Source organism: Dendropsophus ebraccatus, chromosome 12 (genome assembly GCF_027789765.1).
Source record: "Dendropsophus ebraccatus isolate aDenEbr1 chromosome 12, aDenEbr1.pat, whole genome shotgun sequence".
Lineage (NCBI taxonomy): Eukaryota > Metazoa > Chordata > Amphibia > Anura > Hylidae > Dendropsophus > Dendropsophus ebraccatus.
The window spans coordinates 46,925,723-46,986,670 of record NC_091465.1 but is presented as its reverse complement, the minus strand read 5'-3'; the positions used below and the strand labels follow the sequence as shown (position 1 = coordinate 46,986,670).

At 43.9% G+C, this 60,948-nt stretch overlaps 1 protein-coding gene and 1 long non-coding RNA gene across 2 annotated transcripts; both read right to left on the bottom strand.

Moving 5' to 3' along the window:
• Positions 1–782: 782 nt before the first annotated feature.
• Positions 783–18,627, bottom strand: LOC138769086 (sulfotransferase 2B1-like). The gene is made up of 6 exons (XM_069947294.1): positions 18,484–18,627; positions 14,062–14,273; positions 12,343–12,469; positions 12,160–12,254; positions 6,096–6,276; positions 783–1,588 (listed from the first exon to the last, which is right to left on the bottom strand). Exons 1-6 carry the CDS (start codon positions 18,617–18,619, stop codon positions 1,443–1,445), a joined length of 897 nt encoding a protein of 298 aa, XP_069803395.1. The 5' UTR covers positions 18,620–18,627; the 3' UTR covers positions 783–1,442.
• A 7,424-nt stretch (positions 18,628–26,051) lies between these two features.
• LOC138769087 (uncharacterized) lies at positions 26,052–29,855 on the bottom strand. The gene is made up of 3 exons (XR_011359209.1): positions 29,801–29,855; positions 27,601–27,804; positions 26,052–26,208 (listed from the first exon to the last, which is right to left on the bottom strand). It is a non-coding gene; the product is annotated as an uncharacterized lncRNA (long non-coding RNA).
• Between the last annotated feature and the right edge of the window lie 31,093 nt (positions 29,856–60,948).

Sequence of the window (60,948 nt, the reverse complement as noted above, 5' to 3'; positions counted from 1 at the left end):
ACTTAAAGCAATGTATACAAAGCATACACAGTACCTTGGTCTATGATCTTCTAGGTGAGGTTCATAAACAGTTATAAACAATGAGGTTGAATAAACTTATTAACATAACATGCAATTACCTCCCCAGCTCCAGCACTTGGTTGCTTCTAGGTCTGAGGGGGCCTGGGACGTGTAAGGCCCGCTCAGGCAGTCAGCACACGATGCAGGGTCGTGCCTTGGCTGCTGACTGGCTGAGAGGGCCTGACACGTCACGTCCCAGGTCCCCACTCAGACCCAGAAGCGGACGGAGACCAGGAATTGAAGCCGCCAGCACTGGAGCAGGGGGGGGGGGGGTAAGTGCATTTTGTTTTTTTTAGTCACCTCCTCCCTGGCCATTTTGAAGGGAAAAAAAGTCTGTGCCCGGACTTCTCCTTTAATTTACCTTTCAGGTACACAGTAGACCTTCTGGAGAAGATATGCAGGCTCACAGATTGCAAGTATACAGCCCAGGCTCTATCGATTATGCCCACTCAACAGTAGTTAAGCCTCACTGTGAGCTCACATCTTGGGTCTGTTAAGGCCCTATTACACAAAACAATTATTGTCTGCTATGGACGATAATCGCCTCGTGTAATAGAAGACAACGATCGGTCGGCGTTAACGATGTCGGCTGACAGTGGTCTGCCATTATCTTTCAAAATGTTGAAAGACAAACAACTTAGAAAGCAATGATCTGCTTCCAGTGGAAATTACCTAGGCGATCAAATGGAGATTGTTGAGTAAAGCTGTTTAAAACTACACTGCCCAATAATAAATGTAATTTATTCAGTACATTTAAAAAGTAAAAAATATCCTTATTATCAGGTACTTCTAAATCATAATAAACAATTGATACTCTTTCTTTTGCTATGTTCACACAAGGTTTTTTCAGCTCCTTTTAAAATGACGTCCGTTATTTTGAGTCTCAAATAACGGACGTTTTTCGAAGCCTGGCATCCCCTTAGTGCAATGACGGGTGTTTGCACATTATTCTAGTTTGGGGTTACAAATTGCCCTTTGGTTGTGGCTTAATTGAAAAATCCATTGAATTTAATAGTAAAAACGGAGAAAGAACGGTGACAATAGAAGAACTGTGTGTGAACAACTAATAAAAAACGTCCACTATGCAAAAAACGTCCGAAAATAATGTTCATGTTCATTATTTTGACGTCCGCGGCAAAAACGTCAGTTTTTCACTGCATTGTGTGCATAGGACGTCCGTCTTCCGATTGACTTCAGTGCAATTGCATTGAAGTCAGTTAAATTGCTGTAAAAACGGAAGTTTTTTTAAAATAGTGAAATCGGACGTTTTTTCTCAATTTTTAACGTTGTGTGAACATAGCCTTTTACAGTAATGTTATAGGTAGAGTGTAAACAACAGTGGTATTTAGTACCAATTACTTTTTCTTTGATTCTACCAATGTCTACTTGAGGCTAAGTTCATGTAATTTCTGTATTTCTGTATCCCAAGGAAACGTCATACTGAAGTTTTGCATTTCCGCCTTATAGATCTTGTCAAAATGTTCATTTTGAGCCACTGTAAAATGATTTTTCCAATCTCCAATTATTCCTGAAGATAATGAAATGTTATCAAACATGTTACTAAACTTTTGTGATGTGTGATTTGCACATAATTTACATAATTTTTTTTTCACATTAATGAACACATTTCTTTATGCTGTAGCCTCGTGCTTTTTTAAAGCCCCCCTCCCATTAACCCCTTAAAGCGTAACTGTCATGTTTTTTTTTTATTGCAGAAATCAGTAGTATAAGCGCTTTTAAGAAACTCTGTAATTTTCATCAGCCAAAAAAGCCTCCTTCTGTACTCAAGAAGCAATCTCCCAGCCTCCCCCCTGACTTCTTATCTGTGCATTATCAGGCAAACACGTCTTCATTACAGAGAAGCCAGTGAAGACAGGCTCTGCTCTCTCCATTGTAAGCCTATGATGGGGGGAGGGGCTGAGGGAGATGAGGGAGCAGGAAGAGGTAACAAGAAGGTCAGCTGTTTGTAGACTCTCTGGGCACCTAAAACACTAAATTCAGGTGTCAGAAAGGTCAGTGCTTATCTATGAACTTACTGAGAGAAGATTGCAGGGTGTTGTGCTGTGCAGGACTGCTCCGTGCTCAGTCAGTCCTAACAGCCCCTCCCCTCTTCATAGCCACATAATGGAGACAGAAATCCTGCTTCATTTGATGTGAGGGGGGAGGCTGGGAGATTGCTTTTTCACTACAGAAGGAAACTCTTTTAGTACATAAAACCTATTACAGAGTTTCTTAAAATCGCTTGTACTATTGATATTTAATGTTTTCAGAAAAATGACCCTGAAATAACAGTTACGCTTTAAGGTCAAAACAAATTTTCGTTTTTGCGCTTTTGCTTTTTCCATTTTATGTTTAAAAGTCCATAGCGCTTGCATTTTTTCACCTAGAGACTTATATGAGCGCTTATTTTTTGCTAAACCAATTGTACTTTGCAATGACAGGCATTATTTTTCCATAAAAATATGCTGCAAAACCGGAAGAAAATCATTTGCGCTGTCAAATTGAAAAAAAAACAAATTAGTTTTGATTTCGGGGCGTTTTGCATTTACGCCGTTCGCCCTATGGTTAAACTGACTTGTTATGCATGTTCCTCCAGTCGTTACGATTACAACGATATGTAACATGTATAACTTTTATATGAAGAGATGGCTTTTAAAAAATTCAAACCATTGTTAACAAATATATGTTCCTTAAAATCGCTCTATTCCCAGGCTTATAGCGCTTTTATCCTTTGGTCTATGGGGCTGTGTGAGGGGTCATTTTTTGCGCCATGATGTGTTCTTTCTATCGGTATCTTGATTGCGCATATATGACTTTTTGATCGCTTTTTATTACAATTTTTTCTGGATTTGATGCGACCAAAAATGCGCAATTTTGCACTTTGGAATTTTTTTGCACTGATGCCGTTTACCATGCGAGATCAATAATGTGGTAATTTAATAGTTTGGGCGATTATGTGCGCGGCGATAGCAAATATGTTTATTTATTTGTTAATTTATTAATTTATATTTATAAAATGGGAAAAGGGGGGTGATTTTGACTTTTATTAGGGGAGGGGATTTTTTATTGATAAAAACACTTTTTTACTTTTTTTTTTACAAAAACTAGAAGTCCCCCTGGGGGACTTGTATATACACAGCACTGATCTCTCATAGGGATCAATGCTGTGTATATACACAACAAAGATCGATTACATCGGTCATAGAATACTTTGGCCTGCTGCAGGCCACAGCAATCTATTGCCGAGCCGGGATCAGCGTCATTGCGACGCTGAGGCCCTGGCCGGCCAGAAGAACGGATTTCCCCCCCGCGATCGCATCGCGGGTGGGAGATCCGTCCCACTAGACACCAGGGACGTAAGGTCTGAAGCCCTTCAATGCAGCTGTCAGGTTTGACAGCTGCATTGAAGTGCTTAATTAGCCGGCGCGGCAACGGGACCCGCGCCGGCTAATAGAGGCACTGCCCAGCTGCAGATTGCAGCCAGGAGCGGTGCCGTTCAGAGCGAGATCCCGGCGGAACCCCGCTCTGAACACCCCCCGCGGCACCATGACGTACCAGGTACGTCATGGGTAGCTAAGGGGTTAATCTGCACTCAGTAGAACATAATGAAAAGTAAGCACTAGAAATTTAAGCTAATTTAATGAAAAGAAAAAAATATATATATATTGCAATGACATACTCATTCAGACTTTTACTCTGTACTTAGTTAAAGCGTAACTGTCATATTTTTTTTTATTGCAGAAATCAGTAGTATAAGCGATTTTAAGAAACTATGTAATAGGTTTTATCAGCCAAAAAAGCCTCCTTCTGTACTCAAGAAGCAATCTCCCAGCCTCCCCCCCTGACTTCTTATCTGTGCATTATCAGGCAAACACGTCTTCATTACAGAGAAGCCAGTGAAGACGGGCTCTGCTCTCTCCATTGTAAGCCTATGAAGGGGGGAGGGGCTGAGGGAGATGAGGGAGCAGGAAGAGATGACTTGAAGGTCAGCTGTTTGTAGACTGTCTGGGCACCTAAAACGCTAAATTCAGGTGTCAGAAAGGTCAGTGCTTATCTATGAACTTACTGAGAGAAGATTGCGGGGTGTTGTGCTGTGCAGGACTGCTCCGTGCTCAGTCACTCCTAACAGCCACTCCCCTCTCCATAGCCACATAATGGAGACAGAAATCCTGCTTCATTTGATGTGAGGGGGGAGGCTGGGAGATTGCTTTTTCAGTCCAGAAGACAACTCTTTTGGTTTATAAAACCTATTACAGAGTTTCTTAAAATCGCTTGTACTATTGATATTTAATGTTTTCAAAAAAATTACCCTGAAATGACAGTTACGCTTTAAAGCACCTTTGGTAGTGATTCTAGTGTCCATTCTTTTTGAAAATGAAGCCACAAGGCTTAGGCTGCATTCACATGTCCACGACCATGGACATTATCCCGCACTACAAAAACATGGCCACTTTTCCCCCTACTGTTGTCTCCAGTTCAGGGGCGGTTTGCAATTAAGATCCATTAACTTCAATGGAACTGAGTTTCAAAACCCCACCCAAACTGGAGACAACAGTAGGGGGAAAGTGGCCATGTTTTTGTAGCGCTGGATAACACCTTTAAGGACCATTGAAGTGAATGTTGCCATTCACATGATCCGTGCCGAGACCCGCACCACAAAAAAATAGGACATGTCATGGTGCGGATCGCGGCACTCTCCTGTGTTGACCGGCTTCATGTTCACCAGAAGTGGCCTGGACTACGCTGCTTTATGGTGCGTTCACACCTACAGGATCTGCAGCTTATTTTCTGCAGCAGATTTCATTTAAATAACTGAACACAGCATCAAATCTGCTGCAGATCTGCTGCAGATCCTGTAGGTGTGAACGCACCCTTAATCTCCTGGGAGCATAGTCTTGGTCACTTCTGGTCAGTGTGTCTAGCCAGCCTGCACGGGGGAATAAGTGAGTAGTAGATGCAATGACAGGAGAGAACATCATGCTCTCCTGTCATCTCTGCTGCCGGGGGGGATGCGTGCCGGGCAGCGGGTTGTCTCCGGCAAGGGGATCCGTGCTTCGAGCCTCCTCTGGATCACGGCATGGATCATGTGAATGCGCTCTTACACCCCTAGATTTGGGGATTTTCTGCCATTCTTCTGCAGATCTTCCTAAAGAGGTACTCCATTGATTTTTTTTTCTTTTAAATCAACTGGGGTCAGAAAGTGCCAGAGATTTGTAATTTACTTCTATTAAAACATCTTTAGTCTCCCAGTACTTATCAGCTGCTGTATGCCCTGTAGGAAGTGGTGTTTTTTTCCCGAGTCTGAAACAGTAATCTCTGCTGCCACCTCTGTATGTGACAGAAACTGTTGAGAGCAGTAGCAAATCCCCATACTTAAACTCTCCTGCTCTCCAGACTGGAAGAAATACACCATTTCCTGCAGGACATACAGCAGCTGATTTTTATTAGAAGGAAAATACAAATTTCTGGAACTTTCTAGCACCAGTTGATTTGAAAGATTTTTTTTTGCTGGAGTACCCCTTTAAACTCTGTCGGATTAGATAGGGACCAACACCGACATGGCTTAGGGACAACTCCTTGAGTATCCATGAGTAGGCCAGCCAAAGCCCTGATTTAAAATCAAACAAACATCTCTGGAGAGACGTACAATGGAGTCCACCAGCGATGTCCTTCCAACCCATCAGAGCTTGAGGGGATCTGGAGAGAAGAATGGCAGAAAATCTCTAGATCCAGGTATGTAAACCTTGTGGCATCATAGTCAAGAAGACTGTAGGTTGGAATCGGGACCAACAAAAGGATCATCCGCTCTGGTATAGCATCACATAAAGGGGCATGGTCTAAATGCACTTAGACTAGACAGTCTTCCGATATACCAGATTTATCAAGTAGCTAGATGCATTGATAAATCTGGTACATTTAAGGAATTCCATCTACATTTTCACTATCTAAAGCTAAAGCTTTAGTAAATCTTTTAACAATACCTTAATAACTATAAGCCTACAAAATCATACAGTATGTTTGTCACATCTCTTTACCTTTCCTCATAAATGGGCTCTTCTCATGATCCATATAACCAGTAGGGAGGAGAGTGAAATTAGCCATATTGTTCTCTTTCATGCTCTTAAAAGAAACATTTTCAACTACAGAATCCACCGCTTTGTCGTCTAGCTCTTTCCCTAGAAATTTACAAATCTTTACCACACTTCCCCGCAGGTCCTGTATGAAAAGAGGAAGAGAGTAAAAGGTAGGAATTAGCTTCATAATAAAAATGTTTGAGATTAGTTAAAAATTTTGGATTGTGCTTCTATTTAACTTACTGAATTGTCTGCTGCTAATTTTTTTGTGAGAGGTGCAAAAATGAAAATGTAAAGGAGTTCTGGGCCTCAATGCCCAAGTCATTTTTTCCCATGGTCGTCTCCTAAGTGGTAAACCTTTTTAATTTTTCCATTGACATGGCCATGCAGTATATAGCTTATTTTTTGTGGGACAAAAAAGTTTTTTAGGAGCAAATTTTTTTTTTAAATCTTTTTTACTGTGTTCACTGTGCTGGATGAATAATAAAATAATTTTGTTCAAGCCATAACGGACGCAGCGATAACTAATATGCAGGGTTTGTTTGTTTTTTTGTTTTTTCTTTACGGTTTATGTAAATGAAGTGAAAAGTGAAGGGAAAATGCATTTTTAATATTATGGGGTCTTTCTCTCTTATAGGGATGTTTTTCTATTCCATTCCATCCATCAAAAAGGCTTATTGGGTTCAAGGGTATCACTCTAATTACATAACCTAGCACTATATAAAGCATTTAAAGGGATAATGTGGGCACTTCTATTTTTTATATATTGCAGGTGTTGCATATAAATTTAAAAACATCACCTAACTACGGACCTCCTGTGACATCGTTGGGTCCACCGCTGATCGCTCCAGTTCTTTAGAAGATGGACTAGTCTTGGCAGTGACAGCCCACCCAGTCAATGACTGACTGAAGAGGGACAGCACCACGGCCAGTGATTTGCTGAGCGGGCTCTCACTGCCAAGATGGGTCTATCTCAGAAAAAGTTCAGAATGACTGAGAACAAACAGTACAGGACTACATTTAAGTAGGAAGTTGCTGTGTAGAGGGTTTTTTTTTTTCTATTACAACATTAAATTACAGATTATAATTAGGGATGAGCGAACTTTTCAAAAGTTCGGTTCGGTTCGATCCGGCGAACTTTCGTGAAGTTCGGATTGGTCCAAACCAAACCGAAAACGAACCTTGCTCTAACGGCTGAATAATTGCAGCTACAAAAGTGGGAGTGTGTTAGGGTATAGTTTTGTTTAGTTTTAGTTGATATTACAATGAAAAAAGTGGGGGAAAAAGTGCAAAAATAATGAGAAATAAATAAATAAATAATAATACTAATAGGAATAATTTTAATAAAATATAGTGAATAAAAGTGCCAAAATAGTGACAAAAAATATTGAAGAAAAAAGTTTACAAGGAGGATGCGGCAGCACTTGATTGCACCCAGGCCAGTATTGTTGAGAAGAGACAAGTTGAGCATCAGGAGGAGGCAGCAGTTGATTGCTCGCCTCTCAGGCCAGTATTGTTGAGAAGAGACAAGTCGAGGAACAGGAGGAGGCAGCAGTTGATTGCTCACCTCTCAGGCCAGTATTGTTGAGAAGAAACAAGTCAAGGAACAGGAGGAGGCAGCAGTAGATTGCTCGCCTCTCAGGCCAGTATTATTGAGGAGAGGCTACTTGAGGAGGAGGCAGCAGTTAATCGATTCAAGGCCAGTATTATCGAGGAGAGGCTACTTGAGGAGGAGGCAGCAGTTGATCGGTTCATAGAAACATAGAAACATAGAAGATTGTCGGCAGAAAAAGACCACTGGGTCCATCTAGTCCGCCCTTTTAGTATTTTCTTCCTTATTATCTTAGGATAGATATATGTCTATCCCAGGCGTGTTTAAATTCTGTTATTGTAGATTTACCAACCACCTCTGCTGGAAGTTTGTTCCAGGTATCTACTACTCTTTCAGTAAAATAATATTTTCTTACATTGCTTCTGATCTTTCCCCCAACTAACCTCTCACTGTGTCCTCTTGTTCTTGAGCTCAGTTTTTTACTAAAAACACTCCCCTCATGAACCTTATTTAGTCCCTTAACATACTTAAAGGTTTCAATCATGTCCCCCCTTTCCCGTCTTTCCTCCAGACTATACAGATTCAAATCCTTAAGTCTTTCCTGATATGGTTTATGCCTCACACCCTCCACCATTTTTGTAGCTCGTCTTTGGACCCGTTCTATTTTATCAATGTCCTTTTTTAGGTGAGGTCTCCAGAACTGGACACAGTATTCCAGATGTGGCCTCACCAGAGCTCTATACAGCGGGATCACAATCTCCCTCTTCCTACTGGTTATACCTCTAGCTATACACCCCAGCATATGATTTGCTTTCCCCACCGCCTGGTTGCACTGGTGACTCATTTTAAGGCTTTCAGAAATCATTACCCCTAAATCCTTCTCTTCTGAAGTCTTTTCCAACACAGTACTGCCGATGTGATACTCGGATTGAGGATTCCTCCTCCCCAAGTGCATTATTTTACATTTGGAAACGTTCAAGGCCAGTATTATCGAGGAGAGGGTACTTGAGGAGGATGAGGCAGCAGTTGATTGATTCAAGGCCAGTATTATCGAGGAGAGGCTAATTGAGGAGGAGGAGGCAGCAGCAGTTGATTGATTCAATGTCAGTATTATTAAAGGGAACCAATCAGCCCGTTTGGGCTGATATGGTTCCCTTGAGCATTGTATAAAGCACCTGGAGCGGCCCCGGCACGTACCGGCCGCGGCCGCAGCAGGTGCTTTATAACGGAGAAAATGACTTTTATTCCCTGGCTCATGACTAGATACGAGCGGGGAAGTAGTCATGGTGGGCGGCTCCCCGCTCGTATCTAGTCACTGCGCTCTGCCTGTCAGCGTGCTCAGAGGGGATGATTGACAGGCAGAGAGGTCTGTTACTGGCCTCTCTGCCTGTCAATCATCCCGCTGAGCGCGCTGACAGGCAGAGGGAATAAAAGTCATTTTCTCCGTTATAAAGCACCTGCTGCGGTCGCGGCCGGTACGTGCCGGGGCCGCTCCAGGTGCTTTATACAATGCTCAAGGGAACCATATCAGCTCAAACGGGCTGATTGGTTCCCTTTAAAAACAGACCAGTTGAGGAGCAGAAGAAGGCAGCAGTTGATGGCTCTCAGGCCAGTATTGTTAAAAACAGACAAGTTGAGATGGCAGCTTCCGCAGCTCTTGATTCCACCCAGTATGTTTCCAAATAGACAATTGACGGTGGGGGCATTAGTAGGAGTAGTATTCTTTTGGACCCAGAAGGACCTAGTACAGACAACTGAAGTTTGAAGCTAAGGATATGCACGTTTGTAAAAATCATTCTTTAAACATGACAACATGTCAACAGTCAACGTAAAAAAAAAAAAAACCTCTAACATTACACCTAGTCTAGCAGGATACGGATACGGTAAAATAGACAGAGAACCTCACACACAGAATCCATGAGGTGAAGAAAGGACATTTAAAAAGGCACAGATTCAAGAAGGCTTTACTCCAGTTCCATTATCCAAAAATAAGTGTCCTATTTTCATTAAATTGACACCTCACTGGCACTTGCTTTACAAATTGACGCAACTACTCTGGTGTCAAACCTGTTTAATCTGTGCCTATGGCTGTTGGCGATACACATATAGAACACCTAGAATCACCTAGAACAGCTTATCACAAACAAACAAACTTTTTTTATTTTTTTTAAAGTTTTTTTAAACTTTTTTGGTTGCGGGCAGCTAGACGGGGTTGACGGCAACCAGCAGAGCACAAACGGACAGCTTTTCTGGGGCGCTGACTTAGGGTGGTATTACACGGGCCGAGCAGGGCCCGATAATACCTGTAAACGAGCAGCGATCTGCTAGATCGTTGCTTGTTTACTGGACCTATTACACGGCCCGATAATCGTTTGACAAGAGCTGCAAGGACAACGTTACCAATGTCCTTGCAGCCCTTTCTAAACTGGCATACATTACCCATCCACATTCCAGGGCTGCTCCTGCGTCCGCTTCTCCCGGGGGTCCCGCGCGCTCTCTAGCGTCACAGCAGCCTGTCAGCTGGTAGGCCGCTCAGCCAATCACAGGTCGGGACCGCCGCGGCCTGTGATTGGCTGAGCGGCCTATCAGCTGACAGGCCTCTGTGACGCTAGAGCGCGCGCGGGACGCAGGGAGAAGCGGACGGCAGGAGCAGCCCTGGAACGTGGATGGGTAATGTATATCGTTAGTCGCCGGCCACGCACCGCTATTACACGCAGCGGTGCGCGGTCGGCGCCCGACGAAAATAGGTTCTAACCTATATCAACGATCAGCCGATGATCGTTGTCATCGGCTGATCGTTGCATTTATTACACGGAGCGATAATCGGCCGAATCGGGCCAATTCGGCTGATTATCGTTCCGTGTAATACCACCCTTAGCGTCACCTAAAACAGCTTATCACAAGCAAACAAACAAACTTTTTTTTAAAGTTTTTTTTTTTTTACTTTTTTGGTTGCGGGTGGCTAAACGGGTGTGACGGCAACCAGCAGAGCACAAAAGGACAGCTTTTGTGGGGAGCTGACTTAGTGTCACCTAGAACAGCTTATCACAAACAAACAAACTTCTTTTAAGTTTTTTTAAACTTTTTTGCTTGCGGCTATACGCGATTAACGGCACCCAGCAGAGCAGCAACGTCTAGCGTCTCCTCTCTGTCACGGAACAGTAGCTGGTTCAATGCTACGTGTCCTGACTCCTGAGTGACTCTTCTCACTTTTCTCTCCCTATTTCTTTTTTTTATCTGACTATCCATAGATATCACAATTTTTGAGTTAGATGCCTATCTATCCCTCTCTCTACCTAACTCTTGATTTCTCAGCCTCTTTCACTATGTATGGGCTTATCAAGCTTTCCCTGGATCTTGCGATTTTTTTTTTTATCTTCCTCACTCTGGCTTCTCTCACAAACAATATATACTCCTTCTCTATCTCTCCCTGTACTTATCTAGTTGTTTGGATATGTAATCTATGTGTTTTCCCTCTCTGCCTAACGTACACCTCCTTTCTCTCTGCAGTCTAGACACACAATGAGAGAGCATGAACGCTCAGGCACTTCCTGTTCCTGTAGTGACGTCACACACCTTGATATTCACATAATAACAGGATAAAAGGGATTATAGGAGTAATAATTCCTTATATCCTCTTCCATTCTGTGAAAACAATACAGTTTTGTGACGCCGTTGCGATTTTAACGAACTTCATAACAAACTTTTTGAAAGTTCGGTTCGGTACCGAACCAAACTTTTTGCAAAGTTCGTAACGAATCTGGTTCGTAACGGTTCGGTTCGCTCATCCCTAATTATAATCAATGATAAAAATAAAAGCTAATAGGTTACTGCCACACATACTGAGAGCTGTAATAATAGGCATCCTAGGAATGAATGGAAGAAAGGGTGTCCTACTGATCCACAGGTGAAATGGCCCCTGGCTTATGCCTCCATTTTCAGCTGTTTATGTAACTCTCAAAGAACAGAATGAACAGGAATGCATGACCTTTGCTCTATTGTTTCTTCAACTGGGTGCCATGAAACCAGAGTTTCTGGTGGGGATTGCAGGGATGGATCAATCAGAGATACCTGGCATATCCTGTGCTGAAAATGTCCTGGGAAATTCCCTTTACAAAGCTTTATTCTGCTCAAATGCAAAGGAGGAGTAAGGTTGCGTTCAAATGGAGTAAAACTGGCGGAATTCTATATCGGAATTCTCTGTTGCAGAATTCCGCCAGCCTCCGTGGCATACTGGCTGTCTATGGGAGGCGCATCCGCCTCCTCTCTCTGAGTGGAAGAGTGGACGTGTCCGCTTCTACTGAGCGGAGAGGCGCGGAGAGAGGAGGCGCGCAAGCCTCCCATAGACTGCCAGTATGACACGAAGGCTGGCAGAATTCTGCCAGTTTTACTCCGTGCCAATGTGGCCTAAGGGGAAAATTGATACAATGACTAATTGCTCCTCATTTTAAGTGTTTTATATTAAGGATTTACCAACTGAAGATCCTCATAAGTATTTAACATAAAATTGTCTTTTCCCTGCATTTCCATCCATCCCTTGACGTGCTTAAACCAGGATCCAAACGGTACTGGAAGAGATAGAAAAAAAATTATAAATCTATTACTTATGTTTACTATATAAACGTATGACAGGTCACATTAGCTTTGGCCACTTACGGTTTTCAGAAAAGAAATCTTTAAGAAAAGAATCCATATTTTCTGGATCTTTGTAGAATACACTCATTTTGGAAAAATAATAAAGGGACACCGCAGTATCTTTAGGATTTCTGATTGTATATATGACCTAAAATAAAGAACATATTTTATTTACAAAAAACTATATATACCCCCAAACAAGACCCCGCATGGAAAACATTGTTTGGGTCTGTGAATATAAACACCTTGACACAAAATCATGTACATGTATGTCTGGGGCCGCAGCTTGTTTTTTCAACTCCGCTTACTCCTCCAGGGGGACTTCTAATTAATGTATGTGTAAAAAAAAAAAATTAATTAATAAAAAGCGTGTAAAAAAAATGTGTAAAAAAAAAAATAATAATTAATAAAAAGCTCCTCCTCCTAATAGTCTGAATCACCCCCTTTTTCCCATTTTATAAATAAAAATAAAATAAATAAACATATTTGGTATCGCTGCAAGTGTAATCGCCCAATCTATTAAATTATCACATCCTGATCTTGCATGGAAAATGGCCGAAGCGCAAAAACCCACCAAAGTAAATTTTTGTGACATAAAATCCAGAAAAAAATAAAAATTGTAATAAAAAGTGATCAAAAAGTTGCATATGAGCAAGTGAGGTAACGATAGATAGAACCAATCATGGTGCAAAACAGACAACTCACACAGCCCCATAGACCAAAGGATAAAAGCGTTATAAGGATGGTAATAGAGCAATTTTAAACACATTTCGTTTTTTTAAAGGTTTTAATTTCTTTAAAGCAGTCAGGTAAAATAAAAGTAATATAAATTACATATTGTTGTAATCGTACTCCCCAAAATGAAAACTAATTGCTTTTTATTTTTCAATTTCACTGCGCAAATATTTTTTTTCCAGTTTCACAGCATACTTTATGGAAAAATTAGGCCTGCCATTGGAAAGTACAATTGGTGTTGTAAAAAATAAGGGCTCATGTGGGTCTGTAGGTGAAGAAATGCAAGCGAAATTTCAAGGGAAAAAATGAAAATTAGCCCGGTCCTGAAGGGGTTAGAATGTACATTTTAATTTTTATCTCATTTACAATATCTTATTATCTTATTTGTATTGGGTGACTATCTAAGTTACATGCGGAGAATTTCAAACCTAGAGAAATGCAGATTTAAAAAAATATACATTTATTTATTTTAGAATTTTTCCAACAATATAGGGTTAATGTCACTGCATATTCACATGTATTATAACAAATTGCTAAACTGGTAGCAAGGATAGTTCCAGCACTCAGTCGTCCAAATCCAATTCCTTTATTGTAGTATAGCAAAAAAAAACAAAAAACAAACAAACAATAAAATCCTGACAAATTTAAACTTGTTGTCCAGTGTGGAAAAACGTTTTACGTTGAAAATAATAAACTTTCTATTCTCATCTCTCCGTGCTGCCCGATTCCTCCTGTGGTGTTATCGGGTTCCCCCTGGGTCCTGAGACTAACTCTTTCAGAGAGGCTTATAAGGATGCCTCAGGAGGACCCCAGGGGAGCATGGTAAGGTATGAATAGGCTCTTTATTCTTTCTAGATACTTGCAACAATATATAAAAAGTTTTTCCTTACTGGAAAACCTCTTTAAATCTTTGACTATGCATTATGAATGTTATTCAATCATAAAAGCAACATTTTTGACACTTTCTTATGCTAAAACATCAAAGAAATGTGTGTAAGAATTTACCTTTGCTTTGGAACCTTGTAATATTTTTGTTAAAAATTTTCTAGGCAAGTGGCTGGTAATAAGACGTGGGCGTTCCTTACTTAGTAATAGCTTTTCAGCACTAGTGGGGGATTCAACCCAAGGTGCCCTATCCCAGTTTGGTACAGTCTTGTTCCACGTTGGATCTCCATTCTTGTGGATAAGGCTTAAAATTTCAATCATCCATGTAGTACCTAGCAATATTGTTATTGAAAGAAAAATACAAAAGTATTGCATACCAACATGTGTATAAGTTATTAGATAAATACACTAATTCTTTTCTAGTTATTCATGCCTCAGTATTAGGGATGAGCGAACCTAACCGGTACGAACCAGATTTGTTACGAACTTTGCAAAAAGTTTGGCTCGTCACTGAACCGAACTTTGAGAAAGTTCGTAACGAACCTGGTTAAAATAACAATAACAAATAAAATCACAGAATAGACCAGGATACAAGGGATTATTACTCCTATTTTCCCTTGTATTCTGTTTTTTTATGATGATCACGATGTGTGTATTACAAGTAACGCCGTTACCGGCACTTCCAAGCGCTATTAGAGTGTAACTTCTATCATAGTAGATAATGTTGGTAAAAGATATAGAGTAGTCCAGGTTTCAGCAGATATAATACACTTGCTAGCAACTTTGGAGTATAACTCCTATCATAGCAGTTGAGAGATGAGAGAGTAGTCCCAGACCGGCTAATCGTATGACTGCTCAGTTGGATAGCGCAGGAGTTTGAACAGTCGGATAGAGTGCTTTCAAGTACAATATACTGTAGTAATTTACTGCAAGAGCGAGTTTGTTACAAGCTTGTTGTAACCATAAATCAGGACAATCTAAACATGTGGACTTAATTGTAGCTAAGTTCAAATGAGCTGTAGCGCTGAATGGTATTCGACTCTAATAAACTGTTGCACTCAGTACATACGGTATCTGCTGAAAAGACTATAGATCGGCATTACTGGGGTTACTGTATATACATGAGATGTATATACAGTATGTGCCCGTATATACCTGATTAGCTCAACTAACTGTATGGTGCAACGGGGATAATAGCCACTGTGCAACCCCGCATCACTAGATACGGCGATCACCGCAGTGTGACTGCGAGTGCCCTAGGGGGTACAGTGAATATCGCAGGGTGCCCAGCAATTGTACTATTAGCTATAGCGATCTCGGCAGCGCGCCTTGCAAGCGCACTATAAGACACAGCGATCACTATAAAGTGTTTGCAGCTGTGCCACAGCCGGCTTGACCGCATAGCGAATCGGGGGTATAAGCCATGTGCACCCTGTGAAGCAACACCGCCATCACTTAGACTATGTGCACACTGTAACAGATGCAAGCAGATCTTGCCAATTAAATGATTATGAGACTACTCACATCAATCATCTCTAATATGTGAACCAATCCACAAGTCAACAATCAACAGTCAACAAGATAGTTTACTGTACTATCGTCACTGCCGCAAATACAGCATAAGCGGTAATGGTTAACTGATTAAAATACTACTCTGACAAATCAATATCACTTAATAGGCAATTATTATCCTACAGGGAATAGTGCAATAAAAAGCAACCTAGCTAATTGCACCTCATGGATCGAACCAATCCGAACTTTTCAAAAGTTCGCTCATCCCTACTCAGTTTTATTAATGCTAACAATCAGGCCTGGACTGGCACTCTGGCCAATATGGCAAATGTCCAGTGGGCCGCCCAGATTGGCAGTAAGTGGGCCGCCTGTCCTGGTGCACCAGCCCTCTGCATTGGTTGAGAGAAAAGCCTCTCCTCCTTTAACTGTGAGCACTCATGATAACTGCTAACAGTTAAATGCCAAGGCTGTACTCTAACAAAGCCAGGGAGCCATTGGCTCCCAGCCCTGCCAGTCATTCTTATGGCTGCAGGTATCATTATATATCCGACCACAAGAAGCTGATGCCTCCACCAGCTTCCCAACACACAAGTGATGTCACTTGTGTCCTTACAGAGCTGGGAGAAAATAAGATAAGATGTCGATGTAGCAGAGCTTTGAGCTTTCTATTGGCTTCAATTAGTAAGCAGCAAGTCCATAAATCCTCTATAGTGGCGGATTTGTTGTTCACCCATTGAGGTCAATATGTAGCAAAATCTGTGCAAGTTTTCTGCAGAAAATCCACTGTGTGAAATTCGAAGCAGACTCACTACATGTAAATGTATGAAAAAAAAAATCATAAAAAAAAAAAAAATTAAATGTGTATCATCCCACCATGGTAAGGTGACCTCATATGGCCAGTTTCTCACAAGCATAATACTTGCACATTTTATTGATGAGTTATGGAGTGTCGGCAATGGGCCCTTAAGAAAATGGCAAAAGCAAACAAAAAGAAAAATCAGCTCACCCAAATGTCCTTAGTCAGTGTATATCAACCCTCGGTGGAGCACGGATGAAAATGGGCCAACTCCCATCCAGGAACAATAGACCAAAAACATGCAAATGCAAGAGATGAATCCAGCTCCAACCAGTGCGATAAAATCCAAAATTTATTCACATGTAGAAAAAATACATAGATTTAAAAAACATGGACGTCCATACATGAAAACACCGACGCGTTTCAGAGTCTAAGCTCCTTAGTCATGGCTGACTTTCACAGACTGAATGCCAATATTTATATCCATTGATAGTGATAGCACCTGGGGCTTGGTACCGCCCAAAATGGGTTGTAACCAAACCTCATCACAGAGCAGACTATGTGGCATGAATGGAATGCATTAGCAACACATATATATAAGGAAAAGAAAAAGAACAAACAAAACATAATTATAATCTAGGTATTAACATTCTAGTTACACTAATAAATATAAGCAAGATCATTTTTCATATTAAGGCCTCTGGGATTGCGGGTGTCCAGCTCCAGTATCCAAAACGCCTCTCTCAGATGAAGCTGCCTAATCCAGTCTCCACCTCTTACAGGAGCTTGTACCTTTTCTATACCACATACCATAAGGGAGGAAATATCTCCTGAATGGCAATTTACGAAGTGTTTGGTGAGACCGGAAAAAGATCTATTTGAGAGGAGTCTGGAGGCCGCAGAGACATCCGAGATGTGTTCAGCAAGGCGTTTTTTCAACTTTCTGGAAGTGCATCCCACGTATTGTAAGGAACACTTGGTGCACTCTTACCTTGCAGAGTGCACCAAGTGTTCCTTACAATACGTGGGATGCACTTCCAGAAAGTTGAAAAAACGCCTTGCTGAACACATCTCGGATGTCTCTGCGGCCTCCAGACTCCTCTCAAATAGATCTTTTTCCGGTCTCACCAAACACTTCGTAAATTGCCATTCAGGAGATATTTCCTCCCTTATGGTATGTGGTATAGAAAAGGTACAAGCTCCTGTAAGAGGTGGAGACTGGATTAGGCAGCTTCATCTGAGAGAGGCGTTTTGGATACTGGAGCTGGACACCCGCAATCCCAGAGGCCCTAATATGAAAAATGATCTTGCTTATATTTATTAGTGTAACTAGAATGTTAATACCTAGATTATAATTATGTTTTGTTTGTTCTTTTTCTTTTCCTTATATATGTGTTGCTAATGCATTCCATTCATGCCACATAGTCTGCTTTGTGATGAGGTTTGGTTACAACCCATTTTGGGCGGTACCAAGCCCCAGGTGCTATCACTATCAATGGATATAAATATTGGCATTCAGTCTGTGAAAGTCAGCCATGACTAAGGAGCTTAGACTCTGAAACGCGTCGGTGTTTTCATGTATGGACGTCCATGTTTTTAAATCTATGTATTTTTTCTACATGTGAATAAATTTTGGATTTTATCACACTGGTTGGAGCTGGATTCATCTCTTGCATTTGCATGTTTTTGGTCTAATGGGCCCTTAAGACATGTTTCATGCTGCGGGTCTCATGCTGTGGATCCTGGTACTGTGAAGGTCTATGGGGTTACATATGCTTGCTTCGGGGCCTCCCAGCATCTCCCGGCAGTAAGCCAATCAGTGGGCTGCCCCACCACAGCGCACTGATTGGCTGACCGCTGGGAGATGCCAGGAGGCTCCAAAGCAAGCAGGAGCCTAGAGCAGGTGATGTATACCTGCTGCCGTGCACTGATTGGTTGATGCGGAGCAAGGGCAGCCTGAAACCTCACACACAGCCACAGCCCAGAGCAGGTAATGTATGCTGCGGGTGGAGGGATGCGGGGGGTTAAAGGGGAAGGGTCACATACAGGCAGTGGAATGAAAATTCTGCGCGTGTATGTGACCCATTCAACTTCACAGTACAAGGATCTGCAGCGGATGTCGCTGCAAACTCGCAGCATGAAATCCGCTGCGGATCCGTTACGTGTGAAGCTACCCTTAATTAAATTTTTTATACTGTAAGTAAAGTCTATAGATAGCGGTTAGCTATGCTTACCTGACTTTGGATATGTAACATTAAAGATGTCATCATCCTGAACCTGAAATTCATTTTCCACAAACATCAAGTCTTCTACAGTGGTTGACATTTGAGGGAAAAGGACCCCCTTGTATTCAAAGTAATGATCAGACATTTTCTTTCCTTAAATAAGAACAATAAAGTAGATGTTTATAAATGTACATCTATTCAACAGTGACATATGGGTATAAAGCAATCTACAACATACAAAGTCATCTATATCTGCATGCAGATTTGATTCTTGACCAGATGCATGATTCTTTACACAAGATGTGAGTAAAGACTGGACATTAGCTTCAGATGCTCTGAAGGCATCAGTGGAAGACACTTTTGGGGCATCTGAGCATGTGGCTGGCCTCCTGACAATGGTGTCCTTGGCAACCAGCCCAGCCAACTGCAGGGAGCACGCCGACTGCACTTTCCTTTGATGGAGCCGCTGCTGGGGTTTCACCACCCACGGCTGATCAGCAAGAGGTGTTGGTGATTTTTATTAACTGACTGGCCAGTCAGTTGTTAGAACACTCCTGGGGCTGGGACTCTAGGCCTCATAAGTATCCTCCTCATGCCCCTGTTCCTTGCCTTTGACAGAGACTTCTCTTTTGGATTTTGTGCTGCGCTTCCTGCCAGTTACTGACCCGGACCCCTTACCTTGATTAATTGTGTTTTTGTCAGTCTTGTTTTCGTTCAGTGTTCACTTATGCAGGTTAGGGACTGTCGACCAGTTGTTCACTGCCACTTAGGGCAGTTGAGGCAATTAGGCAGAGACAGCAGGGCGGGTGCCAGCGTCAGCGACAGTTCCATACTCTGATAATAGATACTTAAAACTTGAAAGAAGAAATCCTTGTACTCACGTATATATATGGTTTCTGCATATACAGTATGACCACCTTCTGCCCAACCAGATTAGCGACGGCCAGGTTGGGTAGCAAAAGTTCTAGACCTCTGTCTCTAGGTAGAGATAACTCCTGAAGGTTTTCCCTAGGTAGTCGAGCGTAGTTAGTAGAATACTTCAGCTTTCAGCAACTTTGTTTTACTGGGGATAAGTCCCTCTTCCTTTCCTTTAGGGGGTGACTGTCCTGATTTATCCAGCTCACAGTTACCTCACTTCTAAGGGTCTAGCACTGCATACTGTTAAATCTCTCTTTAACTACTGTTAACAATCTCAGTCCAGGGCTCTGGCCTAAGCCAGGCCTGCTTAGTCACTGCAGCAGGAACCTGTAGCTTTTGTCTGTCTCCCATACACTGAACTCCTGACTAAAGTGCTAACAAGACCAGTAGAAAGTGTGTGAGACCAGTAGAAAGTGTGAGAGTAGTAAGTCAGCACCTGTCATTGGTCAAAACAAGAATTAAAGTGTAACTGCCAATTTTTTATTTTTTTTTCAGTAGAAAAGGCGATTTTAAGAAACTCTATAATAGGTTTTATTAGGTTTAAAAGCCTCTTCTGTACTCAAAAACAATTTCCTACCCCCCCCCCCCCAAACACACACACACACACAGTTCTTATCTGTGTATTGTCAGGCAAATCTATCTTCATTACAGAGAACCCAGAGAAGATAGGTTCTTCTGTCTCTATTATCTCCTATGAAGGGGGGAGGGGCCGAGGGAGAAGAGACATGAAGGTCAGCTGTTTGCAGACTGTCTGGGCACCTAAAACGGTTGATTCAGAAGTCAGAAAGGTCAGTGCTTATCTAGGAACTTGCTTAGTAAAGATTGCAGGGTTTTGTGCTGTGCAGGACTCCTCCGTGCTCACCCACTCCTCTCAGCCCCTCCCCTCTCCATAGAGCATAATGGACACAGAAATCCTGCCTCTTCTGGAGTGAGGGGGACCTAGGAAAACAGCTTTTTCAGTACAGAAGAAAACTCTTTTGCTAAAAAAAACCTATCACACAGTTTCTTAAAACCGCTTGTACTATTGTTATTTATTGTTCTCAGAAAAATGACCTTGAAATTACAGTTACACTTTAACCCCTAGGTGACCCTAGACGTACCCGTACATCCAGAGCCGCCTCCATGTGCTCAGAGCGGGGGCGCGCGGCGGCCGCCCTCTGTACCGCCGCGGTCCCAGGTGCCGCTCGTAGCCCGGGACCGCGGCTATTAGCGGGCACGGTCCGATCGCCGTGTCCGCTAATACAGTAATCGGATGCAGCTGTCAAAGTTGACAGCTGCATCCGATTACTTAATGCAGCCCATTCCCTGATGTCTAGTGGAGAGGATCGCTCCTCCGGGACTGCTCCTCCGATCCACACATCTTACCCCATCTGATCCCGGCTCGGCACTTGATTGCTACAGGCTGCAGCAGCCGGAAGCAATCGATGTGCCTATCTCGATGTGCGTCTAGTATAAATGTAAAAGTACATATAAGGGTATATTCACACGAACGGGCTCGCAGCGAGATTCTCGCTGCGAGCCCGGCAGGTCCTGGCAGTTCCCATACACTACATACTTGCTGCGGTCTAAACGACCGCAGCGAGTATGTAATTCTGCCGCCCTTAACCCCTTCTGCTCCCTGCCGGCTCCCCCGCTGTAAGCATACATTACCTGTCCTTGCTGCACGGGGTCCGGCGTCCTGCTCTCCCGTCCGGCTGATCAGTGTGTTGCCCAGCCGCAGCCACTGATTGGCCGGACGGGAGAGCAGGACGCCGGACCCGTGCCAAACGGGAGTATCTGTGCCCTAACTTTGCACCACCCCTCAGTCCCTCCTCCCCACCCTCTTCATCATTAGGAATGCCACTGGAACATTTTCAACATGTTGAACATTGCACAGGTGCTTAACGATCAAGACCATGTGCCAGGTTGACACAGGTGGGGAATAGGAGGCAATCTGCCTGGAGCATTCCTAATGATGAGGAGGGTGGGGAGGAGGGACGTAGGGGTGGTGCAAAGTTAGGGCACAGATACTCCCGTTTGGCACAGGCTGCAAATTTAAAAGTTGTATCTTTAGGACAATAACTGCTTCACCTGCTGAATGGACCGCAGGACAAATCTTGGATTAAAAGCAGCTATCTGACGGTACAAGTGGTTTGGAGGGGTCAGATTGTGGATACAGAGTCACTTTAAAAACACAATAGCCTTGGCGGCTAGATTATGCACTTGTGCACTGCAGGCAGGATAGCCGTGGGATTTTTTTTTTTTTTCCTTTACATAATGGCCAACAAGGGGTATGGGTGTGATTTGTTTTTCAATTTAAAAAAAAATATATTTATTTATTTTTTTCCTGCCTAGTAGTGTAAGCTGTCTGATAGATGGCATCCATTACTAAGCTGAGGCTTAGTGTTAGCCTGTAAAATGGCTAACATTAACCCCTGCATTATTACTCTAGTAACGACCACCTTAGGGATACTGGGAAGAGCCATGTACCAGCAGTACCGGAGCATCAAAAAAGCTCAGAGACAAGCAAGTCTCTTCTATGGAAGGCGGAAGGAGGGAGATGGGTGGTGAGTGTTAGGGCCCTATTACACGGCCCGATATTAACCCTTTGAGGACCAGGCCCAAAATGACCCAGTGGACCGTGCAAATTTTGATCTTAGTGTTTTTGTTTTTACCTCCTCCCCTTCTAAGAGCTCTAGCACTCAGTTTTCTATCTACAAGCCATGTAAGTGCTTGTTTGTTACAGAAATAGTTGTACTTTGTAATGGCGTCATTCATTTTACCATAACATGTATGACGGAATTCCAAATATATTATTTATGAAGATATAAATAGGTGAAATCGTAAAAAAGAATGCAATATGGTAACGTTTGGGGGGTTCCTGTGTCTACGTAATGCACTATATGGTAAAAGCGACATGATACCATTATTCTATAGGTCAGTCCGAACACAACCATATGCAGGTTACACAGATTCTCTAATGTTATATATGAATTTTTTTTATGAAATCCTTTTTTTTGGCAATTAAATATTAATAAAATGGGCCTATTGTGACGCTTATAACGGTTTTATTTTTTCACCTACGGGGCTGTATGGGGTGTCATTTTTTCCGCCATGATCTCTAGTTTTTATTAATACCATATTTGTGAAGATCGGACGTTTTGATCACTTTTTATTGATTTTTTTTAATATATAATGTAACATAAAATCGGTAATCCACGCACTTTTTTCCCTCTTTTCGTCTACTCCGTTTACCGATCACAATGACGCTTGTTATATTTTAATAGATCGGACAATTACGCACGCTACGGTATATTATATGTTTATCTATTTATTTATTTTTATATGATTTATTTATACAATGGGAAAGGGGGGTGATTTAGACTTTTATTGGGGGAGGGGTTTTGGGGTAGTGTGTTAGTGTTTTGAACTTTTTTTTTTTACACATTTGAAGTCCCTTTGGGGGACTTGTACATACACTAGTTTGATTTTTACACTGACCATTGCTATGCCATAGACATAGCATTGATCAGTGTTATCGGCGATCTGCTCATTGAGCCTGCCTGTGCTGGCTCAGTGTAGCAGATCGCCGATCGGACCGCACGGAGGCAGGTAAGAGACCTCCGGCAGTCCGTTTCAACGATCGGGACCCCCGCAGTCACACTGCGGGGGTCCCGATCGGTAAATGACAGGGGACTCCCCCTGTCACTTACACTTAAACGCCGCGGTCGCTGCAGCGTGTCATTACCGGTGAGGTCCCGGCTGCTGTTTGCAGCCGGCCCCCACCTGCTATGAAGCACGCTCCGCTCCGGAGCGCGCTTCATAGCGGGAGAAACACCCAGGACGTAGGGTTACGTCATGGGTCGTCTGGGGACAGACTTCCATGACGTAACCCTACGTACAGGGTCGTCTAGGGGTTAAGAGCAAGTGAGTGGCGACCTGTCACCCTAGTGTGCAAGCACAGATGAATCGTTAAGCCTTTGGGGCAGTGCTTGAGACACATGCTCACCTGCGCACCAATGCTTCTTTGTGATCATAAGGCAGTAGCGATAGCGACAGTTTGTTTCAAGCGGTAATTGTACATAAACATGGGTAAATGTAAGGATGTGACAGAGTGACAAAAAGATTTGTTGGTGTTGTATTTGTTGGTGTTTTACAGCAGACTGTTTAACATGTCTGCAAGCAATGGTTTAATATAGTGTATGTGGCCACGAAACATGCCCCCCCCCCCCCGCCCCCCGCCAGAGTTGTCCTTTAAACGAGGGCAGCATAAACTAGTGACAGAAATGCTGAACAGATTGGAGTGTTACTTACAATTACATTTTGTTCAGCCATTCTCCTAATAAGCAGGAGAATAAGATTCTTACCCCTTCCCCCATCCTACAGCTCCTGATTGACAGCTGACTGCCTATACACAGCATGGATAGATAACTGCCAATCAGCAGCTGGGGGCAGAGTTTTCTGCTCATGAATAACCAGGACTACTGGGCTCATGCTTATAATTGAGAGGACCACTTATTGTCCATGTTATTCAGGAGGCCCAAAAAAATTGGCTTGGTCACTAAGGGGGTAAAAAATGTATGCATTATAAGATATATTAAATGGTATTATAATAATAATAATAATAATAATAATAATAATAATAATAATAATAATAAAAACATTCATAAGGGAGAATGAAACTGTCTACAGCAAGGAGGAGATGAAATTGTAGTTGCATCCCCAAGGGGGTGATAAACATTTATATACAGTAAGCAGTTTCTTTTTTTAGTTTATAAGGTTTTGACACACTGCCATGGGCAACCTGTAACAAGTTTTTACTTCTTCACTGCCCCAAACAATCAATGATATGTTCATAAACCTCTTTGTTAGCCCATACCACCATATACCTTGGGCTGCTATTAATATGAAAAGTGATAAACACGTATTGCAACTTTTTAAATTTTATGTAGCATCAATCATGTACTTATGATGTGTGTTGATTTCATTTTTCCTTCTTTTTTTTTTTTTTATTGAAAACTTGCCAAATAACTGCAGCATTTTAGCATGTTCTAAGCATCATAACCTGCTGTACAGCTATATATTTAAGGGTGTAAATGTTATATCCATGGGACAGATTTATGTCCAAATAGACATAAGCACTTTGTTGCCAGGCAGCCTCTAGGGTAAATAAACTTGCCTTTATAATTTGATCCAACATTCCCTTTAACAGCAATCATTTACCTGATCATGTTCTTTTATGCCAACAAGTAACACGCACTTTATGTAAACCTCATAGTGAGAAAATTTAACCCATAGGGCCACCTTCACACATGCTTTTTGTAGCTGTTTTTGCCTTGAAAAAGGCAAAACAGTTCAGCATTTTTATGCATTTTTAATGGAGGACTCTATGGGATAGTGATGAGCGAATAGTGAGATATTCAAATATTTGATATTCGCACGAATATGCCGCGAATATTCGAATATTTGATCGAATATTCGATCCCATTAAAGTCTATGGGAACAAGTATTCGATTAGTGAACAGCATCTATTTGACCATTTGGAGGGTAAAACCGGAAGCTGGGGGATTTGAACGCTTATCGAATATTTATCGAATATTCGCAGGATATTCGTACGAATATCGAATATTCGAATATCTCACTATTTGATCGAATATTTATTCGATCGAACAGTATTCGCTCATCACTACTATGGGAGGAAAAATGCCACAAACTGCTTGGGAAAGAAAAACAACAACCTTCAGCACATTTTGGAGTCAAAAGCATACCTTGTGGCTATGTCCACACCCAGTAAAATATAGGTAAAATGATGGATTAATTTTACTATGTGTAACCATAGCCTGAGTGCCATAACCCAAAAGATATTGTGAAACCCCTTTAAAGGACAACTCCGGCAAAAAAAGTTTTTCAAATGAACTGGTGTCAGAAAATTAACTTAAAATTTATTTTTATTTAAAAATCTCAAACCTTCAAGTACTCATCAGCTGTTGTATGTCCTGCAGGAAGTGGTGTATTCTTTCCAGTCTGACATAGTGCTCTCTGCTGCCACCTCTGTTCACGACAGGAACCGTCTAGAGCAGTAGAGGTTTTCTATAGTGATTTCTTATTGCTCTGGACAGTTCCTGTCATGGATAGAGGTGGCAGCAGAGAGCACTGTATCAGACTGGAAAGAATACACCACTTCCAGCAGGACATACAGCAGCTGATAAGTACTGGATGACTTGAGATTTTTTTAAATTACAAATATGTATAACTTCCTGACACAAGTTGATTTGAAAGGGAAAAAAAGTTTCGCTGGAGTACCCCTTTCAGGGGTTAGGAAACAGGTACCATGGAGTAGGTCTCTCTCTCTCTACCTATATATACCAGCCCAGCTAAGTCCTAAAGGGCAGTCCAAAAGAAATAGAAAATTAAGGAGTGTGTTCATGGTGCAGATGCTGGTGATCCCTGACAAAATGATATTTTACGGCTCCAATCACAACACAAACTAGAGGATAAAAAGTTCTAGGTGTAAAGTAAAAGTTCCAAACTGCTCAAGCAGAAAACAGAAGCTGCTGGCAATGCACCAAAGTGCCGCCATTCACGTACATGAAGAATGCAGATAGACAGATGCTGCTACATAGTAATATAGTGACATAGCTCAGAGTCAGTAGAGAGAAGCATTCGTGGAGTTCAGCCTACCTTCCAACAGCACTGAAGAAAAAGAGAGTATAATCCCCTGAAATTTTATACTGAGAGGAAACAAACCCCTCCCATCTCCAAAGGCAGCAATCTAAATGTTATCAATGACCCGTCTCCAGGAAGCGACTGCATAGAACTTGTAATAAGACGGTCATCCTAAAAAAATATTATAACATCATGTAGGGGTCATAGCCTCAGTGCTCTTACATGCATAATATAAAAGACTGCGCTATCCATTATTAAATGTGTAGAAGTAGATCACTTAAGGGGCATATGAAGGGGAAGGAATGCAGCAGTCTTGTCTTGGGTGTAGTCAGGTAAAGGACGTGGAGAGGGGCACAGGATAGGGGTCTCTAGAATCAACAAGCAGAGCCTCATGCAGCTTGTTGTAAGTTGATACAGCTTCTCTGTCTGGAGAGGATGGGGAAGGAGAGGGAGGGAAGCAGTGGCTCAGGCAGTAAGCAGACTTTGCTCACCATGGCTACTCTCCTCTTCGGGGATACAACTACAATCTGCAATTCAATCTGCATGCAATTTAATAAAGTGTAAAGGGGCCTATGAGACAAAGCGATTTTTTCTTCTTCGATATACGGTCGCAAACAAGAGCTTTTGTGAACAACCTAGAATCGTTCACCGTAATACACTGAACGTTAGTATAATTCCGTGAGTCATTAGTTACTTCTGTTTGTACACTCTATATTATATGAATGAATGTACAATGTGTATTTACACTGAACCATTAGCAACTGATTAACCATGATTTTATGGGCAGCTCAAAAGATGCGATCAACGACATATGAACACATTTTCGTTATTTGATCATCGCCTACAAACACACAGAAATATTATCGCCTAAATTCGAACAATATAATGATTTTTCACCTGATAATCTTTCTGTATAACAGGACCTTTAGGGCCCTTTTCCACCGGATGATTATCGTTCGCACAATCGTTAATGATAAACGATCCAAACGACCGCTATTACCAAAGACCTGAAATCGTTCGCCCGTTTACATGGAAAGATAATCGTTACTTATGATCGTTCTTGCGGTCGTCTTGTTGTCGCTATTGCGTTCGTCACTACCGCGAACGTCCGAACGACTTCCTATTCAATGCGAACGATTTGCAAACGGGCAACGATAAAAATAGGTCCAGGTCTTATTAAATGATCAACGATTTCTCGTTCGGTCGTTAGTCGTTAACTGCTATTCAAACGAATGATTATCGTTTAGATTCGAGCGATTTAACGATAATCTGAACGATAATCGTCCGGTGGAATAGGGCCCTTAGGCTGATTGATAAATCTGTTGTATTCGAAGACTGTCTATTACAAGCTTAAAAGGGTACTATGGAAACTTTAGGATGCATTTATTTTTTTTGCTAATACTGGCACAGTGAACAGTGATTGCATTTGCCGCTCACTGTGCTAGAAGCATATACTATATACTTTATCAATAATTTACAATAATTCTATGCACAAGAACACTACATATTTAGTCTTGTCATATCTACTGTATGTTTTGTAGGGTTGCATGCAAATGTACTTACGTTCAGCAAAGGTAGTGTTGTTTGGAGAAAATCTCCTCTTTCACCTCTATGAAAGGACTTAGTAGTCATGTGATCGGTCTTCTCATCCCATGAACAGAGCATATTGTTCACAAATCTTTAAATGCCATTATAGTAGAGCAATTGTACAACCCTCTCAACAGAAAGAAGTATCACCATTCCACGACAAAACTATCATATTTCACACTGGGGAAAAAAGCGTGAAACAAGAGGGAAAAAAAAGTTTATCAGATGTTTATCAGATGCATAACAGATGGTATCACTTATCCAGCTTTCTGAGGTCCCTGAAGGAACACTGATGTGTGAATGAGGCACACTTTGCTGAATAGTTCAGACAATGACTTGTTATATACAGTGGCGGTCTTTGGCACCAAGCACCCCAAGCGATCATTTGGGGCCCCCAACATCCAGGGGGGGCCCCACGCCCCGCTCTTGTGCTCAAGACCGCTGGACAGGGCTGCTGCCCCGCTCGCTGCTGCCATCTGAACTGTAACTATGAGCACTCGTAATGAGCGCTCATAGTTACATGCAGCAGCACTGACAGGGCGGGAGACATTGGCAGTGGCAGCTTTGTCCTTGTGGTGCCGACGCTCCAGTGACATCACTGGAGCATCGGCGCCAGGACAAGGGGAGTGCAGCCTCTTGTGACCGCAGGGAAAACCCTTCCTGCGGCCACAAGAGTGAAGAGAAGAGGAGACGCCCGGGCTCAGGTGAGTATAAGTGTTTGTTTTATTGTGTTATATACTATATGGGAGGGGGAGCACACAGGGGTCTGTTTAACTGGGGGAGCGCACATCGGGGGTCTATATAAATGGGGGGAGCACACAGGGGGGCTATTTAACAGGGGGAACACACAGGGGGGGCTATAGACTACTGAGGCTTCACAGAGGGGTCTATATACTACTGGGGCAGCACACAAGGGGTCTATATACTACTTGGGGCAGCAGAATGGGGTCTATATACAACTTGGAGAGCACACAGGAGGTCTATATCAAAGTGGGGGAGCACACAGTGGGGCTATATACTACTGGGGGAGCACACAGGGGTCTATATACTGCTGGTGGGGCACACAGGGGGTCTATATACTACTGGGGGAACATACAGGGGGTCTATATACTACTTGTGAGGCACACAGGTGGTCTATATATAACTGGGGGAGCACCCAGGGGTCTGTATACTACTGGGGAAGCACACAAGGAGTATATATAATACTGGAGGGGCACACAGGTGGTCTATATACTACTGGGGGAACCACACAGGGGGGTTATATACCACTGGAGGAGCACACAGGGGTCTATATCCAAGTGGGGGAGCACACAGGAGGTCTATATCAAAGTGGGGGAGCACACAGTGGGGCTATATAGTACTGGGTGAGCACACAGGGGTCTATATACTACTGGTGGGGCACACAGGGGGTCTATATACTACTGGGGGAACATACAGAGGGTCTATATACTACTTATGAGGCACACAGGTGGTCTATATATAACTGCGGGAGCACACAGGGGTCTGTATACTACTGGGGCAGCACACAAGGAGTCTATATAATACTGGAGGGGCACATAGGGGGGCTAAATACCCCTGAGGGAGCACACAGGGGGCCTATATACTAGTGGGGGAGCACACGGGGGTATATACAACTGGGGGCAGCACACAGGGGGTCTATATACTTCTGGTGGAGCACACGGGGGCTATATATAACTGGGGGAACACACAGGGGTCTATATACTACTGGGGGAAGCAAACAAGGGGTATATACTACTGGGGGCAGGACACAAGGGGTATATACTACGGGGGCAGCACACAAGGAGTATATATTACTGGCGGTAGCGCACAAGGGGTATATACTACTGTGGGGAAAACACACAGCAGTCTATTGTTTTGGAACAAGTGTCGATGGGGGGGGCCCCAGACATAACTTCGCTTGGGGCCCCAGAAATGCCAAGACCGCCCCTGGTTATATAGCATAGGGTGTAAGGTTACAAGACTGGAAATGCATAGTAAATATTTTCTAAGTTCCCTCTAACAGTTGCTCTGTTTGATTGAATACAAGACTATGAATACACTTGGAAGCACCTTGCTAGTTATGTTGCCATCCGGTACAACTAAACTAGACTCTGCTGTGGAGGACTTCTACAGATTTGGCAAACTGCAGTATACTTTAATGTCCCCATATACTTACTGAAGGATACTTCACTGCTCTATGACACCGGTAGTAGCACATGTGGGAAGAAATGTTCATGTCATGTGAGGCACGCTACATCTACTCTGGCTGTTAGCCAATAATGAGTTATGTGTTGCAAGAGTGTATGAAAACTTCTCAGGGACACAATGCATTTAAAGGGGAACCATTAGCAGGTTCATACAAACGATATGATATCCCCGTGCAGCTGCGTACCTGCTGTGTACACGGCTTTTACTCTTTTTCCTGTAGCTCCTGCCATTTTCATGCAGTTTAAAGAGTAAATATGCAGATGTGCTCATTAGGTACACGTTACACGTTAGTGACGCGGCACATCCAGGTATACAGAACATGCTTTCCGATCGGCCTGATTGTGCATACATGAATATGCATATTCATATTATGTATGCTTAATATGTAAGTGTACTCACAGCCCTTACTGACAGCAGCTCCCTGTGTACCCCATAGAGCTAAAAATCAGACTCCCCTCCCCCAGGCTGGGCTGCTCCTCTCTGTGGTAAATCTGTCCATAAGATGGCTGACATGGAGGATCATGTGACCATGGCCCACCCCCCTTCCCCCCTAAGTACCCACCATTATACAGGCTCAGTGGTGGACACTGGAGGGCGGGGTATGGTCGCATGCTCCTCTATGTCGGCCATCTTATGAACAGGGGAATAAATTAGTAAGCAGGCTCTCTAGGAATAGGTATATGATTAGTATATATGATCAAATGAATATGTAGGTTGTGGATAGTGGTGTATACTGTCAAGATAATATTGGGATAGTAGAAAAATAGATATACAGTAATTCTTACTTATACAAAAGCATGACTTAATATGTAAAGTAAAATATAGTAATTTAATAATTTATAAACATGATATAAAATACATAAAAAGGTGCAATTCATAGAATCAGAGCTCTCATGGATGAGCTCATATAGTGTCCAATTGTATAATATGTAGAGCCAAGTTCAGTTGTCCGTATCGGGCCCTTTGCGCAGGCAGCTGATAAGAAATATATATCTATTGTAGATGACAGATAGCCTGTAGTTGTATCAATCCGTCAATTAGATAATGATTAGTATTATGATACCGTAGTGCTCCTTTCGAGACTTGTGAGTTATTGCAGACGTAGCGCTTGTATATGGTGAAGTTCAGTTGCATTAATTATCTCTGTATATATGGCTCTGTATCTCCACGATACAAGGCACTTATTGTTTCCACTGACAGTAAAAAAGTCTTGTAGGAAAATAGTTTGGAATATTTATTCCTTTGTAGGATGTAACTTATGTACACTGTAACCCTTAGGAGACAGATCGCACTCGTCCTGCAGAGTATGATAGCCTTAGTGCGCAAGATGCAATCGGCTTGCATATATCATATGGGTTTACAAGGGCAGATATAGCAGATAAAAGCATATATTCAAATATTGATGGTGGATCATCCACCTCTCACCCAACTTGCAGTGGTTTGTAGAGATGTAAGTGGCCGGGCAGGGAGCTCCTCTGTGCGGCTCTGTATTCCTGTTCACGCTGGGAAGCTCAGAGATCTGTGTCATCTGCGTTCACCGTTTGCTGATACTGTCAGGGCGTCTGCATTTCGGGAAAGCGCGCGCTCATTTGAATGTCAGTTGGTAGTTCATGTTGACATACTACGGCTGTAGGATTGTTTGATAAAAGGTGTGTATGGCTCTGATTATCCTCTTTAGACGCGTTTCTGGAGCTTTCTCACTCCTTTCCTCAGTAAAGTATGGATAACTATATGAGTATATAGATATATGAGATATAGTTATCCATACTTTACTGAGGAAAGGAGTGAGAAAGCTCCAGAAACGCGTCTAAAGAGGATAATCAGAGCCATACAAACCTTTTATCAAACAATCCTACAGCCGTAGTATGTCAACATGAACTACCAACTGACATTCAAATGAGCGTGCGCTTTCCCGAAATGCAGACGCCCTGACAGTATCAGCAAACGGTGAACGCAGATGACACAGATCTCTGAGCTTCCCAGCGTGAACAGGAATACAGAGCCGCACAGAGGAGCTCCCTGCCCGGCCACTTACATCTCTACAAACCACTGCAAGTCGGGTGAGAGGTGGATGATCCACCATCAATATTTGAATATATGCTTTTATCTGCTATATCTGCCCTTGTAAACCCATATGATATATGCAAGCCGATTGCATCTTGCGCACTAAGGCTATCATACTCTGCAGGACGAGTGCGATCTGTCTCCTAAGGGTTACAGTGTACATAAGTTACATCCTACAAAGGAATAAATATTCCAAACTATTTTCCTACAAGACTTTTTTACTGTCAGTGGAAACAATAAGTGCCTTGTATCCAGGGGCGCCGCAATGATGAGGCGACTTGAGATGTCTGCCACCAGCTGTAATCATGGGGGCGGCACACTGACACTGACACAGCAGGGCACACACAGCCGCTGCAGTGATCCTGGTTGTGCCGCCGCCGCATCCGCCGCCGCATAATCGCCCCCCCCCCCCCCCACGGCCGGTATTCCGGACGCAGGTTAAGGGCTGCAGCGGCCGCCTACCCTGTGTCCGGAGCCCGAAGGGGAATGAAGTCCGCCTCTGCTCCGCCCCTGCTCCGTCCCCCCCAGCCACTCACCCAGTAACAGGCCGGAGGAAGATGTCTGGCTCTGTCTCCGCCCCCAGCCTCCTTCCAGCGCATGCAGCGTCAGGCCGGAGGAGAAGGAGGGAGATGCCGACAGCCCAGGCGCACTAATAGCAGACAGCCCATTGGCTGTCTGCCTTGTCAATCACCGCCACGCTGTTTCCAGCCACCCGCGCGCTGGTGACGTCACACGTCTGCAGCGGAGAGAAGAGGAGCTGTACACAAGCCTGCCAGATCACTAGGTGAGTATATAGGGGATCCTTTTTTTTATTTTAATTAGTTTTGTAACTACAATCAGAATTCTGGAATTAATGGGGTTGGGGGATCTATTAATGGTGGGGACCTTACAGGGGATAACATTTATGGGGGGGGGGGCTTGTCTCCATGATGTACTACTACCCCCAATACTACTACTAATACCCCCAATACTGCTCTACTACTCCCCCTAATACTGCTCTCCTACTGCCCCCAATACTACCCCACTAATACCCCCAATACTGCTCTCCTACTGCCCCAAATACTACCCCCAATACTGCTCTCCTACTGCCCCCAATATTACTCTTAAACTGCTCTACTACTATCCCCAATACTGCTCTACTACTACCCCCAATACTACTACTAATACCCCCAATACTGCTCTACTACTCCCCCTAATACTGCTCTCCTACTGCCCCCAATACTACCCCACTAATACCCCCAATACTGCTCTCCTACTGCCCACAATACTACTCTTATACTGCTCTACTACTACCCCAATACTACCCCACTACTACCCCCAATACTACCCCACTACTGCCCCCAATACTGCTCTCCTACTGCCCCAATTCTACTCTTATACTGCTTTACTACTACCCCCAATACTACCCCACTACTACCCCCAATACTACCCCACTACTACCCCCAATACTGCTCTCCTACTGCCCCCAATACTACTCTTATACTGCTCTACTACTACCCCTAATACTACCCCACTACTACCCCAATACTACCCCACTACTGCCCCCAATACTGCTCTCCTACTGCCCCCAATACTACTCTTATACTGCTTTATTACTACTCCCAATACTACCCCACTACTACCGCCAATACTGCTATCCTACTGCCCCCAATACTACTCTTATACTGCTCTACTACTACCCCCAATACTGCTCTCCTACTGCCCCCAATACTACTCTTATACTGCTTTACTACTACCCCCAATACTGCTCTCCTACTGCCCCCAATACTACTCTTATACTGCTTTACTACTACCCCCAATACTACCCCACTACTACCCCCAATACTGCTTTCCTACTGCCCCCAATACTACTCTTACACTGCTCTACTACTACCCCCAATACTGCTCTACTACTACCCCAATACTACTCTACTACTACCCCAATACTACTATACTACTACCCCAATACTACTCCCATTACCATTCCTACTATTACCTCCACTTCTGATACTACTACTACTCCCAAAACTGCTACTCCCCTTATCTACTACTATACCTCTCATCTTCTATGCTTCTACTGTTACTACACCCCTTAGCCACTATGCCTCTACTACAACACCCATCAGAATTAGCAAAGAATACATTTTTAAAAAAATCAAGATTTAAATCTAGTATCGAGAAAAAAATCAAAAGAAATCAAGATTTTATGTTTTGCCCATATTGCCCAGCCCTAGTTCCAGCCATGAGGTAAAGATGGGAGTTGTAGTTCCAGCTGTCAGGATAGGAGTTGTAGCTGCCGCTATGAGGTCAGGATAGGAGTTGTAGCTGCCGCTATGAGGTCAGGATGGGAGTTGTAGCTGCCGCTATGAGGTCAGGGTGGGAGTTGTAGCTGCCGCTATGAGGTCAGGGTGGGAGTTGTAGCTGCAGCTATGAGGTCAGGATAGGAGTTGTAGCTGCCGCTATGAGGTCAGGGTGGGAGTTGTAGCTGCCGCTATGAGGTCAGGGTGGGAGTTGTAGCTGCCGCTATGAGGTCAGGGTGGGAGTTGTAGCTGCAGCTATGAGGTCAGGATGAGAGTTGTAGCTGCCGCTATGAGGTCAGGGTGGGAGTTGTAGCTGCCGCTATGAGGTCAGGATGGGAGTTGTAGCTGCCGCTATGAGGTCAGGATAGGAGTTGTAGCTGCCGCTATGAGGTCAGGATAGGAGTTGTAGCTGCCGCTATGAGGTCAGGATGGGAGTTGTAGCTGCCGCTATGAGGTCAGGATAGGAGTTGTAGCTGCAGCTATGAGGTCAGGTTGGGAGTTGTAGCTGCCGCTATGAGGTCAGGATGGGAGTTGTAGCTGCTGCTATGAGGTCAGGATAGGAGTTGTAGCTGCCGCTATGAGGTCAGGTTGGGAGTTGTAGCTGCCGCTATGAGGTCAGGATGGGAGTTGTAGCTGCCGCTATGAGGTCAGGATAGGAGTTGTAGCTGCCGCTATGAGGTCAGGATAGGAGTTGTAGCTGCCGCTATGAGGTCAGGGTGGGAGTTGTAGCTGCCGCTATGAGGTCAGGATGGGAGTTGTAGCTGCAGCTATGAGGTCAGGATAGGAGTTGTAGCTGCAGCTATGAGGTCAGGATGGGAGTTGTAGCTAACGCTATGAGGTCAGGTTGGGAGTTGTAGCTGCCGCTATGAGGTCAGGATGGGAGTTGTAGCTGCCGCTATGAGGTCAGGATAGGAGTTGTAGCTGCCGCTATGAGGTCAGGATAGGAGTTGTAGCTGCCGCTATGAGGTCAGGGTGGGAGTTGTAGCTGCCGCTATGAGGTCAGGGTGGGAGTTGTAGCTGCCGCTATGAGGTCAGGATAGGAGTTGTAGCTGCAGCTATGAGGTCAGGATAGGAGTTGTAGCTGCAGCTGTGAGGTCAGGATGGGAGTTGTAGCTGCCGCTATGAGGTCAGGGTAGGAGTTGTAGCTGCCGCTATGAGGTCAGGATGGGAGTTGTAGCTGCCGCTATGAGGTCAGGATAAGAGTTGTAGCTGCCGCTATGAGGTCAGGATAGGAGTTGTAGCTGCAGCTATGAGGTCAGGGTGGGAGTTGTAGCTGCCGCTATGAGGTCAGGATGGGAGTTGTAGCTGCAGCTATGAGGTCAGGGTGGGAGTTGTAGCTGCCGCTATGAGGTCAGGATGGGAGTTGTAGCTGCCGCTATGAGGTCAGGGTGGGAGTTGTAGCTGCCGCTATGAGGTCAGGATAGGAGTTGTAGCTGCCGCTATGAGGTCAGGATAGGAGTTGTAGCTGCCGCTATGAGGTCAGGATAGGAGTTGTAGCTGCCGCTATGAGGTCAGGGTGGGAGTTGTAGCTGCCGCTATGAGGTCAGGATAGGAGTTGTAGCTGCCGCTATGGGGTCAGGATAGGAGTTGTAGCTGCCGCTATGAGGTCAGGATGGGAGTTGTAGCTGCCGCTATGAGGTCAGGATAGGAGTTGTAGCTGCAGCTATGAGGTCAGGGTGGGAGTTGTAGCTGCCGCTATGAAGTCAGGATGGGAGTTGTAGCTGCAGCTATGAGGTCAGGGTGGGAGTTGTAGCTGCCGCTATGAGGTCAGGATGGGAGTTGTAGCTGCCGCTATGAGGTCAGGGTGGGAGTTGTAGCTGCCGCTATGAGGTCAGGATAGGAGTTGTAGCTGCCGCTATGAGGTCAGGATAGGAGTTGTAGCTGCCGCTATGAGGTCAGGATAGGAGTTGTAGCTGCCGCTATGAGGTCAGGGTGGGAGTTGTAGCTGCCGCTATGAGGTCAGGATAGGAGTTGTAGCTGCCGCTATGGGGTCAGGATAGGAGTTGTAGCTGCCGCTATGAGGTCAGGATGGGAGTTGTAGCTGCCGCTATGAGGTCAGGATAGGAGTTGTAGCTGCCGCTATGCGGTCAGGATAGGAGTTGTAGTTGCAGCTTTGAGGTCAGGATGGGAGTTGTAGCTGCCGCTATGAGGTCAGGGTGGGAGTTGTAGCTGCAGCTATGAGGTCAGGATAGGAGTTGTAGCTGCCGCTATGAGGTCAGGATAGGAGTTGTAGCTGCCGCTATGAGGTCAGGATAGGAGTTGTAGCTGCCGCTATGAGGTCAGGATAGGAGTTGTAGCTGCCGCTATGAGGTCAGGATAGGAGTTGTAGCTGCCGCTATGAGGTCAGGATAGGAGTTGTAGCTGCCGCTATGAGGTCAGGATAAGAGTTGTAGCTGCCGCTATGAGGTCAGGGTGGGAGTTGTAGCTGCCGCTATGAGGTCAGGATAGGAGTTGTAGCTGCCGCTATGGGGTCAGGATAGGAGTTGTAGCTGCCGCTATGAGGTCAGGATGGGAGTTGTAGCTGCCGCTATGAGGTCAGGATAGGAGTTGTAGCTGCCGCTATGGGGTCAGGATAGGAGTTGTAGCTGCAGCTATGAGGTCAGGATAGGAGTTGTAGCTGCAGCTATGAGGTCAGGATGGGAGTTGTAGCTGCCGCTATGAGGTCAGGGTGGGAGTTGTAGCTGCCGCTATGAGGTCAGGGTGGGAGTTGTAGCTGCCGCTATGAGGTCAGGATAGGAGTTGTAGCTGCAGCTATGAGGTCAGGATAGGAGTTGTAGCTGCAGCTGTGAGGTCAGGATGGGAGTTGTAGCTGCCGCTATGAGGTCAGGGTAGGAGTTGTAGCTGCCGCTATGAGGTCAGGATGGGAGTTGTAGCTGCCGCTATGAGGTCAGGATAGGAGTTGTAGCTGCAGCTATGAGGTCAGGGTGGGAGTTGTAGCTGCTGCTATGAGGTCAGGATGGGAGTTGTAGCTGCAGCTATGAGGTCAGGGTGGGAGTTGTAGCTGCCGCTATGAGGTCAGGATGGGAGTTGTAGCTGCCGCTATGAGGTCAGGGTGGGAGTTGTAGCTGCCGCTATGAGGTCAGGATAGGAGTTGTAGCTGCCGCTATGAGGTCAGGATAGGAGTTGTAGCTGCCGCTATGAGGTCAGGATAGGAGTTGTAGCTGCCGCTATGAGGTCAGGGTGGGAGTTGTAGCTGCCGCTATGAGGTCAGGATAGGAGTTGTAGCTGCCGCTATGGGGTCAGGATAGGAGTTGTAGCTGCCGCTATGAGGTCAGGATGGGAGTTGTAGCTGCCGCTATGAGGTCAGGATAGGAGTTGTAGCTGCCGCTATGGGGTCAGGATAGGAGTTGTAGCTGCAGCTATGAGGTCAGGATGGGAGTTGTAGCTGCCGCTATGAGGTCAGGATGGGAGTTGTAGCTGCCGCTATGAGGTCAGGATAGGAGTTTTAGCTGCCGCTATGAGGTCAGGATAGGAGTTGTAGCTGCCGCTATGAGGTCAGGATAGGAGTTGTAGCTGCCGCTATGAGGTCAGGCTAGGAGTTGTAGCTGCCGCTATGAGGTCAGGATAGGAGTTGTAGCTGCCGCTATGAGGTCAGGATAGGAGTTGTAGCTGCCGCTATGAGGTCAGGATAGGAGTTGTAGCTGCCGCTATGAGGTCAGGATAGGAGTTGATTGTTGGGGATGCAAGAAGAAGGGCACTTTGTAATATGCTTACAATGATAAAACCTCCTAAAAAGGACAAGAGAATCCCTTTGGAATTGGAAGTTAGTGCCTAAAAGAATCTGCATGGTGTACTCAGTCTACTTATGTGTCTTCTTTGTCTTTTTCAGTGTTGTGAGAGTTTGGCCGGAAACCTTGATTGTGCCTGTCGATGTCAAGAAAGTATTCAGAACCATCCCAGAGTCTTTGCCCCGCAGATCTCTGTTCCTGAGAGAGTACAGTCAGTATTATTCTTTAAACTTCTTTATTTAATAACCCTTGCCATAACACAAGAAATAAAATGACTGTGTCTTGACATGAAAGCCTATTTATATGTGTAGGGTGGACAACGGTGGGGGGGGGGGGGGGGGGGGCGTCATCCTATAGTTCGCCTCGGGCAGCAGAGAGGCTAGAATCACCCCTGCTTGTATCGTTGAGATACAGGGCCGTATATACAGAGATAATTAATGCAACTGAACTTCACCATATACAAGCGCTACGTCTGCAATAACTCACAAGTCTCGAAAGGAGCACTACGGTATCATAATACTAATCATTATCTAATTGACGGATTGATACAACTACAGGCTATCTGTCATCTACAATAGATATATATTTCTTATCAGCTGCCTGCGCAAAGGGCCCGATACGGACAGCTGAACTTGGCTCTACATATTTTACAATTGGACACTATATGAGCTCATCCATGAGAGCTCTGATTCTATGAATTGCACCTTTTTATGTATTTTATATCATGTTTATAAATTATTAAATTACTATATTTTACTTTACATATTAAGTCATGCTTTTGTATAAGTAAGAATTACTGTATATCTATTTTTCTACTATCCCAATATTATCTTGACAGTATACACCACTATCCACAACCTACATATTCATTTGATCATATATACTAATCATATACCTATTCCTAGAGAGCCTGCTTACTAATTTATTCCCTTGTTCACTCTCAGGCGTAGAGACAGTAGTGCACTCGGAGTCAGGGTTTAGCCACCATATTGTAGGGGTGTAGCAAACAAACATAATTTCTTTCATCTTATGAACAGACTCACCACGGAGCAGGGCAGCAGAGCCTAAGGAGGGGAGTCTGATTTTAGCTCTATGAGGTACACAGGGGGCTGCTGTCAGTATACAGTGAATATACTTACTAATACTGTACTCCAAACAATTTTCAACAATACTCTAAAGTGGCCAAATCCTTTAAGAGGCCATCAGTGCCTTATATCACATTGAGGGGGACAGTGCAAAAAAACTTATTTAGGGGTGGTGCAGTGTAATATAACTGACTGAGGGGGTATAGTGTATAATATATTTAGTTTCCAAGATACAGTGGGTTTTATCATGAATTACTGGAGACACAGTGTGTGCAGTATTATATTCAGAGGGTACTTATTCACAGGGTGCAGTGTGTGGCCATAATATATTCACAACGTGCAGTGTATGGCAGCACTATATTCAAAGGATACTGTTTGCAGCATTATATTTAGAGGGTACTGTGTGCAGTAGCATTACAGTATGTTCAGAGGGCATTTCTTAGTTTTGAGGATAAAGATCTGCTGCAAAGGTAAGGAGTTCAAGATGTTTGGTCATCAAACTGTGGAGATTAGAAGTGGATGGAAGAAGTCATGAGAAGAGATCAGATGAGGACGAAAGACAACAACTCTAGAAAAGACGTCGACCTTTGAGTCACTGATACCATTGTGCAAAAGTAAATATTGGCAAGGCCAGAACCCACTCTCAGCCTTTGGTCTGTTCTGTTCAAAGTGGCTACATACTAGTTTACGAAGCTATTTACCACCCATCCCTTTCATATTGCCCATTATACTACTCCTAGTTACCCACAGCATAATGCTCATTGTCCTCATGGGAACCACATATGGTGTGAATGTGCCCTACACAAACAAATAGCTCTGCACTGTATGCATTACAGAGAAAAATAAAGGAATTATAAGTGGACTATTGCCACAAGAAACACAGGCCTGTATTTAGAGTTCACGCTGCCCTAGGCACTTTGTATGCTGAGGTGCCAGTGCGCCCCCCCCCCCCCATGGCACTGGCTGGTTACATGCATGGTATATACCCTGGCACTTGGGTGCCGCTTTGCTTGATGCCTGTTGTTCTCATCAAATTTATTTTACATTTATACACCTCTCAGGGTATGCTGGGAGTTGTAGTCTCTGAGTGGACAACCCTATAATAAATCACTGTGTGCAGAGTCTCCTGGTGGCTGCAATCTGTTGGTGACAACTATCAGCCCTGGAGGTCCCGCAATACAGCGGCAGTTATCAGAGGATTGTACTACTGTACTACAACTCCCAGCATATTCTGAGGGCTGCACTACATGCTGCGAGTTGTAGTGCCTTCAGCTGTTGTAATTGGGTCCTAGGTGCATTATACACTGGATGCTTTGTGGCATATAATAATACATAGATCTGTGGGGGCTCAGTGTAGGGAAGTGACCCCAGAACATCACTAATAGGGGATAGGGGGAGATGTTTTTGTTCTATCCCCTATTAGTGATATTCTGAGGTCACTTCCCTACACTGAGACCCCACAGATCTATGTATTCTGATCTCCCACAAAGCATCCAGTGTATAATGCCCCTAGGACCCAACTACAACAGCTGCAGGCACTACAACTCCCAGCATTTACTGACAGTCCTAGTTGTATCCTAGTTTAAAAGTTTACGCTAGTGTACTGTAGTGACTGCGGGGCTGTGTCAGTCACTACCGCAAACAATACACTGACCTATTTAGACACCAATTGTACACAGGCTCTGCACACTATATAAGTGATTACAGTGCAGTTACTAATGACTCACAGGTGACGTCTTCTCCGATTGCCGTCGCTCACTTTTTGCTTTTTTCTCCATCCAATCATGAAGACTTCTCTGACCACAACTCGTCTGCAGAGGGGTGACTAGGGTAACAGGGGCAGGGTAGCAGCTGGGGTGACGGGGAGGGGGAGCAGCTAGGGGTGGCAGGGGGAGAATCTAGGGATGCAGGGGGAGCAGCTGGGGGGCAGGGGTAACAGCTTTGGGGCAGAGGGAGCAGCTGGGAGGGGAAGGGGGTGGCAGGGGAAGGGGGAGAAGATGGGGTGACAGGGGGAGCAGCTGGGGTGGCAGGGGGAGTAGATGGGGGCAGGAGGAGCAGCTGGGGTGACAGGCAGGGGGAGAAGATGGGGGGATGGGGGGCATGGCCTTAAACTGACAGAAATTGGGGTCTGATTTTTTTTTATTTGTTTCATTTCTTAATTAAAGGGGTAATAAACACAAATATCATATAAGAGATACAGAACTGAGGCCATGCAGGATTTTAAAATCCACCCACAGAGTCACAAAAGGAGTTGCAAAATTGTACAACTGGTCTGAGTCCCACTCATTAATAAAATTTAGAATGTATATACAAAGAAAAATTCAGTATTAGGGTACAAACCCACTTGACGTATTTGCTGCGTGAATCAGTCTTAAATATAAGCAGGCAAAACGCAGGTTGGCTTTATACGATTGTTCTGCGTTAAAATACGCAATTGCGTATTTTTGAAGCGTGAAGCTTGTTGTTAGCAAAGCATCAGTTGTTAACAACCTGTGCGAAAAACGCATGTAGCTTCACGCTTCAAAAATACGCAATTGTGTATTTTAACGCAGAACAATCGTATAAAGCCAACCTGCGTTTTGCCTGCTTATTTTTAAGACTGATTCACGCAGCAAATACGTCAAGTGGGTTTGTACCCTTAGGATTCTACACTCAAATGTTGGTTTTACGTTAGGTTTACTCGGACTCCAATCTTATGCTTGATTACTTTTATGAGACTCTGATCAATTATCTCTTGTTTCTTAAAATTGGCCTTTTGACAGTCTTGGTATGATGCCAGGAATGCCCTGTAGACACTTGCAGTAGTTTATTGCAGTTCATAATGTAGGATTATAAACCCAGCAAAGTGGTGAAAACTGGTTTGATCTGGCCTCGAACGAATCTCACACGTGTAATAAATTGCAGCTGTATAATTATCTGTTAACCTTTCTACTGCATAATCTTTGCCAACATAAATCACAAGTGTATTCATTTATTCTTGTTTGAGCTACATGATTGGTACATGTACGAAAAGACACCAAGGGCGCACATGGTGTATTACCGCAAGCTTGAAATGAAGATTTAAGTTGTGACTACAGAGCCGCTCACCTGGAGTGGTCATGCTACGAGAGCGACACCGCCAATCACATGTTTAAAAAAAGATGCCACTTGCAGTCAGTCCACAGGGCCGGGGGATCCCGGTGTAGTGTCAGAAGCAGAAGATGCAGGCTGGAGGCACCGAGGTCCGAGACTTTTTCTGGCGCTGTACGGCAATAGTGAATGCGTAATGGCCCAGAAAGGTATTTTTTGTCAGGCGTCTGGAGATGTATTGTTGCTATTGGCAACCTTAGACAGTCTGTAGTGGGACCTATGTATTTGCTCCTCTTTCCTAGCTCTCTTGTAGTGATATTGTTTTCTGTCATATATTTATTTAATATGTTGTTATGTATTAATCCCTAATGAAACATATTTTGAGTTTGATCAGTGCTCCTCCCCTGCAACCTATCACACTCTAGTGATTGGCCAGGGGAAAGCTAGCTCCGCCCACCTCCTACCCAGAAGGGCTGTGCGGTCTAGTCAGTGGGAGTTTGCCAGAGTCTAGTCAGTGGGAGTTGGGGATCTGGCTCTGCCAGAGTCACATTTAACCTCCCTGCATCACCTCAGTAATCCTGTCAGACTTCATATTCAGCCTCCTAATCTGTTTCCAGTCAGCCATAAGGACTAATACGTGTCCTCTAAGTCCCAGCAGGACATCCTCTGTATTTATTAATGCCTGCTGTCGGATTGGTGAGATATTTGAGGGTCTCCCGCTCACCGTCCACATCTTCCTGGCTCCCAAGTCAGAGTCTCCATATGTCTTCCTCCTACATGATAGTGAGCATCAACAGTGTCAAGTCTTCTCAAGTCAGTATGTCTATGCGTCTTCCTCCTGCAAGTCAGTGAGTGTTGGCAGCGTCATTTTCTCTCAGTAACTCAAGTGTCTATTCACACATACCCTTATAAAGGCTAAAAGCTATAAAGTCCCTGGAACAGGTCTATCCACGTTATCCTTGAAATCCCCTTCACCAAGTGTGCTGATCAAGCCAACATATGTTTACTGTGAGATGCCCCCCCCCCCTGTATTTGAGTGTATCTCAAGCTGTTCTTCAAGTAAAATTTCAATATACTTTCATCACTACTCTGTGAAGTGATTATATATATATATATATATATATATATATAGAGAGAGAGAGAGAGAGAGAGAGAGAGAGAGAGAGAGAGAGAGAGATATGCCCCTACGTATATGCTGAAGGAAAAGGGCTCCAGCAGAAGAAGAAAAAGAAGAAGAAGAAGAAGAAGAAAAGACCTGTTACCACCCCCAAATGTCTGTTCTTGGCCCCTCAGAATCGAAGAGAGTCAGAAGGCTTCCACTGCCTTCTCACTGTGTCCAAGTCCTCTTAGGGTCGAAGAGAGTCCAGGTGCTGCCGCTGCCATGTCCAGGTGTCTGTTCTGGAGCCTTCTAGGACTTTTGCCCTGATGGGGCTTCAAGTTGATTTGATGCCACTTTTGCAACAATGTCCACTGTTGTCCGGGGAGAAAACTGATTATGCCACAGTCACAGCATGCACATTATTCTGTGAATTTAAAGATAGGATCCATGGTGAATCTTCAACAAAGTCTGTGTGCAGTATTGCTGTGTATTTGTGGGCAATCAGCCTAAAAAAAAATCTGACACAAATATTAGATGAAATTCAATCTAGCTTATTTTAAATATATCCGATCTTTAGTGATTTAGATGTCTAGTAATCTAATAATATTCCTTAAAATGGAAATCTTCACATAAATCTGAAGGGTCTTAACAGTTCACAACTAGCGATGAGCGAACCTCGAGCATACTCGAGTCCATCTGAACCCGAACGTTCCACATTTGATAAGCGGTGGCTGCTGAAGTTGGATAAAGCTCTAAGGCTATGTGGAAAACATGGATATAGTCATTGGCTGTTTCCATGCTTTCCAGACAACCTTAGAGCTTTATCCAACTTCAGCAGCCCCCGCTAATCAAATGCTGAATGATTGGGTTCGGATAGACTCGAGCATGCTCGAGGTTCGCTCATCTCTATTCACACCCTTTTTTTTTTTTTTTTAACAACAGATGTCACATAAATCTTTTTGTCTTAAAGGATTGCCCAGAATTAGACAAATGTGCTCAGACTGGTGCATAACTACTATACTTACTTTCCTCGCTCCCACTGCTGCCATTCTCCCAAAGCTGGTTCCATTCCACAGTGACCCAAAAGAGAGAAAGCACTGTGGAACAGAGTACAGCAAATGAGGATGGTAAGTATAGTAATAATAATACTAAAACTCAGAATACCCCTTGAAGTGACATTACTGGACAACGGTTCAGCCTTCTTTCTAATACCAGACAACCGTTTTAAAGTAGACTTGTCAGCAGGAAAACAGGGGTATGAATAAGCCTATGGCTAGATAGGGCTGTTTATCAGGATTACAGGGATACTTTTTATACCTCCATAGTCTTTTCTAGTGTTGGGATATAAGTATTTTTGTTAATTGTTAGTGACAGACACAGCCCAGGTAGGTTCCATTTATTTCCTCTTCTAACCACAAAATGAATAAAACATAAATCTAATTTTTACCTTTGCATATAAAAGAACCTTTAGTTTTATCTATATATTCTGCTTTTTTCATGACATTGAAAGATTAATATTGTACAACTGAATCAATCTGTGAGTCGTCTAAATTTCTCTCTAGGAATTTACAGATCTTTATCACACTATTCGGAAAATCTAGAAGAAAACTAAAATCTAAATCTTATTAAGGGTGCCCATGTAATGGAGAAAAAAGTTCAAACATTATCCTCAATAGTCCTTTATAGAGATGAGCGAACCTCGGGCATGCTCAAGTCAATCCGAACCCGATCGTTCGGCATTTGATTAGCGGGGGCTGCTAAAGTTGGATAAAGCCCTACGGCTATGTGGAAAACATGGTTATAGTCATTGGCTGTATCCATGTTTTCCAGACAACCTTAGAGCTTTATCCAACGTCAGAAACCACCGCTAATCAAATACCGAACGATCAGGTTCGGATTGACTTGAGCATGCTCGAGGTTCGCTCATCTCTAGTCCTTAACCTTCATGCACATGGTCTTATAATGGCTCAGTTGTCTTTCTGCTCTGTACAAGCTTGCCCAGTGAAGAAGAATTCTGATTGACCAACAACCATATAAAACTGACAACATATATAAGGCAAGTATTAACTATATATTTTCTGGGGTTTTTTTTAAATATGTGATGATATGTTACACTTTAATGTAGCAAAATATGTATTTTATTTCATTCTGAGACTTATATTTAAAGTATCCCCTGTGGACATGTCACAGGAAAAGTGCTCGAGGGGAGGTACATCTCACCCAGACTACTGCTTATGGGGAGATGGTAAATCTGGAAGAGACCTGTCACTCAGCAGTGATATGCTGCTGAGTTGTTCTTTAAATTTTCCGGGCCGGATTTACTTGAATGGTGGGTAGGTTGGTAGTGGGACCTGCCATTCCCTCCCCCTCGATCCAGTGTGGGTTTTGGGATCAGGTGAGCTCTGATCCCAATCAGCCTGAGAAGGCAAAAGCTCTGGTCAGTCTGAAAGGGATTGCTCTCAGCCAGGGGTGAACAGCTTGCATGCTGTATCTCCTGGGAGCAACGAATACTGCCGCCGCTGGGGCCTATTCATACCCTGTGATACTGCCTACTGAAGAGTCAGATAGGAGACCTGTGTTAGTAAGTGCCCAGACGGGCAAGGACCTTTTTGTTTTGTTTTGTTCTGAAAAGCATGGTATTGCTACATTTCTGTTGAGGACTGTTTATGCAGCTAATAAACACCCAGCTGTTTTTATAAGTCCAAGTTTGCTGTCTGAACTGTGTCCAAACACACCATCCCCCGGGAAGATCCCTACAATTGGTGCTGCGGAGCGGGCAAAACGGTTGCTAGGGGCAAAGGTGTGCATCAACTTGGCTACAGCTGCGTATGTCCTGGGTGAATGCTGCTGCTTCACTCCAAAAGCAGCCAAGCAACATGGAGGAGATGATGAAGCAGTTAATACAAGTGAGTTTGCAGCAACAACAGGCATTGGCCGCACAACAACAGGCTCAGGCAGCCGCTAAACAGGATCAGGCAGCCGCTAACCTGCGCCATGAACAGACAATGGCTGCACATCAGGAAGCGATGGCTCAACAACAGAAACTTATTGAGCACCTAATCGCAAAGCAGGAGGCGTCTGCAGGTGCTAATCCCCAGCTGGTGGCCGCAGCCGCGCCAGAGACCTTGTCTGTGAAAAGAGCCGTGCAGCGAGCGCTGCAAAAGATGACTGCTGATGATGATATTGAGGCCTACTTAGCTGTCTTTGAGCGGGTGGCTGAGCGAGAGAAGTTACCCTCCACTGAGTGGGCAGAAGTGATTGCGCCCTATTTAACAGGCGAACCTCAAAAGGCCTATTATGACCTCAGTGAGCAAGAGGTCAAAGACTATCCTCGGCTAAGAGCGGAGATACTTGCCCGACTAGGAGTTACTGCTGCTGTCCGTGCCCGGAGGGTCCGCAACTGGAGCTACAGTCTGGACAAATGAGCGAGGTCCCAGATGTACGACCTGATCCATTTGGCAAGAAAGTGGTTGGAGCCAGACACCTCTACTCCTGCCCAGATCCTAGAAAGGGTCGTAATGGATCGCTACCTCCGTGCCCTTCCTGCTGATCTACAACGCTGGGTAGGACAAGGTGACCCTAGGAGTGCCGACGAACTCGTCAGCCTTGTGGAGAGGTTCCAGGCGACCGAGGACTACCTCCGTGATGTTCCTGCAGCACCGTCACCTCCCCGGAGTGCCAGATCTGTGCCATCATCTGGTAAGAGACTTCCATCTATTGGGGGAGTGTGGAGGGGTGCTGATAGAGGGAAGAGCGCTCAGGAGGTGTCTCGGGGGCAAAAGACTGGTGATGGTCCCTGGTGGCTAAGTGGCCCTAAAAAGGCCTCCCTGCCAAGGAGACCAGGCCCTATCCAGTGCTGGAGATGCCATGAGACGGGACATGTGTCTGCCCATTGCCCTCTTACCACTGAGTCCATGGAGTGTGACGCTAGCCGGCGTCAGTCGCTATTTGCGGAGCCGTCATGTGTTGCAGTTCCTGGACTAGAGACTGAACCACAAGTCTGCAACATTACTGTCAATGACTTCCCTGTTAAGGCGTTGCTGGACTCAGGAAGCCTTGTCACCTTGGTGCATGCCAGCCTGGTGGCTGGGGACTTTGTGCCAAAAAGACATATGAGCGTTGTGTGCATACATGGTGATACAAAGGTTTACCCTATAGTACTGGCTAATGTCGGGACTGAACTAGGCACTGTACAATATGAAGTGGGTGTGGTTAAAAACCTTATGCATAATGTGATATTGGGGCGTGATTTTCCATTGTTCTGGGTTCTATGGGGAAAACAACAATCCCCTGAAAGGAGTGAGGAGACCCCTAAGTCTATGGCATTACCCACGGTAAATGATAAAAATGTACAGGAGGAATATGATGCTTTTCCTTTGCAGGTCCTGGCTGGTGAGGAAGAGTCTCCTCCCACTGAGCAGAATGTTCCAGACTTAGAGGTGTCTAGGGATAATTTTGGTACTGCACAATTACAGGACCCCACTCTCAAAAATGCTAGAGAGCAGGTTGCTGTTATGAATGGGGTACCTCAGGAACCAGAAGCTGAGAAAAAGTTTCCACATTTTTCTGTGACTAATGATCTCTTCTATAGAGTCACTAAGATTAATGATGAGGTTGTGGAACAGCTTCTGGTGCCTAAGTCGTACCGGCGTCAGGTACTCGACATGGCCCATAATCATGTCCTTGGGGGCCACTTGGGGACAGATAAAACACAGGAGAGAGTCCTCCAGAGGTTTTTTTTGGCCTGCGATTTATGCTGACATAAAAAATTACTGCGAGTCGTGCCCCACATGTCAGCTTAGCGCCCCAGTGTCGCATTTCCGCAGTCCTTTGGTTTCGCTCCCCATCATAGAGGTACCTTTTGACCGCATTGCAATGGACTTGGTGGGTCCCATTGTAAAGTCGGCAAGGGGACACCAGTACATTTTGGTGGTCTTAGACTACGCAACCCGCTATCCTGAGGCTGTACCCCTAAGAAACACTGCGTCTAAAACAATTGCCCGTGAGTTGTTTTATATGTTTTCCAGGGTGGGGATCCCCAAAGAAATCTTGACCGACCAAGGTACTCCGTTTATGTCAAAGGTGATGCAGGATGTATGCAAACTGTTTAAAATCTCACACCTTCGTACCTCTGTATATCATCCCCAGACAGATGGATTAGTGGAGAGGTTTAATAAAACCCTAAAACATATGTTAAAGAAAGTAGTGGAAAAAGATGGTCGGGATTGGGATCACTTACTACCTTACCTGATGTTTGCTATTAGGGAAGTGCCCCAAGCATCCACAGGGTTCTCTCCCTTCGAGTTGGTCTATGGTCGTCACCCTAGGGGTTTGTTGGATATAGCGAAAGAGACATGGGAAAGTGAGTCCACCCCATACAAGAGTGTTATAGAGCATGTAGCACAAATGCAGGACCGTATAGCCACTGTAATGCCCCTAGTAAGGGAACACCTCCAGAAGGCGCAAGAGAGCCAAAGCAGAATTTACAATCATTCTGCCAGAATCAGGACATTTAGCCCAGGTGACCGGGTACTCATACTTGTTCCCACTGTAGAAAGTAAATTCTTAGCAAAGTGGCAGGGTCCCTATGAAATTGTAGAGAAGGTCAGTGAGGTAAACTACAAGGTACACCAACCAGGTAGAAGGAAGCCTTTTCAAGTTTATCACATAAACTTGATCAAACCCTGGAAAGACAGGGAATCCTTGGTGGCGACAAACTTTGTTAATCATTTGTCACAACCAATCCCTCCGGTCAAGATTGGTGATACTCTATCAGTGTCACAGAAGCAGGAGACTAAAGAGTTTTTGCAGAAAAATAAAGACAAGTTTTCTGACCTCCCAGGGCGTACGCATCTCATTCACCATCACATTGAAACTGAGCCTAGAAGCAGAGTAAACCTTAAGCCCTATAGGATACCAGAAGCACGGAGGGAGGCGGTATCATCCGAGGTAAAACGTATGCTTGACCTAGGAGTCATTGAGGTGTCCCAGAGCGAGTGGTCCAGCCCGATTGTGTTAATCCCAAAGCCCAATGGAACTTGGAGGTTCTGTAATGACTTTAGAAAGTTAAATGAGATCTCCAAGTTCGATGCGTACCCCATGCCCAGGGTGGATGAGTTGATTGAGAGAATGGGTAGTGCCAGGTACATAACCACCCTCGATCTCACAAAGGGCTACTGGCAGATCCCCCTCACTCCTGAGGCTAGAGATAAGACTGCATTCTCCACCCCTGATGGGCTCTTCCAATACGTAGTGATGCCATTCGGGTTACATGGAGCCCCTGCCACTTTTCAGAGGTTGATGGACTTGATCCTGCGACCACATCGGGATTACTCTGCTGCCTACCTCGATGATGTGGTCATTTTTAGCCCTGATTGGGAAAGTCACCTCTGTAAGGTCCAGGCGGTGTTAGAGGCCATAAGTGGTGCGGGGTTAACCATCAATGCAGAGAAGTGTGCACTAGCCTTAGAGGAGGCCAAATACCTGGGATACATTATTGGGAGGGGGTTAGTGAAACCACAACTAAATAAAATTGAGGCAATACAGAATTGGCCCAAACCCCTCACAAAGAAACAGGTCAGAGCTTTCCTGGGTATTACGGGCTATTACCGTAGGTTTGTGCCAAACTTTGCCACAGTTGCAGCCCCGCTAACTGACCTGACAAAGGGTGCGAAGTCCGCAATGGTGACATGGACTCCAGAGGCCGAGAAGGCTTTTCAAAGCCTTAAATCTGCCTTGTGTCAACAACCTGTGCTAGTTACCCCTGACTTTAGGCAAGAATTTCTGGTCCAGACAGATGCCTCTAATACAGGGTTAGGTGCCGTCCTCTCGCAGGTCGTGAATGGCGAGGAACACCCGGTGATGTACTTAAGCAGGAAGCTATCCCGGGCCGAAAAAAACTACGCCATTGTTGAGCGAGAATGTCTGGCAGTGAAATGGGCCCTAGAGTCCCTAAGGTACTACTTGCTGGGTAGAAAATTCAAGTTAGTTACAGACCATGCCCCCCTAACATGGATGAAGCTGAACAAGGAGAAAAATGCGAGGGTGACTAGATGGTTTCTATCCCTCCAAAACTTTAATTTTACAGTGGAACACAGGCCAGGAAAGTTACAGGCAAATGCTGACGCCCTATCAAGGGTACACTGTCTGTGGGGACAGAATGCTCAGCCCTCCGGTCTGAAAAAGAGGGGGGGGGGATATGTGGACATGTCACAGGAAAAGTGCTCGAGGGGAGGTACATCTCACCCAGACTACTGCTTATGGGGAGATGGTAAATCTGGAAGAGACCTGTCACTCAGCAGTGATATGCTGCTGAGTTGTTCTTTAAATTTTCCGGGCCGGATTTACTTGAATGGTGGGTAGGTTGGTAGTGGGACCTGCCATTCCCTCCCCCTCGATCCAGTGTGGGTTTTGGGATCAGGTGAGCTCTGATCCCAATCAGCCTGAGAAGGCAAAAGCTCTGGTCAGTCTGAAAGGGATTGCTCTCAGCCAGGGGTGAACAGCTTGCATGCTGTATCTCCTGGGAGCAACGAATACTGCCGCCGCTGGGGCCTATTCATACCCTGTGATACTGCCTACTGAAGAGTCAGATAGGAGACCTGTGTTAGTAAGTGACCAGACGGGCAAGGACCTTTTTGTTTTGTTTTGTTCTGAAAAGCATGGTATTGCTACATTTCTGTTGAGGACTGTTTATGCAGCTAATAAACACCCAGCTGTTTTTATAAGTCCAAGTTTGCTGTCTGAACTGTGTCCAAACACACCATCCCCCGGGAAGATCCCTACACCCCATAATATGGTTCTGTGTAGAGGTCTTAAAGGGATTAACCAGGTAACAAAAGTAAAATTCTAAATGATCCCCCTTCCCAATACCACCCTTTGTCTAATATACATTTATAACCTTGCACCTTGCAATCTTGCACCCTTTCCCTGTTTGTTTGTTTGTTTTTCTCTTTTCATATTTACCAGCTCTGGGTGTTTAACAGAATCGTCTCTGTGTTCACTCACACTACTCCCTCTTCCCCCTCCCTTTGTAGACACAGGACATGTGATCTCCTCTATGGGGGGGGGGGGGGGGGGTAGCTATCTATTGACTTGCACCAGTTCACTGCTGCTCAGTGAATGCAGGCATATGTACCTTTCTTTGTGTCGCAGCTCTGTATAGTGTTATGGATCTGTTCTTAGAGTCTTGACGGAACTAGAAAGTTATCATTCAGAGTCAACAAGCAGAGATCTAAACCTACACTACACCCCCAGTAAACAGATGCCTGTTATGCCACACATAGCTGCACCATGCCCTCATCAGCTATGCTGCATTATGCACGTGTCAGCTATGCTACATCTTCACCTAGTATTGAATACATACTGGGGTTATGTAATGGCCACTGTGCTGTCTCTCCTAAGTAAGCCAGTGATTGGCTGAGCAGGAAGAGTGACAGCCTGCTCAGCCAATGACTTTACATTACCTATCTCCCAAAACGACAACAGTGACAGCCCACTCAGCCAATCATTGGCCACAATGCTGTCCCATTAAAGTTAGCCAGTAATTGGCTGAGTGGGGTGTCACTCTTGTTTCAGGGGTGACAGCCCACTCAGCCAATCACAGGCTGACTTGGATGGAACAGCACCGCTGCCAGTGATTGGTTGAGCGGGCTGTCACTGGTGAAGACTTACATCGTGAGAGCGGGAAAAGGTAAGTAAAATTAGCAGCTTTTACAAGCCAGCCGTTCTCCTAATATGCAGGAGAATAAAATTCTTGCCACACCCCTACCTCCGCCCTCCAGCTGCTGATTGACTGTTTACTGCGTATACACAGCATGGATAGATAAATTCAGCAGCAGTAATTCAGCAGCAGGTGGGCTGAATTTTCTGCTTCTCATGAATATTCAGGATTACTGGGCTAATGCACATAATGGAGAGGACTACTTATTGTCCATGTTATGCAGGAGGAGATGTCTGAATCAGTTGCATGGAACAATGTAAGTGATACATCACTCTGTTCAGCTTCTTTGTCACTAGTTTATGCCACCCTGACATAGGACAGCACAAACCTGGCAGAGTCTCTTTAAAGGTCGGCAAACCTGACGAACCAAACTTTTGAAAGGTTCGATATCTCTAATTACGAGCATCCATTATTGACTGTTGGACTTGTCTCTTAAGGACAGGGATTTCTCTGAATCTTTGATGATATATTATACTGTAGAAGGTATGATATTCTGCCCATCTTTGCTTCTGAGTGAAGTTGCCTCTCTAACATGCGCCTTTTATACCAAGTCATGTGCATTACTTGCAAGTTGCTTCTCCAGCCACTTACTTTCCCAATTTTTTGTTGCCCCATACCAACTTTTTTAAGATGCGTTGCTGCCAACAAGCTCTAAATAAGTTCATTTTTTGCTGGGTGTGGCAACACATCCATTTCATTCTATATTCTATTGTGAATAATATGTTCTTTTAAAACCTTTATTTTCTATTAACACATTTAACACAACGTCTTTATTGGCCGGCCATAACACAAATAGCCGTTATTTTCCGCTAAATGATTGCCGCCCAATAAAAACAGCCATCATTTTGATGGTGTTTGAATATTGCACAGCTGTAGTGAACAAGAGGTTATTGTTTGTTTGTCATCTGCGCACCAATAAGAGTTTTTTTTCTCCACCTATCTCTATTCTTTTTTTTTTTTTTTCATACTATGAAGACTTTACTGCAATTCTCTTTAAAAAAACAAAAACTAAAAATACCCTTAGAATTTTGGGAATATTTGATGCTGGATTATATGGGTTATCTAGGATTAGAAAAGCACAGCTTCTTTCTTGCAGAAACACCACCACCCCGGTCCTCAGGTTGTGTGCGGTATTACAATTCATCTTAAGGGTCCATTTACACAGAAAGACCATCCGACAGATTATCTGCCAAAGACCTGAAGCCAAAGCCAGAAACGGACCTGAAAAGAGGAAAAATACCATGCTTTCCTTTATGCCCTGTTCCCTGTTTATAGTCTGCCTCTGGCCCTGGCCCCAAATCTTTGTCAGATCATCCTTCTGTGCAAATGGACCCCTTTTTTTCCTTTAATTTTATTTATTATCAAAATTAACAGATTATCAACTTATTTCATCATCATTTCCATAACAAAACTACAACTCCTTGATATACAGCCCTCTCACTGCCGTCCTCCTGGCGCTCCAATTCTCTTATCATCACACTAAGCAGTTCTGCTTGGGGCTTCACTACAAATCCATTTTCAGACCAGCACCAACTTGGCAAAAAACAGCCACCTTATTATAATATTGATATTTTCCCTAAAAGTTTTAATAGCTGATGTGTCACTCATACACTTGAGACCAGAGATTAAATAGCTTGCTGCAGGACCATAGTAAATGAATAAAATCAGTTCTATCCTTCCGGCTTCTGGGACACTTATCGTGGGTATAGATCCCTATTTTACATAGAAACAACGGGGTGTAATACAAACGGTGCACAATGTTGTACTAAATTATCCTATGATTCCCTGCTTTTGGAACTCTTCTTATATTCTTAAATATCTTAAATTAAATATTCTTAAATATCTAATTTTGGATTTCCTCTTAACTCCTCTTCCCATTTCCTTCGGGATCTGAACTTTATCTTTTGCTCCAGGCCAAGATATTTATAAACTGTTGATATTTCTTTCTTTTTTATTTGTTGATCCCTTACTTTATTTATCAGCCAGTCCTGATCTCCATTTTCAACCTTTCCTCCTCTAATATCCGCCTCAATTGCAGTTTTTAACATCCCATACTGGAGCCACATTGAATCGGGAATATTATATTCGCTTTTAACTTGATCCCAGTTCTTAATTGGACCTCCTCCCCATATATCCCCAAGTGAGTGAATCCCACCACACCATAACACTGCCTGAAACCCTACATTATTAACTTCCGGCAATTTATTATTCTTCCATAACGGGGAGAATCTAAGCAAACCCTGTGTCCCCCGCTCTTTCCTCAACTTTTTCCAGATAATAACCAACCCTTTAACCATTATCCAATCCCTCCAACTTCCAAACAACCAGATTCTAGTTTTTGAAATATGTCATATTCTCCCGTATTTGTAACTTCCCCTAAATGCTGAAAGAAATCTCTAGATCTCTGGCTCTCAGAGATCTAGTGATTTCTTTCAGCATTGAGGGAAGTTACAAATACGGGAGAATATGACATATTTCAAAAACCAGCCAGTAAATCTGTGATGACAAAAAATACCGCTTCATGTCCGGTATACCAATTCCCCCTTTTTCCTTTGGAGGGTAAAACGATTCCAATTTCATGTGTACTCTCCTTCTACCCCATATGAGAGAGTTAAACAGGGCTCTTATCCTCCTAAAATACCCATCTTCAATCCATACAGGGGCAACCGAGAAAATAAACAACAATTTTGGCAGACAAACGGAGCGTATAAGGGTAATCCTGTCTACTTTAGATAATGGAAGTTTCGTCCACACAACAACCTTTTTTTCCAGCTCTTCCACCACTGGCTTAATATTTATAACATTAATTTCCTCCAATCTCCTTGAGACCTTCACTTCCAAATATCTAAAGTTCCCTTCATTTTCTAGCACCATTAACGGGGGAAAACTCAAATTCACATGAGGGTTCAAGGGCATGAGGATAGATTTTGACCAATTAATTGCCAACCCAGACAGTCTCCCAATCTCTTCCACCAAATTCATTACTTTGGGCACACCAACCGTCGGTTCCTTAATAAACAATAAAAAGTCGTCTGCATACAATGCTACCCTGTCCCCCTCACCCCTCGCCCCGAAACCAGCCAAATCCGGATCATATCTTATCTTAAGTGTCAAGGGCTTTATACTTAGGGCGAAGAGTAAGGGGGAGAGGGGACAACCCTGCCTCGTTCCTCTCCTCAACAAAAAAAAGAGTCTGACACCCTCCCCTCAACTGAAGCAGAAGCAGAGGCACCATTGTACAAAAGTTTCACCATACTCACAAACCTGGGGCCAATCCCAAATTGTCTCAGGGTCTCCCACAAATATTCCCACTCCACCCTGTCAAAGGCTTTAACCGCATTCCAAAGACAGGATGGAGTGGGAAACCGGATTCCTCACCAACTGAACATTCTCATGCACCCACCTAACATTGTGTTTGACCAGACGTCCCGGGAGAAATCCGCACTGGTCCTGATGTATAATTCTGCCCAGTACCCGGCCAAGCCTGTTTGCCAAAACTTTAGCAAATAGCTTGGCGTCAGTATTAATGAGGGAGATGGGTCTATAGGACTCAACGTCTAATCTATCTTTCCCCTCCTTAAGAACTAATACTATCTCCGCCTCCCCCATCAATTTAGGCAATTCCCCAACCTCTACTGCCTTTTCCAATACCTTAAACAGAACTGGGATCAGGCTTTCCCTGTGTTCTGTATATTATCCATAGGGAAGGCCAAGAGAGGATCCTCCCTTATGCTGGGTTCACACACAGTATATTTCAGGCAGTATTTGGTGCTCATGTCAGGTCCTCATAGCAACCAAAACCAGGGGTGGATTGAAAGCACAGAAAGGCTCTGTTCACATAATGTTGTAATTGAGTGGATGGCCATCATTTAATGGCAAATATTTGCTGTTATCTTAAAACAACGGCCGTTGTATTGAAATAATGGAAGTTATTTACTGTTATATGGCGGCCATCCACTCAATTTCAACATTGGGTGGACAGAGCCTTTCTGTGTTTTTAATACACTCCTGGTTTTGGTTGCAATATGAGGACCACAATACTGACTGAAATATACGTAGTGTGAACCCAGCCATAGGCTGGGTTCACACTACGTATATTTCAGGCAGTATTTGGTCCTCTTGTCAGGTCCTCATAGCAACCAAAACCAGGAGTGGATTGAAAACACAGAAAGGATCTGTTCACACAATGTTGAAACTGAGTGGATGGCCGTCATATAACGGTAAATAACTGCCATTATTTCAATATAACAGCCGTTGTTTTAAAATAACAGCAAATATTTGCCATTAAATGGCGGCCATCCACTCAATTTGAACATTATGTAAACTGATCCTTTCTGTGTTTTCAATCCACTCCTGGTTTTGGTTGCTACACAGTCTCAAATATACAGCCTCAAATATGCGTAGTGTAACCCAGCCTTAGAGTCATCCAACGCCTTATATAACTCTGTTAAAGCTATTGGTCTATCCAACTCTCTTTCCTTTCTTCCAAACTAATTCTACTTATGGGCAGATCCAAAAAGAACTCCCAACCCTTCCCCCAGGCATTCTACTTCAGAGGAGTACAACTTTGCATAGAATTTTTAAAAATCTTCCAAGATCTGTTTTTTTTTTTTGGTTTGTAATTTCACCTGATTTCTTCCTGATCATATCTATACCCCTTCTGCCCTCTTGATTCCTTATAATTGTAAATAATTCCTTGTTTAGTGTGCCTGATTCCACAAAGTTCTTCCTCCCCAAAAATGCTATCTGATTTCTCACCTTTTCCAGGAGATATCCCTCTAATTCATCTTGTGCTTTTTTTAAGTGATTATGTGCCTCTATTGATGGTGATCCTTTATAACTATCCTCTAACCTATTCACCTTTTCTTTCAATTCATTTTCCCTAACCTTAAACCCCTTCTTTGTTTTAGATATCGCCCCAAAATACAATCTCCTTACTGATGCTTTTAACCCCTTAACGATCGGTCGGTAAGGACGTTCAGAGCGGGGCACCGCGGCGGTCCCGGGTGCCGCTTGTAGCCCGGGACCGTAGGTATTAGCGGGCACGGTCCGATCGCCATGCCCACTAATACAGTAATCGGATGCAGCTGTCAAAGTTGACAGCTGCATCCGATTACCGTTTGCAGTGTCATCCCTGGTGTCTAGTGGGGAGATCGCTCCTCCGGGATGTTATCCCGGAGGAGCGATCTCCGTTTCTGAAGCCGGCCGGGGACCGCTCCAAGATGGCGCCGTCCCAGGCTCGGCACTCGTTTACTTCCGGCTGCAGCAGCCGGAAGCAAACAAGTGCCTATCTCATGGATCTCTGCAGCATATCTATGCTGCAGAGATCTCTATGAGAGATCAGTGCACTTATACTAGAAGTCCCCTAGTATAAGTGTAAAAGTAAAAAAAAAAGTGTCATTATTAATAAAAAGCCCCCTCCCCTAATAAAAGTCTGAATCACCCCCCTTTTCCCAGGTTATTAATAAAAGTAAATAAATAAATAAATAAACAAACATGTTTGGTATCGCCGCGTGCGTAATCGGCCCGAACTATTAACTAATCACATTCCTGATCTCATACGATAAACTGCGTAAGCGCTAAAAAATCGCCAAAGTGCAAAATTGTGCATTTTTGCTCGCATCAAATCCAGAAAAATGTTAATAAAAAGCGATCAAAAAGTCGTATATGCGCAATCAAGGTACCGATAGAAAGGACATGTTATGGCACAAAAAATGACACCTTACACAGCCCCATAGACCAAAGGATAAAAGCGCTATAAGCCTGGGAATGGAGCGATTTTAAGGAACGTATATTTGTAAACAATGGTTTTAATTTTTTACAGGCCATCAGATACAAGAAAAGTTATACATGTTACATATCGACTTGTGGAACATATATAACAAGTCAGTTTTACCCCTGGCCGAATGGTGTAAAAACACATATCCACTAAAAACACAAAATTTTTTTTTTTTTTCAATTTAACCACACATTGAATTTTTTCCTGCTTTTGCAATGTACTTTATGCAAAAATTCAGCCTGTCATTGCAAAGTACAATTAGTGGCGCAAAAAATAAGGGCTTATGTGGGTTTCTAGGTGAAAAAATGCAACTGCTATGGCCTTTTATGCACAAGGAGGAAAAAACAAAATCACAAAAATCAAAATTGCCCCGGTCCTTAAAGGGTTAAAGCATTTCACACCCATTGTGGTGAAGCAGACCCCCAATTTATCTCCCATAATGTGTTTATCTCCCGTTTGTGTCCCTTTCTTATTATCCAATATATCCAACCAGTGAGTATTAAGTCTAAATTTATGTGACACTTTCTCATTTGTTGTTTCAATTTCCACCATTAGTGCTCCATGGTCAGAAAAACACCTTTTTAAATATTTTATATCCTTAATTTTTTGTGCCATTTGATGATTAACCAAGGCGTTATCTATCCTGGACACCTATCTATATTCTCCTTTCTCTCTGCACTTTCTTCTCCACCACTGATGTCATCACAGTACAACCACAGGCTGAGGTATATTCCAACCAACCACCACAGTAGTGGCGTTACACAGCACCATCTGGCAAGTGACCGGTCGAACGCCCAGGGGCACCACAGAGTCATATAGCTTCTAGCTGTTTATTGGTGGCTGACAATGATGACAGGGAGATACAAGTGGTACTTTGGTTTAACCCTTTGAGAACCAGGCCCAAAATGACCCAGTGGACCGCATAAATTTTAAACTTTGCGCTTTCGTTTTTCTCTCTGCCCCTTCTAAGAGCTCTAGCACTTTCAGTTTTCTATCTACAAGGCCATGTAATGGCTTGTTTGTTACAGGAATAGTTGTACTGTGTAATGGCGTCATTCATTTTACCTTAACATGTATGACGCAATCCCAAATATATTATTTATGAAGATATAAATAGGTCAAATCGTAAAAAAGAATGCAATATGGTTACTTTTGGGGGGTTCCTGTGTCTACATAATGCACTATATGGTAAAAGTGACACGGGGCTGTATTGGGTGTCATTTTTTCCGCCATGATCTCTAGTTTTTAAAAAATACAATTTTTGTGAAGATCGGACGTTTTGATCACTTTTTATTATTTTTTTTTTATATATAATGTAACATAAAATCGTTAATCCGCGCTCTTTTTTCCCTCTTTTCGTGTACGCCATTCACCGTTTGCAATGATGCTTGTTATATTTTAATAGATCGGACAATTACGCACACTACGGTATATTATATGTTTATTTATTTATTTTTATATGTTTTATTTATATTATGGGAAAGGGGGGTGATTTAGACTTTTATTGGGGGAGGGGTTTTGGGGTAGTGTGTTAGTGAATTTAATGCTTTTTTTTTTACATTTTAAGTCCCTTTGGGACTTACATTCATTAGCTTCACTTTACACACTGAACATTGCTATGCCATAGGCATAGCATTAATCAGTGTTATCGGCGATCTGCTCATTGAGCCTGCCTGTGCAGGCTCAGTGTAGCAGATCGCCGATCGGACCGCACGGAGGCAGGTGAGATACCTCCGGCGGTCCATTTTCCCGATCGGTAAGTGACAGGGGACTCCCCCTGTCACTTACACTTAAACGCCGCGGCCGCGCTGCGATCGCAGCATTTAAGGAGTTAATGTCACACTGCAGCGCGATCGCTGCAGCGTGTCATTAACGGTGAGGTGTCGGCTGCTGATTGCAGCCGGCCCCCACCTGCTATGAAGCGCGCTCCGCTCCAGAGCACGCTTCATAGCTCAGGACGTACCGGTACGTCCAGGGTCGTCTGGGGACAGACTTCCAGGACGTACCGGTATGTTCTAGGTCGCCTAGGGGTTAAGGGTAACTTGGATTGAGAGCGCTTTGCAAGAAGAGCTCACAGTTTTTCAAAATTGTAACTTGGTTTAAGAGCATAGTTTTATTTTAAGAGCTCCCTCAACTGGGTGGGTGTAGGGGGCATGGTCTCCATAGCGGGGTCTATAGCACTGAACTCTCACCCAGGAAGTCTCCCTCACCTTTCAAATCCTAGCAGATCCACTTCAGGCTGGGGTTTGAATCAGGGGACAGGACTGTAGAGGCAATCTCATCATAGATGTAACCTCTCTCTCTTCCCGGACAGAGAGTGCTGCATTTATGTACACACATCTGCCCTGCTCATTCCTTCATGCTCCCTGCAGTCTCTGTCAGCCCTTGTGTTTCCCGTCCCTTCCATTCCTGCTATAATGTGCCTGCACTTACACTCAGTCACTCACATTGCTGTATAGAAGGGTTTCTTTCACTGTCCTCCTGCAAAGCTCTGTGATTCTCACTTCTTGATTGGTCCATACTGAACATACCTCTTGCCCATTGCTGTCCCACCCCTGCCCCATTGCTCCCTTGTTTTTTTACAACCATCACAAGTCTAAAAATCTGCATTGAGGAGACTTGACCTGGATCAAGTCTAAAAATCAGTCTCACATTCAATAAGTTGTATAATAATAATATTATTAACAATAATGATAAAAAAAAACTGCATTCTCACTACTTGTGCAAACAGAGATTATTAGTGAAAAAAGTGCAATGATAAATTTCCCCCATGTGTAACATTAATAAGGAAGAATTGTCCTTTTATACAAAGATATTGCAGATATGACAGTGACCCATTTAGATGTTTGCAGAAACCTAAAAGGTTAAAGGAGAATTTAACTTTTGACATGAGACCCACTGTGATCAGGAAATATAGCAGGGGAGACAGCACGGCAGCAGTGCCTTTCCTTGGCCAACCACTAATTCAGACAATGTAGCTTCATAGACTAACATTGTTGGAATACAACACAAGATACGGCCGGGAAGTGGATCACGCTGCTGCCACAGTCCTCTCCCTAGCTATATCTCCTGATCTCAGCAGTAAGGCCCGCTGCGATCAATAACATTAAGGCTGGGTTCACACTACGTATATTTCAGTCAGTATTGTGGTCCTCATATTGCAACCAAAACCAGGAGTGGATTAAAAACACAGAAAGGATCTGTTCACACAATGTTGAAATTGAGTGGATGCTCGGAGGGGGAGGGTGCAAGTGAGTCTGAGTGAGAAAGACATGGCTGCTATCTTCCAGAAAC

Excerpts from the sequence above, each read along its gene's own strand:
- LOC138769086 (XM_069947294.1), bottom strand. The coding sequence starts at position 18,619 with ATGTCTGATCATTACTTTGAATACAAGGGGGTCCTTTTCCCTCAAATG. Across the intron at positions 14,274-18,483 it reads TGTTACATATCCAAAGTCAG|GTACTACATGGATGATTGAA; the intron begins GTAAGCATAGCT and ends CAATATTGCTAG. Across the intron at positions 12,470-14,061 it reads TACAAGGTTCCAAAGCAAAG|GTCATATATACAATCAGAAA; the intron begins GTAAATTCTTAC and ends TCTTTATTTTAG.